Source organism: Cajanus cajan, chromosome 3 (assembly GCF_000230855.2).
Source record: "Cajanus cajan strain Asha chromosome 3, NIPB_CcT2T_4, whole genome shotgun sequence".
Taxonomy (NCBI): Eukaryota; Viridiplantae; Streptophyta; class Magnoliopsida; order Fabales; family Fabaceae; genus Cajanus; species Cajanus cajan.
In genome coordinates, this window is record NC_138519.1 from 73,146,970 (window position 1) to 73,219,058 (window position 72,089).

The 72,089-nt window shown below is 30.7% G+C and overlaps 6 protein-coding genes across 6 annotated transcripts; 3 read left to right on the forward strand and 3 right to left on the reverse strand.

The window, feature by feature from the left end:
- Positions 1-11,637: 11,637 nt before the first annotated feature.
- Positions 11,638-15,669, forward strand: LOC109801057 (cation/H(+) antiporter 24). The gene is made up of 3 exons (XM_020362032.3): positions 11,638-12,067; positions 12,920-13,927; positions 14,397-15,669. The coding sequence occupies exons 1-3, from the start codon at positions 11,750-11,752 to the stop codon at positions 15,486-15,488; spliced, it is 2,418 nt and encodes an 805-aa protein (XP_020217621.2). The 5' UTR covers positions 11,638-11,749; the 3' UTR covers positions 15,489-15,669.
- A 2,120-nt stretch (positions 15,670-17,789) lies between these two features.
- On the reverse strand, positions 17,790-21,330 carry LAC3 (laccase 3). The gene is made up of 6 exons (XM_020358713.3): positions 21,170-21,330; positions 20,917-21,068; positions 20,435-20,679; positions 19,912-20,040; positions 18,440-19,393; positions 17,790-18,127 (listed from the first exon to the last, which is right to left on the reverse strand). Exons 1-6 carry the CDS (start codon positions 21,281-21,283, stop codon positions 17,997-17,999), a joined length of 1,725 nt encoding a protein of 574 aa, XP_020214302.1. The 5' UTR covers positions 21,284-21,330; the 3' UTR covers positions 17,790-17,996.
- A 2,989-nt stretch (positions 21,331-24,319) lies between these two features.
- On the forward strand, positions 24,320-26,316 carry SEF (HIT-type Zinc finger family protein). Its single transcript, XM_020360294.3, has 4 exons — positions 24,320-24,529; positions 24,620-24,725; positions 25,590-25,696; positions 25,797-26,316. The coding sequence occupies exons 1-4, from the start codon at positions 24,425-24,427 to the stop codon at positions 25,998-26,000; spliced, it is 522 nt and encodes a 173-aa protein (XP_020215883.1). The 5' UTR covers positions 24,320-24,424; the 3' UTR covers positions 26,001-26,316.
- Positions 26,317-29,020: 2,704 nt separating this feature from the next.
- Positions 29,021-40,913, reverse strand: LOC109803849 (Tetratricopeptide repeat (TPR)-like superfamily protein). Its single transcript, XM_020365542.3, has 19 exons — positions 40,593-40,913; positions 40,318-40,474; positions 39,687-39,805; positions 39,528-39,602; positions 38,975-39,068; positions 38,265-38,383; positions 37,077-37,147; positions 36,787-36,928; positions 36,522-36,697; positions 35,903-36,108; positions 34,696-34,826; positions 33,701-33,777; positions 32,548-32,622; positions 32,240-32,432; positions 31,669-31,788; positions 31,446-31,584; positions 30,872-30,912; positions 30,515-30,766; positions 29,021-30,068 (listed from the first exon to the last, which is right to left on the reverse strand). The coding sequence occupies exons 1-19, from the start codon at positions 40,737-40,739 to the stop codon at positions 29,364-29,366; spliced, it is 3,039 nt and encodes a 1,012-aa protein (XP_020221131.1). The 5' UTR covers positions 40,740-40,913; the 3' UTR covers positions 29,021-29,363.
- A 5,458-nt stretch (positions 40,914-46,371) lies between these two features.
- On the reverse strand, positions 46,372-47,124 carry LOC109801040 (uncharacterized). Its single transcript, XM_020362012.1, has one exon. It carries the CDS (start codon positions 47,122-47,124, stop codon positions 46,372-46,374), a length of 753 nt encoding a protein of 250 aa, XP_020217601.1.
- Positions 47,125-69,564: 22,440 nt separating this feature from the next.
- On the forward strand, positions 69,565-70,647 carry LOC109800788 (uncharacterized). The gene has a single exon (XM_020361667.3). It carries the CDS (start codon positions 69,708-69,710, stop codon positions 70,203-70,205), a length of 498 nt encoding a protein of 165 aa, XP_020217256.1. The 5' UTR covers positions 69,565-69,707; the 3' UTR covers positions 70,206-70,647.
- Positions 70,648-72,089: the final 1,442 nt, after the last annotated feature.

Below are 72,089 nucleotides of genomic sequence, written 5' to 3' on the forward strand. Positions count from 1 at the left end.
TTTATAAAATAAATATCAATTACTCGTAAAAATAGATACAAGTAAAGATATTTTATATATTATTTTTTTTTAATTTTTATCCTTATATGTCATGTCATTAAATATCACTCACTAAAAGTGATAATTATGAAATAATATCAAATTTTAACGATTAATAAACATCAAATTGATAGTAAAATTAAAATTTTATATTTTTTAAAAATAGAAGAACTAAATGTCTTTATTTTAAAAATAGAGGGACTAAAATCATGGATCAATAAAATAGAGAAACCAAAAATAAAATTTAGCAAAAAAAAATTTGTTAGAACTAAACTATAGTAGCAAAACAATTCATCCAAACCAAACTATTTTTTTAGTTCGACAAATAATTTTATACTAAAGTATTTTTTTTTAATTGAACTAGTTATTATTTTTTTACTTAATCTAATCTATAACAATCGAGATACTTATTCACAAGGAGCATATCAAGTGAGAGGGAATTTATTATGAGAAATGAGAGGGTTAAAATATAACCTTTAGATTAATTTCCTCTCACTTGATTAAACCTCAATTTTTCTCTCACTTGATTAATCTAAGGGTTATATTTTAATCCTCTTATCTCTTATAATAAATTCTCTCTCACTTGATATGCTCCCCTTATTCACATAACCATTTTTTTGTCTCCATAATTTTTTGACTATTATATCCTTAATTATTAAAAAATAGAAAAACAATTTTTTTTAGTAATTATCATTGGTCAACTCTATCTAATCCATTATGTTAACTCTTTGAATAACTGTTATGTTTTTTATTTTTCAAAAATATTGAGAGACGCAAAATTCCTCTTTTCTTATAGTTTAAATAAAATACATATAAAAGTATGCAGTATCTCAATCTTGTTAGTACACATAAAAAGATAGAAAGTAATCAAAGTAATTTTATCCCTTAATAAAATAGTTCAATTTAATTTATATAAAAATAGTTTGAATTTTATAACTTGATTCAGTTTGGTTCCCAAATAGTCTGGTCCAATTCAATTTTTTAACACCCTTAATCTTCATTAATCTTTACAGGACATATAATTAAGTGTTATTAATTATTTTTTATAAATGAACGAAAATTTAATTACCTTTTTAGTCTCTATACTTACACAAACTTTTTCTTTTTAGTCCCAAGTTATTATTAGAAATAATATGTTTTAGTTTTATACCAATACGTTTGTTTTTACAAATCAATCTCTGACATTAATTTTTTTGGAACGTCGTTTGTCAAACCACCAAACACCAATTCACCACTTACAACCCCAATAATTCACCACACTAGAACACAATCTGCATACCACCAACAACACCACACCAGAATGCAAATTGCACACACCAATTTAAAAACACATTCACTAATCACCAAACCAGCACCAATTAACCACCACACCATCACAAATTAACCATCGCATCAGCACCAACACACCGACATCACACCAAAACGTAACACAAATTTGTACCACACATGTAACATTGTGTTGTGAATGTTGTTTATATAATTATTTTGTTAAATTGAATATTTGTTAATATGTTGTTTTAGTGCTTTAAAACTTTAAGGATTAAGAAATCTTTATTTATATGAAGATTGTTTTGAGTTGAGGTCATAGTTGGCCAAGTTTTTGGGAAGATATATAAGGTTTTCTTAAGACATAAAATTTATAAATTCATATCTTAAAGAATTCTAAAGAGATTTTAGAAAGATAGACTCTAGAGTAAAAAGAAATCAATCTTCCTTCTAACTTCACAAAATCACTTTGATTCTTCCTCAGAGCATCATTAGTAAGAGTCGAGTTGAGATTTGAAGGTTTGAAGCTAAGAACAGGAGTCAGAGTTGTCATACGGTGAAAGCTTGGGAGGTTTCGTTTTTTACCATTCTCCTTCTTTTTCTTCATTTATAAGAGAATTAAGGTAATGGAAGCTTTTAGATTGACTCTTGTTATTGTATGTATTGATTGTTGCTTGAATTCATCCATTTGTGGTTGTGTTGATTGAATCAAGGAGTGGAGAATCTTTGTCTTGGGTTTTTGGTTACTTTGAATGTTTTTGAAGGAAAATTGATGATTCAAGACCATGTGATTGTTGCATGTGATGTATCTTGGTAATTTTAAGTTGTTTTACATGTGTATATATTGATTTGTGGATTTCATGTTGAGTTGGTCTGAATTGTTGGTTGAATTGGTAGAGAAGAGATGGATCTTATGGGTGTAGAAATCGCATAGCGCAACATTATGTTAAGTATGTTGGGTGTGGATGTCAGGCACGAGTTGATCACACCAAGTGTGAGTATGTTGAATGATTATGAGTAATATGTTGTTATGTGTTGTGTTGTGAATGCAAAAGGAGTATTTTGTTGTGTATTATTGTATTGTGATATACATGAAGCATGTTGTAGTGTTGAATCATGTTGATAAGATGCATGGTACATGATGTTTAATATTGAACTATGATGTGGACTTAAGACTAAAGGAGAAGTTTCTTTTTCAAAGTTGAAATATCTCATTGTGTGGATATGTGTTGTGGTGCTCTCAGAGCCCAATTATTGAAAAACCTTGTTTGAGTTTTGCTATCCCTTGTAGAGAATTATCGAGTCTCATTTAGTTTCTTAGTTGATATTATATGAGGGTTAGGTTGAGTCATACCCGGTTTAGAAGTGGCCAATTGAGTAAGGTATAAAGTCGAGGGATAAAATTTTTAACTGATTATTGGAAAGATGCACAATATATATGAAGGGTAGTCAACAAGTTAATTTCATATAAGCTTAGCTAATGCAAACTAATGTCGTAATCGACTTACACCCAAGTTGTTCTATTCCTAACAGGGATACTAGGCTTTTCTAATTTAAGGGACGAAATCCAAGAAATCATGTTTAGTTATGGATTGATATCCAAATTTGTTGTTGATCTAACTAGCCAAAAATATTTTGTTGTTAAGTTGGTTTGGTAGGGTCAAGCCATTGTGTTGTAAGAGATCTCTTAGTTGAAAATGTGTGATGATGCATTGTGTTGTTTTGTTGCTATGATGTATTATTTAAGTTGTCATATTGCTATGTCGTTCATACAATGTGTTAAGAAGATGTTTCTTTCTTATACTAAGTTGGTATGTTGAAAGTATGTTAAGCTAGCATGTTATTATGTTGTATAGTTGTATTGTAAGTGAAAATGATTGACATGTTGTTAATAGAGAAGTTGTGTTAATATGTTATTATGTGTTACTATATTAGACTTTGAGATGATGTTATGAGGTGAGTTGTTTGAATTGCTTGTTTATTGCTTCTATACTATGTTATTTTCTGGATTACAAGCTTACTCTTGTATTTCTTTATTATTAGATTGTGATGATCATATTATTTTGAGAGCATGATAGAAATAGGTCGAAGGGCAAGCATGATTTTGAGTGTCATGTTGGAGATGCTAGTATTTTGGTTTGGTGTTGTTTTGAAACATTTGTATAGTTGTTGTTTGATCAACAACTTGAAAATTTATATTTACAGTTAGATATTTATGTGTGTACAAGATTTTGATGTAATCTCACTAAGAGATTTAGATTTATGTTTTCAACTATTATTTTCTATTATATATTATTGCACGAATATCTAGAAACTGTTTACATGTTAATTTTAAGTACTTGGTTGCTGAACTATAAAATGTAGTAACATATCATGTCATTACAATACCACATCACACACAACCACACCAACACATAATTTTCAAGAAAAAAAATTACACTAAACCAGCAAAATAAAATATTTGGTCCAAGATTTAAGGATTGAGTCGACAACTTTAACAAATGGACACTATGAGTTACATCAAATGTAAATATGTGTGGATACATCCTTACAGTTACACATATTACATTTGGTCGAAGGATTCAAGGGAATAAGAAATTATTAAAAGGAATTTTAAAAAAAAATGATTGCGAAAAATTCATATAAATAATGAAATGGTAGTGTTGACCCAAACGATTATGAGTAGCAAAAATAAATTGTTTTCACCTTGAGTAATCATTTCGATCATTCATAATGTATTTAAAAGATTAAACGACAATACTAGATGATTCCAACCAAAAATAAAAATAAAAAATGATTAAAAACCTTCACTAACGGGCTCCACCCTTAACTAGGAAACTATCACCTTGTTTCAATCATAATCAATGGTCAAACGAAATTGGATTCACATTTTCATAAACATGTCAACTATTCACAAATGGAAATTGATAAATAAATAAAAAATAACAAGGACTGATTTATAGGAAAAAAAATGTATTTGTATAAGAACTAAAACATAATATTTCTAACAAACTAAAAAAGTAATTGAAGTTTAAATAAATTGTTTTATATAAACTTTTATTAGGATCGTAGGGACTAAAAAATTAATTATACATGTTGAACATAAAGAAAACAAACTCTTTTAAAAATATTTTTAATGAAAAATAATTAATTAATTAAAAAATCTAAACTAATTCTCATAATAAAAAGGACGAAAGTAAACTTATATTTTAGTTATTTGAAAAGGACAAGGGAGAATATGAAATAATTATATAGTAGTATAAGATTTTATAAAAACAGTTTATATAGTAAATGTGATACCCATCTATTCCCAAGAGAGATACCAATTAATGATATAAATACATAACTCATAAATACTCAATTTATCCTCATATAAACTTATAAATAAAATAATCCGTTCATCTGAAGAATAAGTAATCGGAGTAGTAGAAGTCAAATTACAACTTGCATGTACTTAACTAAAACAAAAGGGGTAACATAATTTCTATCTACTCCCAACCCTCGATGTCACATTGGCATTAGAGTTTCCACATGCACCTAAATATCTCCCTACTCCTCTAAATACTAAGGATCCTCATCTACAAAACATACAAAAGGATACCAACAAACAAATAGGGAGTGAGAATAATCTTACTTTATAAGGAATGGGTCGTAACCCTCAACATTTCATCCCTTCGTGATAACAAATATAATAGCAATAATTACTACATCAAATTCAACTATAAACACCATCAATTAAACTCACAAACACATACACGGTAATGCAATGTGGTGTGCACCTAAATCTAAATGCATGGGCTACCTAGCCATCATCATCAAGAATATATAGTTGGTACCTAAGTCCCAAGTTAACCTTAGGCTACCAACACAGAAGTGTTCCCACTAGAATACCCACATGTTCTTACCAGAACCACATAATCAGGTTCCCACCAGAACCACAAGATCATGCAAGTATGATGCATGTCACAACCATGCAATGCTTCTATATAAATACACCATGATCATCATGTAATTCATTGTTCATCAACATCTATATTGATCTACATCAATTATCACCCATCAAGATAATAATCATCATTCGTAGGGTATATAGATACATATTCATCATCATATAATCAATTATCAACATCATTTAACACATCACAAAAAAGCCTCATGACAATCTATGTCGAGCTTGGAAATCTACGCCCGGCTCTAAATTGAGACAAAAAATACCCTAGCCTTTTCACGCCCAGCTTCACCAAGCCACGCTCAACTTCAAGCTGAAGTAGAGGGCACCTTAGTCATCTTGCGCCCGACATGGATAATTTCCTGCCCAACACCAGCACATCTAGGCAGTACCTTCAAAGGCATGAAGGCACGCCTGACTCAAAGCACTCAAGCCTAGTGCCACGTGCGATCCAGCACCAAACTCACCAACATCGGAACAAAAATCTTGAAACAATCATCACCATAATCAATCATACAAATTATAATCAATCAAAACTCATTTTACGTCCAACAAGAATTCACCATTCAATATGCATTCATCAATTAAACATCTACGACTCTTACCCCTAAAATTCATCAAATTCTTATCCCTTAGGGTTTTAACCCCTTTTTACAAAGCACTTAATTAATTACTTATAAAAACATCAGATCACCAAATAAAGTTCATATTAATAATCTATTTGATAAACAACATCAATGCACACAAGATTTCATCAAATGAAACACTTATGGGATTAGGGCCAATCCCTCTACCCTCCATGCATACACCCAATTCCTAAAGATGAGTGTTCTCACTCCCCCCTTACCTAGAGTGATGCAACGTATGAAATCAAACCTCTGTCTCCTCTCCGATGATCCCTTCTCCTTGCTCTCCAGATGTGTTCTCTTCAGAGTACAAGAGCGTCGGAGAACGTGAAGGTAAAAAAAAAAAATATCAGTCCTTCTCTGCTTTTCTTCTAATATATAACTTATTATCTCTCTAAACCCCTCTATTTTTAATTATTTATAATTCTCCTTTTAATGATTAAATCTATTAAAATAAATAAAATAAATTTTTTAATTATAATATAAAATAAAACCATCATTATCTTCCTAGTAAATTATTATTAATTATAAAAAATTCTAAGGTGTTATAATAAAAGTTTCAATTCAACAATAAACTTTAAGTTTGTGTAGTAGTTTTTTTTTTAAATAGTATAACCTTATGTAACATATGGCACGTTTGTTTGAAGAATTAAATGAGTTTGAGAATGTAACATTTTTTACAAGTTTTAAAATTATTTCAAGATTAAGTTAAGCTCATAACATATTATACTAAAAATTCTCATGATGAGGAATGAGAAAGTTATATTCCCATGAAAACGTCTAATTTAACTATAACTTTTATTGTAACTTTAACTTTTTTAATTAAATTATTTTATATTTTAAAATATATTAAAGAATATTTAAACTTGTCCAGACGTATTTTTTAAACTATTTCCAAAAATATGATTTGTAAGAATATAATAATATCATTTGGCTTCGTGTCTCTCACAATATAAGTGTCTTTTGAGATGAATTGGTTTGGAAAAACACAGCAGCGTGATTGAATGATGTTCGTGTCTTACTCTTACAAGAACAGCTAACTAATTAATTTGCGCATTGGAGAATGGCAGTGGGAGTGGCAGACCAAAATGATTGTGCTTCATGAAAATGAATGATTTCGACCATCAACGGCTCAAACTTTTAAGGGGAATTAGCTAATTTGTTTTCCCTGTCCAATACCATCGATCTCTTACATGACTGTAAAGTTTGTTAGTGTTAACATTTTTAAGTAGTATATTTTTTTTTTTCTGGAGTATCTACAGTCGATAGAAGTGACTAATTTCCTCGCTACGAGGAAGGCACCTTAAAGGGTGAGATAGTTGACCTCAATATTTAATATGACTGTATACACAAGGCAGGATTCGAATCCTGACTTTAGTTAAGCGTAAATCAACTCTTACCACTGAACCACACGCTTGGATTTTTTTTTTAAGTAATATGATAATAACATAATAATTAAGAATCTAATAACATTTTATAATGCAACTTTTTGTTTAACTTAACGAAATTGATTTATAAGATAGGAGTAACTTTTGATCTTATTATTAATTGACGTTAAATTTTAGTGTTTTTCTAACACATGCCTTCGAGTTCAATACTAGTAATAGTGGCCTAGTGTATATGAATAATATTATAAGTGTTATATTAACAAATTTAGGAAGCTCTAGTAACATTTTAAAAATGTTAAAATAAAAATTCTCTCTATTTATATATATTTATTCTTATGGACGTCAGATTTAGAATTTTATAGTTATTTTCTACCAAGAATTTGCACCAAAAAGTAATATTAATTGAGATATTGTTATGAACAACCAAAAATATACACACGAGGGGCTAAGCTAAGAATGGAAAGAAATAACGTATTTGCAAATATTTATAAATAAAATTTGTTATGGATAATAAATGAATAATATAAATAAATATTCACGAATTATAAATATGAATTTTTTTTTCTATCCACTTGTAAATAGATTAAAATCGAGTGTAATAATATCCATTGCAAGTACCAATGTTATGTAATTTTATTTAGCTACTCTTAAGTTATTGTTTATCATCATTTGTAAAAGGGAACTTCACATTTTGATGAGTTACAATTACTTATCTTATGTTGATCAACTGGAAATTTTGTTAATAATTAATTTTTATTTTATAAAGTGATAAGTTTATTTTGTGAAATATAAAATAACATCAAATATAAGGAATACTTTAAAAAAAATTAGGATGAACACAATTCTAGAATTATTTCAACAAAATCAACATCAAATGCAAACTCAAAAATATTTTTAATATATTTTTTATTATTTTTAATTTTTAAAAAGTTTCGAAAGCATTTTTATGAATATTTATGAATATTTACATGTATTAATAAAATTTGCAAATATACGACAAATCACTTTAAATTTGTGTTATATTTTTTAATGACGCTTTCTTTTAATGTGTTTTTCATCGTTGTATAAAAAATAAGTTTATTTTTATTTCTAATAATTATATTAGAGTTGATGATTTGTGTAACTTGACCTATCATATATTATTAGTATAAAAATTTTACATTGTCAATTAATAAAAAATTAATATCATTATGATTTTTAAGATAATTATTATAAAATATTATAAATTTTGATTTGTAAAAGACAATATAAATTTATTTTATACTATTAGTGCATAATTTTTCTTTCTCTCTCAAACATATATAGAGAAATAAAAAAAATTTAATAATCATGCATTATCAATATAAAATTTTTATACCGTTAATCGATAAGAAATTATTATATAAAAAATTTTACACCATTAATTTGAGAATCAAACCCAATATCTAGCAAATTGTACTTTTATTATCTTATTACTAGTCAGTAATTACAAATTGTAAAAGTGTAAAACAAGAGTTACAAAACTGTAAAATAATTTGGTTTACATTCTAGAATTTGATTTATGTTATAATTTGATTTTTGTTGGACACTTAAAATCTTGGACTAATATTTATTTATAAATGTTGGTTTATGTTGTTTATAAGCATTTTTAAAAATTTATACTTTAGTCTTTTTTTAGGACATTAATTTTTTATTAACACTCAAATATGTTATTTTAACTATGTTTATAACATGTTTGTATTTAAATTTTGAGACGGAATTATGTAATTTTTATGTCTTTTTTTTATTTTTACAATTTGTAATTTTTGTGGTTTTAAAAAATAGAAATCTACAATGTTTTTTTTAGAAAATTCAATTAATTGAAACCGAAACAATTCAATATCGATTATATTAATTTAGTTTAATTAAATTACTTTTTTATATATATAAATTTGATTTAAACTTATACTCCAAATTTTAACCAAATCAATACATAAATATTCCTAATATTTTTAAAAGAACGGTGGAAAGTTTTAAATATGACTAAATCTTATATTGAGAATTAGACTCATCACTGATCTTAAAGACGGAAGAATATACACATATCTCGATATCTCGAAATGAAGGTATAAATCCTAATTATTGTGATTGAAAAACTATGTGTATAAAATTAACCCACAACATAAATATCTTATAAATAAATTTTGACTAAATTTATTTTTTATTTTTATCTATCTACAATTTTAATTTCTTTATTTTAAAATAGAAACATACAATCTTATTATCAAAAATACAAAATTTTAATCTTATAATCAATCTAATATTCATTTATTATTAAATTTTAATATTATTTAATAATCTACTATAACTTAAAAAATATAATATTTAATAACATGTCATATAAAAATATAAATTAAAAATAACATATAAAAGATCTTCATTTATATCTATTTTTAATGAATAATTGATATTATTTTATTAACAAAAATTTTATTTGTGTTTTTTTAATTTTTTTTATTTTTAAATATCATGTTACTAGATGTGATATTACTTAAATACGAATAAACATTAAAATTTAATAATTAATATATATTAATTTAATGAAAAGACATATTTTTAAAATTAAAAAGATTAAATATTTTTTTAAAAATAATAGGACCAAAATAATAAATTAATAAAAATAAAGAACTAAAATTAAAATATAATTTAGTCATAATTTTTAATATATATATTATTTAATTTTGTTCTTCTTTAGTTAGTATCAGATATAGATAACTCACATTGTCCATGTCAATATCATTTTCCATATCTTTATGATTACAAATCAATATTAGGCACTAAAAAAAATGATATAGGGTAACATTTTCCATATGTGTTATTATGATTACAAAAACTGGGTTCCACCAAGGCTTTTAATTCTGTACCCTGACACTTGGCGGCTAAAGTTGAGCTGCACCATATTCAATTCCTCTCAGTATCTGTATCTGATGCTTTCCTGAAAATTCATTCTTCATGGGCCTACTGTTGATTGCGATTAATGGGCCCTACATCTGTCTCACAATTTATTTTATGGGCCCCCATCTCATCGGCCTTTCACTCTTCACTCTTCTCACACAAATTAATTTGCTCTTCATAAAATTACTCATGGGATCCCCCAGACAATTTAAAAGAGACAATTTCTTTTCATTAAACATATTCCTCACTGATATTCCAAGATTGATTTCTTTTAAAACATTCAGATCAACTGAGGATCAAAATTTCTTAAATGTAATTAAAGAATTTAATTATCTATTCACCGTGATAAACCTTGTTAGTAAGCAATACCAAGAATGTTTACACAATTTTAAGATTGATGAAAAAAGAGTTTGTGTATGATTAGACAAACAATGCATGTAAAAAAAATATGTCAATAACTTGGCATTAATCGTTTGCGAAATTAAAGGATTCATTAAATTGAATACATTGAAAATGGAGGATTTTTTACATTATTATTTTGGGTGAATCCGGAATATCTCCTAACTAAAAAAGTAGAGACTAATTTTTTAAAGAATAAGATTTATTTAAAAAAATCATGAGTGAAATTAACATGTACTATTGAAGAGATTGAACTTCTCACTACATGTTTAATGAACAAAATTATTGACAACCATATTTTTTTTTTTTGTCATTAATTGTTATATATGTGGTAAGAATATTTATTTTTATCATAACTATTTTAAAAAATGTCAAATTTACAATAATTTTAATCGTTTAATAGTGTAAAAAATTTTACATTAACAATACACAAAAAATTATTATATAACATGTTTTTAACAAGAGCATGATTTAGTTGTTTTAAGTCTATATCCTCGCACTATTCAATAACTTTTTACGAATAATAACTTTTTCTAAAATATATTATTAGAGAAAAAGTTCTTACTATATGAACTATATTTACAAACCTTATATTAATATAAAATTATTTAATACTCGATTGATATACAACAAAATAAACATAAATATATACTTTTAAAATATATAAAAATAAGAACTTTTTTATATGATTATTCAATTTTGACAAAATTTAATTTACACACAAATATATATTGTTAATTAGTTATTATTTAACAACAGGATAAATAAAAATCATGTTTTATAATTGATGGCATAAGAGTTAATATAATTTATAATGGTGTAAATCAATCTTTAATTTCAATACATGATGCTTGATTTGCGTAACACAAAACTCGGAATAGAGAAACACATTGAGTCCAATCAAACCAAAACATAATTTATTTAATTTTTGTTCAATAAAACTAAAACTAAAATTAAAATAGCTGGCCTTAGTATGATTTTCGTACGAGAAGCATTTAGTACTAAATAGCAAGTGTAATATAATGCTTACCTCACAAAATGAAGAAGAAATGTTTAACACTAGTTCTCCTACTTTAACGTATATCCACTATCCTTGGTAGCATCTCTTTTCCCCTCTCTCTTTCTCTCCATTTGCATGTGTATGGTTTTTCAGAAATCTTCATGCATGCATGCACATGACAAGGGTTTTCCCAGCACCCCGTTTGCTACAAGCGCCCAATGGATGGCACCAACACGTCAACCCTTCTCGCCATCTCGTGCAGCAGAACATCGTTAACATTACTGTCAATAACTTAACAATTCCCTTCCCCATTCTGTGTCATTCAACACAAGATGCTCACTCTTCTGGCATTTTTTCTGGCGACTCACCCTTTTCTCACTCCTTCTCACTCTTGATGTTCAATCTCATCTTCATCACCTCCATCACCCGCATTGTTCGCATCCTTCTTAAGCCCCTCAGACAACCTTTAATCATCTCTCAGATAATAGTAAGTTTCTTCTTGTTACATTTAATTACCATATCATTGTCATGGATCCTCTTATAAATCTTCTTCCTACTTTTATTAAATGAAAATGTAAATATGTTTATGGATCCAAAATATAAAATATATTTAAAATCTATAAAATTCTCAATATTGCCTATCAATCACAAATCATAGAAAAATTGTTAGAGATGACTTAATAGTGAACTTGGAAGATTAAAAAGTCAATAAACTCACAATATATAATGAGATTTTAATTTGGTCTTGTCATGACTAATTATCATTCTCTCCTAAGTCGATTATTTAATTAATCTCTCGATTTGACTACCTAATCTCCTTTATGTTGATTGTCTAATTTTCTACATGTTAATTACCTGGTTCCCCCAAACTAATTTTATTGTTTGGACCAATATTGCTCCTACTCACCCACATAGTTAGGTGTGGACTGATTTGACCATATCGATATCTAATTGACATGATGATATGTAATAGATGATTTATGTTTATAAATATATAAATTGACTATTAAAATACAAGGTGAATAGTTCTATAATTTTGGAAGACTATCTCAAAAATCTTAAGAATCTTATATTTGTTAGTTTATTAGACTAGAGACTAATCCTGCATGCAAAATCATACATGATATGTGATTAAATGATAGTATTTTTTTTTTACAAAAAAAAGACATTATTTACTTTTAAACATTTACCATGTAAAGGAAGTAAGAAGATTATTTATGATGAAAATGTTATATTGAGGATTTAGAATCATTGCTAATATAAATATCAAATTGTATGTGGCATTGTGATCTATCATCAAATTGAATATTGTTAAAAAAAATTATGTGTTTATTCCAAGGGTGGTGTGATTGTTGGACCTTCCTTTCTGGGGCGCTGTAGATGGTTCCAGCATCACATGTCAAACGCGTCAAGCACATTCCTGGTGAACAATCTTGGAGTAATGGGATTCATGTTCTTTCTTTTCACTTACGGTGTGAAGATGGATCCAGGCCTTTTGAGAAAATCAGGGAAATTGCATGTATCTACTGCATTGATTGGCATAACAATTCCCACATTCACAGTGTTTGCTGTGTCACTATGCTTGAGAAAAAACATGGACAAAGAACTAGCCAAGATTCCTTCATTAGGAGTAATATCAGGGTACTTGGGTGTGACAGCATTCCCTGTGCTCTACCACATCCTCAAAGAGTTTAACCTTCTAAATTCAGACGTGGGGAGAGTTTCACTGGCCACAGCATTAATTGGTGATACATTTGGTTTAATTTTCATCATGGCATTTGAGGCAGCAAGTCAAGGAGAAGTAAAAATAATGAATACCGTGTGGTACGTGATTTCTCTTGCGGTTGTGGTGTCATTCCTTGTGTTTTGTGTTAGGCCTGCGATGGCATGGATCAACGACAACACTCCAGAAGGGCACCCTGTGCATGAGTCCTTTGTGTTGGCCATTATTCTAGGCTCTTTTGTGATGGGCTTCATAACTGACATGTTTGGCATAGCAATTGCTAATGGGTCCTTGTTCTTGGGCCTCACTATTCCTAATGGGCCTCGTGTGGGAGCAACAATTGTAGAGAAGACCACAACAATCACGAATGAGCTCCTCTTGCCATTCTCTTTCCTTTTGGTGGGATCACAAACTGATTTCTATGCCATGAGTGCTTCTGATTGGACCAGATTGTCACCGTTGTTTGTCATGGTTATAACTGGCTACTTCACCAAATTCTTTTCCGTTTGGATTACTCTGTACTTTTGGAGAGTGCCATTCAGAGATGGACTAACCCTCAGCCTCATTATGAGCTTAAGAGGCCAAATTGAACTTTTATTGTTTGTGCATTGGATGGACAAAAGTGTAAGCACCGCCTTTCATATTTACATTTCTTCTATATTTAATTCCCTACTTAGAATTTGGTTCAAGAGTGTTAGTACTATATTCTGTCACACAAAAAGATTACTACATATTCCTCCATCATCACATATTTATGGTTTTGATCATTCACATGACATATCAATAATTGAGATTTTTAATTTACAATAAAAAGTTAATAAAATTTGATTACGTAGAGATTGATCAAAATCATGATGATCTTATACCATGAAATAACTTTTCTCGACATACTTGTGACACATTCTCTATTATTAGTTAAAGTTATTGAAAATCACAAAATTATGAATAAAATTTATAAAATAAAAAGAGACCTACAAAATTGTGATTTTTAATAAACTTTGATCAATAATAAAGAATGTGTTTGGAATAGTGTATTACTAGCCTTTCTGATGATGGAAGAGTACAGGAATTGATCCAATTGTTGTGATTGCAGATCTTAAATGTGCCAGGCTTCACATTGTTGGTTCTTATGACAATCATAGTGACAGCAATTTTCACTCCTTTGATCTCCATATTATATGATCCATCAAAGCCATACATGGTGAACCAAAGGAGGGACATTCAACACAACCCTCCAGACGAAGAACTTAGGATAGTGTTATGCATTCTCGACACTGAAAACATAAATGGTCTCATTCATCTACTTGACATCTCCAATCCAACCTCAAGCAACCCCTTCTCAATTTATGTTGTTAGACTAACAGAGCTCATAGGTCGTGCCAACCCTTTGTTCTTGGACAATGAAAAGCAACAAGTTCCTCCCATGTATCAATGGACAAACACAATAAACATCCTCAAAACACATCAACAACTTAAGGGAACGTTTATGAAGCTCCATTTCTTCACATCTGTGGCACCAAAGCAGTCAATGTTCCGAGACATATGCGAGCTTGCCCTAGAACAAGAGACTTCATTAATCATCTTACCTTTCGACAGTGTTGATGTTCGCAACCATGCAGTGAAAACAGTGAACTCACAAGTGTTGAATAATGCACCTTGCTCAGTTGCAATTTTTGTTGACAAGGGTCTTTTTCAAATGAGCAACACGGGAAGTTCCTTTCGTCGAACTAGGCATCGATTTGGTTTGTTGTTTCTCGGGGGTGGAGATGCAAGAGAGGCCCTTGTTTTTGCAGATAGGATGGTTGCAAACGAAGACGTGTTCCTCACAGTTATAAGGTTTCTCTCTCACAACTTCATAGGGTACAATGAGTTGGAGAAGAAGCTTGATGATGGAACTGTGACATGGTTTTGGGTCAAGAATGAGACGAATCAAAGAGTGGCGTACAGAGAGGTGGTGGTTAGAAACGGAGAAGAAACTATTGCAGCAATTCAGGCGATGAATGATGGTGCTTTTGATCTTTTGATAGTGGGAAGGAAACAAGGGATAAACCCTGTTATTCTCACAGGGTTATCGGAATGGAGTGAAAGTGATGAGTTAGGAATCATAGGAGACTATGTTTCCTCTGAAGATTTTTTCGGCTCAGCTTCTGTTTTAGTTGTACAACAACAAATCCTAAGAGGCTGAAATTGGGATCTGACACTGCATGCATGCATGCATGGTGGTGATCTTAAAGGCTATATCATAGGAATTTGTTGGCTAAGAGTTGAGACATTAATATTGTTTAACCACACTTTCAGTTCAGGTAACCAATAGATAGACAAATTAACTTCATTTGTGAATATTTAAGAACTAGTATTTAGATGAAGACAGAGTGTAGTGTTCTTTAGAAAACAATAGATAATGTAGTAGGTTTCTGTGTAGCTAACTTATGCATCTCTAGCTTCATAATCATAGGTGAATAGATAAATGAAAAAAAAAAAAAACATGTTTTTTATCTGGTTATGAGTTAATACTCTCTTTGTCTCGTTACACAATCAAAACTAAAGAGACCATTTAAAGATGATAGTTAATCTAGCATGATAATGTATACCACGAGAAATTCTCAGAGTATTTAAAATACTTAATTCAAGGAGGATCACGTAAGTAATTCTCAACCATTGATATTAATATTAATTTTTATATAAAAATCATATTATCTTTTTTTTAATTATAGATAATAATAAAAAAAATAAAAATAAATATATAAAAGGAGCCAACATTTTCTTCCTCCTCATTTTTCTATTGAACAGAAACGTAGAAGATTGTGTGTTTTTTATATTGTCTGTTAGGTGCGTTCAGGTTGAAAACCACGTCAAAATTTGGGGGGAAAACGTTGAAGCAAGACAGAGTAGGTTCAATGTTGATGCGTGATTTAAATATTAGTAGTATTTTAATTATTTTTTTGAAGTAAAATAAATAAGCTCATTCATTATGTATCTTACCCATATGGCGCAATTATTAAATTCATATTTGAATTGTTTTAATATTAATTATTTTTTAATTATTTTTTAAATTAATAAAATATATAACCTCATTTATCCCAATTATTATATTTATAATATAATATAATAATCTAATTTCATCTAAGTAAAATTAATGTTTTCTTAACTAATTTTTAAACCATTTTCGTTATATCACTAAAGTACTAAACTTCTAAATTTTGTTAAAGTAAAAAGAATTATAGATGCTATTAACTTTGATTAACTACCACGATTTTAAGTTTTTTTTATTCGCATTAGTATCTTAGAACTTCTTCTTAAACTAATCAAAAATCGGGAGGTAATTTTAATATTCATAATTAAAATTGTAGTTGTAATATTTTCTTACGTTAACTCAAATTTCAAGAAGGTTTAATGACATTAAAAATAATAATTTAAAAGGTATACAATTGAGATAAATTATACTTTTTCTTTCTTATCCGTGAAGAGTTAAATTAATTATAGGCTTTTGTATTCCTTCTTGTAAAAAATAAACAAAAACTTTTTGATTCATATAACATAGGGGTACCCTGTAATTTTTTTTTACATAAATAACTATTTATTCTCTATATTGTTTTCGTTTTAATCCACAAAATTTTGATTTTTTTCATTTTGGTGCTCCCAATTCGTATATCCTCTTAACTTTTATTTTTCATATTTTGCTTTATTCTGCAAATTACACTTGTGTGAAATATGTTATACGCTTTTGTAGCCTGATACATAGCCGATGAAATGTGCACTAGGATAGTAAATGACACATACTGTTGTAACAAGTCATATATCATTGTTCACTAACACTCTTTAGAAGTTGTTTGCTCAATTTTCCCTCTTTTGTTGCCTTTCGGAGACTAGTGTTTAAGTTATTCAGTTACAAGGTGCTAGCTGAAAATTGTACATTCTGACCGCTATTGGATCCTGTTGACCTAAGCAAGTAACCTTATTAAAAAAGTCCTTACCTAATAGCTGCATTAACTGAAGTTATTGTTTAGAAGATCATCTTTATTATGCCACAATGACTGTTCTATATTTAACTTTGCTTATGGAGCATTCCTTTGTTAATGTGCTCCTATGCTTGTTTTTTTATTAGACTGGCTCCAAGTAAGCTTAGAGCTTGCTGGATAAGTATTTCAGTTTCTTATTGTTATATGTATAAGAACCATATAACATGACAGTTGATGCAAGCTGTGATTTAGGCAATCATGTTAAAGAGGAGGTCCAATGATATCTTTGGTATTCTGGAAAAACCAGGATCAACTTCACATGCTTGTTCATGGTGACATGCTAAAAACTAAATGTACCTTGTTTTAAGTTGCTTAGGTACTTTATACAAAATAATCCATCTACACTCTTGTAATATGTAGGCAATTTCGGAAAGAACAAATGAGGAATTGGTGTCCAGTTTTTCAAATCAACTTTTCAGAATGAAATAGTTTTTCTCAATTCTTGAAGAATGGACATGGAATTACAATGAGAATAGTAATGATAAGAAATCATTTATTTTTGTAATTTTCTTAATATAGGATTAGAAAGCCACCTAATCAACATACAGCTCAATTAAGAATCGTCTAATTCTGGTATTGGGAACTGCATAAAGCCATTTTGTCTGTTTGGCAAATCCTTGAAGAACTCGCAATACAGAACAGTAAATTTATTAACTAATGTTACTTTATTAATATTAACATTGGGGTAGATCTGGCGGTGGTGGTTTTACTGACTGTGAAAGGCCAACTCCATTTTCTACCAGAAGAGCCATTCCCAAACCCCAATTCAGATGTGAGTCTATGTGACAATGTACAAACCAAATTCCTGTTTTGCAGCGGTGAAAGAAAATCATGTAATTAACAGATTAATATGTAATCCTGATACAAACTGTAGAAGAACACAAAGTTTTGCAATAGCTTGAAGAGTCTGGTTGAAAAAATAAAGTAAGTTTTTTTATAAATTAACATTAACTTATATATAAGGTAATTTGTAAAATCTCTCTTATATTAACTTTTTCAAAAGCTTATTTTCAACGGTTTTAACTTGCTAATAAGCTTATTTCCTTTTTTAATTCTACTTTTTTTTTCCTAAAAATGTGTATGAAGAAGTTTATCCAACAGAGTTTAGATAAGTTACCTGGATTATCTGCCACAAAACGAATGGCCACCCATCCTCCAGGAGGTGTTCCAATAGTGTTCCTCACAGGGGGATCAACAAGGTTGAACTTGAGGGGATCGGTTGCTGGGTTGAAGTTGCCAAAACCTGAACCAACTACAAAGAAGTGGTATCCGTGAACATGCATAGGGTGTTCCTCACTGGTCACCATGCTTGTGCCCTGAAGAACAATTTGCACCTTGGAGCCATACTTCAGCTTGTAGAGCTTAGTTCCTGGAGAAGGTGTCCATAGCCCTCGTGGCACATTGCCAGTGTAATCAAATTGTAAAGGAGGAACAGGAGGAAAGTCTGTGGTGAATACACCACGCATTCCTTCATAGTATGCTTGCATTAAGGAAGTGGTGGTTGGGAGCACAAAAGATACATTATTCATGCTGGCTGTGAAGCGGGTTCCATTTGGTCCTTGACACCTAGGACTATTAGGATTTGTGCAGTTGATCAACCCCAACCCAACTATAATGTATAGATTCACATCAACTCTGTTAAAGACCTTAACCTTGGTAAGACCCTTGATGCCAGCAGTGAATGCAGTTGCTGTAGGTGTATCATTGAAGGGTGGCAAAGCTGGTAGAATTGGTGATCTTGGTCTGTTTTGGTTAGTGAGTTTTGTTGATCTGTATTCAAGGATTGCTGTGGTGGTGGTGTTGTCAAAGGGTGCATTCCTAGCTGATTCATAGGCATGAGCTGCCATGTAGTAGAGTCCTGGGGGTTGATCAGCTGTGACTAGGACATTGAATGTCTGGCCAGGTCCTATCACAAGGAGTTTGGTTCTGAAGGGCTTGGTGTATGCTGCATCTGTACCAACTACAGTCATAGTGTGGTTGGCAATGGAGAAGAAGAGTTCTTGGTTGAGTGCACTGCTGATGATTCTCAACATAATTGTGTCCCCAGCATCTACTCGAACACGCACAGTTTCTGCATTGTATGTTTGTCACATCAATGAATGTGGAACATCTCAAAATAGAATTACTCTTGGGCTAGTTAGCAACAGAAATGCTAGAAATACACTACCTGACATAAAAAATGTGGATCTCACATCATGTTTAATGAAATTCTCTCATAATTTTGTAGATTTCAATAAGTTTTAATAATCAATTGAGAAAAGTGCGTTAGAGTCTGATTGGATATTTTGAAAGATTTTCTACTGAAAATAAGGAGATCTTTTTAATAAGAAAACTCTCAAAAACACTTATGATCTCTAGTCAAGAACGTGTTAGAGAACATATTGTTGGCACTCTTCGGTTAACAATTAATGCCTAACACTTATTCATCTATGCTTTAAGATTTTATTATAAAGAAGGAATACTTTTGAAGGTTGAGATAATCTGCCAATTGAAAATAACAGCAGAAGTCCTGATCCTTTATTGATTATTTTAATGTCCTTTTTGATTGTGAGGGAATGCAGACACACATTGAGAATAATAATTTCACACCTTGTCTTGAGCATCTGTAAAGATCACCAGGTTGGCCGTTAATGGTGAACGCAACAGATGTATTTGGAGGTAATCCTGTAAAGTCTGCTTGCCTTTTGAGAAGCACAAGATCCCTATCAAACCATTCCCCTGTGGCACCATCACAATACAATATGTTATGACACTAAAAATGTGAAGCTGATTAGCTTTTTGGATGCCAACTAGTGAAAAGGTTTGATCATGTGGGAGCAGATTCATTATTCAAGTGAGTTGAGCAGAACAAGAAAGTGAGTAAATTACAGGACATTCCTAATATTTGTGACATTGCACAAACTTCATTTTTTTAATGTTTACATCAACGTCTTCATAAATGGACACGTTCAATGTTTTTTCATATAATTAAGTAGTTAATATAATGTCTAACGAAGTGTGTGTCGATGTCATGTTTTTCAGACAATTAAGGGAGTTATCAGAAAGCTTTTTAGCAATCTCACGAAATATCAAGAGTGTCATTGCAATTTGTCTTGAGGATTTAGAGATATACCAAGAAGGATGGGATATTCTTGCTTAGGCATAGAAAAGGGATATGAAGAACCCAATCTGGGATATATGATGAAAGCTCCATAAGCAGTGGCTCTTAGGAAGCCAGTGTGAGCATGCCACCATAGTGTCCCTTCTTGATCTCTGATTCTAAATCTGTACGTGTAACTTCCCCCTGGTTGGATAGGACACTGAGTCACATAACTCGGCCCATCTGCCCATGGATTTCTCATCATCCTTAACCCATGCCTGATGCACAAGTCACATGATCAATTTGTAAGGAACATAATTCAAGTACGTATCATTAGCATATTAAATTAATACATGGACCAAGTATGTATCATTAGAATAGCATATACATGGATCAAGTATGTATTATTATCATAGTGAATTTGTAGCCAAGACATTAGTGTGAGGAAAAAGCTCTTGAAGAGTTAGTTATTCAAGCATGAAATTCATGTGAAAATGTATGATGATGCTATTTACCAGTGGATGGAGATGTTGTACTGTGCTGCATTTACTACTCTGATTATGATATAATCTCCGTTTCTAGCTTCCACAGTTGGTCCTGGGAACTGTCCATTGACAGTGACTATGTTTTGGGTTTTGCACAGCCTCCTCACTGGCCTAGCTTGAATCTAATTCAATCAAATTATAAATGGAATCATAGTCACTAACTGCTTCTAACCATATTGGAAAAATGTAGTGAATAGTTTATGATCATTAAGCTTGCACTTACAACAAATTCATGGAAATGTATCCCTGCACCTGAAGCAAGGGAAGCTACAAGAGCCAGAAGACCTAGTAAAAACCAAGAGCAACATGACTTACCATGGAGATGGAAAGTCTTCATTGTTGTTCTGATTTTGCTTAATGGAGTTTCATGGGTTCTGAGCTATTTGTAGTGTGAATGCCTTGGAAAGATAAATATTTTGGTCATAGTTTTGTAGTCAACAATGTACTTAATATTGAATAATTAGTCTAAAAAAGTAGAGGGACATGGTGCACAGAGCAATCAACTGTTAAATAAATGCTAGATTTTGTGATTTAGATGTAAAGACGTGGACAAGAGTAGAAATAGATCCGAATTATCAAATCTTTTTCTTTCTTTCTGAAATTGCTTGTTAAGGTACTAATAATCTTCTAATTAGGAAAATGGTGTTAATGAAGAAGAAAATAATTAGATCCATCCATACCAATCTTTCCCCTTTAATTTGGGAGAGGAAAAGGAGAATTATAATATTTGATTTTCATGCTACAAAATTATCCTTTTAAAAATATCATCTCAATAATCAAGAGGTGACGTATGGTGATTAGATAAAAAGATTTCATAAATATTTACATGAGAAGAAAATAAAAAAGAGAAAATAAATTAAACTTCTCTCATAAACCAAAATTAATTTATGCATTTTAGATTTTTAGAGAAATTAAATGAGAGAACTTTTACAAAAATTAAATGTATAAATTGATGTTATAGCTTATGAGAGAATCTCATTTATTTTCAATTCTTATTTTTTGCTTTAAATATTTGTAGAAATATATATTCAAACAGAGCATGATTACCTTTAATCATTCCACTTAAAAATTAGAGCAAGTTAATAATTTTCCTCACTCATACTTCCACTCCGTTTTCTAAGAACTTCATCTCAGAGCTAGGAATGACAACGGGACGGGTTGAGTACGAGTTTCATGATACCCGTCCTCGTTCCCGCGAGTTAAACCCATCCCTGTCCTTGTCTCTATACTCGTCGGGTATAGATTTTCATCCTCATTCATGTCTCGTTGGGTATCAGGTATACTCGTACCTGTCAATTTTTTTATTTTTTATTTTTTGTAAAAAAAATGATATTTTTAAATTATTTTTTATTTAATTATAATTATAATTAAGTTATTTCTTTATCTTATATTAATAAATAATCATACATAAAAAAAATGAGAACGAGGACGGGTACGGGGCGGGTAAGTACATACTCGTACTCATACCCGTAACCGATTTAATATATCGGATTTTACCCGTACTCGTACCCGGTCAAACCGGGTATTTTCCGTTAAAGTCAGGACGAGTTCGGATATTACCCGCGAGTACGGGTATATTTACCATCTCTACTCAAAGCAAAGCATAATTCTTTTAGTCAAAATCATGGACTGAGAAGTCTCTAATTGATACCAGACCATTTTAATTCTAGGCTTGACACTATGTATAGAACATATAATATTTGTTAAACCAGAGAATCTACGATTTCTTGGTAAAATCACAATTAGCTATAATCACAGTTATTTACTCTTTTTTCAGGTTATTTTTTTTCTTAATTTTTTATAATATATATCAATTCATGCAATTTTATCAGTAACATACTAATTCAGTATTTTGATTGAGTCAATAACATATTTGTAAGTAATATCAATCATTTGATTCAATAATCCACACGCCAATTTCATCATGTAAATCATATTTTTCTTACATATAATTTGACAATCTCCATTTCCAATTTTATTTTGTTCCAGCACTAACGCAAGGCAATAACTCGAGCTTGGGAAAAGCAAGAGCTGAGAAGAAAGAAGATTATAGGAAGTTAAGCTCATGTGGAATTTTGTTTTTGTTCGATGGTTTTGAAAAATGTTGTTTTCGTGGTGTAAGTTTCCTATGTTTAATTGTTGACAAATGACAACACTAATAATTTAACACACCAATCTATTAGTGATCTTTATACTTGTTTTTCCTATTTTGTGTGGTTTACTCTAAGCAACAAGTATCCATATCGAGCAATGCAATATTTCAAAGAATTCGTACCACTTTTGTGTATTTTGAAAGTGGCATTACCATCATTCCTTAAAATCATCAAAACTCAGCTTAATAGAATACAGAGGATAGAAAGACCAAAATTAGACATATACTTGCCACATTTTTTCTTACAAGTTTGGTGGCCTTATATGTTTAGATAAAAATTGGAAGAAACAAATCCTCATCTATAAAATAAAATAATTATTGAAAGCATGTTTCAGCTTACCCAATAATTTTAAATTCACAAGTCTTATAATGCAAATGTGTTAAATATTTAGAGCATAATTTTATCATCTTATATGATTTGAGTAAAATTATTTCTTATAAACAAAAATGTTATGTTCGAAAAGAAATTATAAAACATAAACACATAATTAAGAACCAGTAAATATGTATTTTTACTTTTTTTTAAACTAAAGAAGTTCTTGTCTAATCATCAATCTAGGCACTAATTAATTAGTTAGACCATCTCTTTCGTATAACACATTTCAAATGAGGCACGATGATAGGTCAAAACCTCCATGTTTCCCATATAAATGATACTTGTAACAGTACTATTATAATATTGGTTATTTGCTAACCTTGTTTCTAATTAAGTAGTCACCTAACAACTTTAGCATAATTAGATTCATTTAGATGCATGGTACGTCCCAAAGCATAGGTGCCCTGTGCCAATCAACAGTGCCTTTGTGAGACTAAATTTCAATCCATATAACTTTTTACTTTTTTTTTCCTGGAGTATCCAGGGCTGAGAGCAGTGATTAATCACCTCGCTATGAGGGAGGCATTTCAAAGGGTGGGATAGGTAGCCCTAAGATTTAACGCGACTGCATACACAAGACATGATTCAAACCCCTAACCTTACTTATGTGTGGATCAACCCTTACCACTGAACCACACGCTTGAGGTTTATATGAGTTTTTACTTCTAAGAAATAGGAACAATAAAAACTAATTTTAAATATATTTTTCATTTTATTAATTATTTTATTTTTCCATCTTCTTTTTTATTTATTTATTTGTGCTTTTTTATTTTTACTAATGAGGAAGAAAGACTTAATATTTCTAAGTATTTTAATTAAATAAATAAAATAAAAATGAAAGAAAGAAGAGAATTTCTAATGTGAGTGTTGAAGTTGCGCCCTGACTCGCTCTCTCGTCTCACAAGAAGGTTAAGGCCGTGTTTGGTCGCGCGTTTTCTGTGAAAGAAGAAATGGACGACGATGGCTCCAACTCGATCCGCCGCATGTCGAGCCGAACGCGAAAAGTTGCGTCGAAAATGGCCGCCGCACTTGCCAGCTCCGACAACCGCACCCAGGCAACTATTTTTCGATTTAATTATTTACAAAAAAAGAAAAGTGTGAATTGAAATCTGATCGAAGCGTGATTTTGTTGCGACTCAATTCAGGCGGCACTTGCGCGATTGGATGCTTTGGAGAATGACAATGCGGGTTTTGAAATCGCAGATGCCAATAACGACGACGACGATGCTTCTCTTGATGACGAGGATCAAGGTTAGGGTTTTTCCTCTCTCACTCTTTTTTTACTTTTATTTCGTTATTTTTTATAGTGTTAATTGTTAATTTTAATTGCTGTTATAATTATTTATCCAAAAATAAATAAATACATTGACTGCCCTGGATATTAGTCGAATTGCAATTCATGACTCTTTTTTTTTGGACTTTAAACCTAGTTACCTTAAGTTCTGATTAGATAAACTTGTCAAGAAGTAGTTGACAGAGAAAAATAAGAAGTTAAAAAAATGAAACAAGTTTCTAAGTTAAAATTAGCTGATTTGTAATTTTTTGGAAAAACTGTATAAGTGAGCTTCTTCAAATTAGTTTATGCATAAATTTATTTTTATTTAAAGAAAAACTTACTTTATTTTTTCTTTCTAAAAATATTTCTGATGAAATTTTTAATTAATAAACCAGGAGGCAAATGCAAGTCAATGCAAGGTTTTGAAAAGTTGTGACTGATTTCGGCAATGTTACCTTATAAATTAAGGTTTAGGGATGTGTTTCTTGTAAATAAGTAAATTGATCTGGATTGATTTTCTGTAGTCGGCTTCTCCAAGCATTCATGAAGTTGACATCTTGGAACTATTAGATGAAGATTGGATTATTCGTATTTTATTTTGATAAATTGGACTTGTTAAGACACACATTTAACATAGTCATTCGATCATCGTCCAACAATTATAATATGCTGACTGCGTGAATGTGTGTAAATGCCAACTGCATTGAATCCATTTCCTAAATTAAGGGGATATGTGTAGGGGGGAAAAAGAGTGATGTTGAGCATGGTTGTCAAACTTGAGAATCTATGTAAACTTATAGAGCTTCCATTCACTTAGTTCCTTTTCCTTCCTTTTGCAGTTTATATACAGAAAAAGCAGTCTAAAGGCACCAAAAGGAAAACCAGGCAGGCAAAAGCACTTGAAGCTAGAAGAGCCCCAAGAACATTCCTTGAGCTCTTACATGAGGTTGGTGATGACACCCACAAAGGGTCATACACATAAGTAACACTCATGTTTTACTCTTGCCTTGGCTCTTGTTTTTCGTAACCCATCTCCATGAATGCAGGCCAACTTAGAATCATTGCCTCCTCATGTGCCCTCCTATTGGAAAGCTGCAGTTGGACCTCCAAGCTCAACCTCCCGCCGCCACTTCTGTACTGTTTGTGGTTTTTCTGCCAATTACACTTGCGTGAGATGTGGTGTGCGGTTTTGTTCCTATAGATGCCAAAATGTTCACAATGATACCCGTTGCTTGAAATTTGTAGCCTGATTCATAGCCCACGAAATGTGCACAAGAATAGTATTGGACACATACTATTGTAACCAGTCATATATCATCATTTACTAACATTGTAAAGGCAAATTCTTTGTTCAATTTTCCCTCTTTAGTTCTCTTTCTTAGACTAGAGTTTTAGTTATTCAGTTGCAAGGTGCTAGCTGAAAACTGTACATTCTGACCCCTATTGGATCCTGTTGATCTAAGCAAGTAACCTCGTTAAAAATGTCCTTAGATAATAGCTGCATTAACTGAAGCTATTGTTTAGAAGATCATCTTTATCAAGCCACAAGGACTATTATATTTTTTACTTTGCTTCTGGAGCACTCATTTGTTAATGTGCTTGTGTGTTTGTCTTTGATTAGACTGGCACCAAGAAAGCTTATCTCCTAGAGTTTGCTCGTAAGTATTTCAGTTTTTCGTTGTCATATGCATAAGAACCTTGTAATATGACAGTTGATGCATGTTGTGGATTTGGCAATCCTGTTAAAGAGGTCCAATGATGTCTTTGCATGTTAGATATCCCGGAACAGTCAGGATCAACTTCACATGCTTGTTCATGGTGGCCTGCTAAAAACTAAATGTACCTTGTTTTAAGTTGCTTAGGTGCTTTATACAAAATAATCCAGCTGCACACTTGTAACATGTGGCCATTTCTTCCCATTGAAGGACCAAATCTGAAATATTTTTCTAGCAACTTTTCAGAATGAAACCTTTTTTTTTTTTTACACCCTTGAAGAAATCATTTTTCTCAATATAGGGTTAAAAAGCCACCTTATCAGCATACAGCTAAGAATCGTCTACTGATACAATGGCTGGACCCAAGTCAACGACATATCTACATGAGTTAGTAATATCAATTGTTTGATTCAACAATACAAACGCAGTTTCATCCTGTGAAGCATTTTTTTTAGATGTAAGCTGACAATCTTATCTTCATCTCCGTTGTTTATTTATGTTCTGACACATTGCAATAACTCGAGTTAGGGAAAAGCGAAATAAAGAAGAGTATAGGGAAGTTAAGATCATGTTGAATTTTGTTTTTGTTCGGTGGTTATGAAAGATGTGTTCGTGTTTCAAGTCTACTATGTTGAATCGTTGACAACTGACCACTAATAGTTTAACACAAACAAAAATATTAGTGATCTATACTCGCTTTTCCTATTTTGCGTGGGTTATTCCAAGTAGCAAGTATCCATATCATGTCATGTTATAATTCAAAGAATTCATACCAACATTTGCATAAATTAACACTACTCATTGAAATTACCAAAACTCAGCTTATTAGAATACGTAGGATAAAATGGTGAGACATATACTTGTGGCATTTTTGCACTAGAGTTTGGTGGCCTCGATTCAGTTTTACATAAAAATAGGAAGGGTATGATTTAGTCAAACAAATTTTAAAAGTTTTTAAATGGAAGGGAACTTTTTCCATCTTTCAATGCCCCCTTCACATTGGCCGTAGGGCTATTCCAAATCATTCTTGGTTTCAAACTCAAATCTATATACAGTTGCGATGAATACTCGGAAGCAAAATTGTACTACTTATATTGATCTTATTTGGTTTAAATAAATTTTTTTGTTATAGACAATAGTTGCAATCTTTAAAATAAAACTATCAAGATCACTACAAGAATAAGGCAATTAAAATTTAAATTTTAGGCCCATCAATAAAATATATTTACTATTAATTTTATAAAATAAAAATGTCACATGTTGAAAAGAGTTTTGTATGCTGACAATAAAAATTATCATGTATCATTTTCATTTAAATTAAACTTTAGGCTCTATTTGTTGTTGGACTAGCCATGAAAACTATAAATCAAACACAATTTTTCTTTTACACCAACAAATACGTCTAATTACTAACTAGTAAATATACATTTTCCATTTTAAAAAAAGATTAATTATTAATCATAAATCTTGGCACTATTTAGAGCATCTATTTCGTATAACATATTTCAAATGAGGCAATTTGACCTATATACGACCTATATATAAATAAAAAAAATTCACACGAATTAAGATAAATAAATATATATAATTTTTTAGAGTTCATATAAAATATATTATACATCTTTTAAAATATATTTAATCACATTTATTATAGATAATGTTTTTATTTATTACTTTTAGAGATATTTTTGAATTAAAAATATTAAATAATGTTGACTTTATTAAAATTTACTCATATTTTAGTTCCAAGAATTTAAACATTTTTGTTTATGTATAAGTCCATAGGAAACTCTTAGCATTATTATATTTATATACTCTCAATGAAGTTAAATATAAACAATTCTGAATATAACTAACAAAAAAATAATCAATTCACCTAATTAGAAAGATTTAAATCATTTAATTTTGTCAATCGTATCTAAAAAAATACTTTTCTAATAATCCTTCCTTGAAACTTGATGTCAAGAATAAAAAATATTAAAAATATGAGATCAATTAATTGAAGTATTTCAAAGACGATAATATTAAATAAAGTAAAATTTATTTATATTTAAAACTAATTTGAAACTAACAAGTATACATTTTTTCTTATATTCATAACGCAAAGTACTATGTTTGCTAACCTTTTTTCTCTGATGTATTAACTAGTCGCCTAACTACTTTAGAGCAACCATATGCACAGTTCAAAAGCATAGGACCTTGTGCTAATCAACAGTGGCTTTGTCAGTCTGAATTTCAACCAATATGACTTGTACTTCAAATCTAAGATTTCCAAACCAATAAAAGCTTTGAAATCAAACAAGCATCAGAAATGTTAAAATTCAAATTATAGTTTGATAAATTTTAGAATTAATTGACAATTAAAATTGACAAAACAGTAGAATTTAAACGGATCAATAGAATACAAGTGTAACACTAATTGGAGAAAAGTCACTAAGCTCGTTGAAAGAATGTCTATTAAGAGAACTCTTCACCCTTGATGAAAATTCAAAATAGGAAAGAGATGCTAACCAAATATGAGGTTATGGAATAATGATGGAGAAATCTGATCAGAATATTTTAAAAATTTACTTCCATTGAAACAAATCAAACCAATGATACACTGCCAAAATTTTTGCTCAGACAAACAGCTACATCTGAGTAGATCCAGCAACAACTCAAAATGAGGGGAATGTTTAATGTACACTCCAGAAAATTTTACAAGAAAATGACCAACAAAAACTGAGGTAGCAACAACCCGTTCCACAGAAGCCAATATAGATGAAGCCAATGAAAATAACAGCAGAACAGTAGCACAATATCTCAACCCCTGTCATTGAAGATATATGTCTATTGAAATTGAAGAGTCATTTGTCAAGCTGAAATAAAACTTCAGCAGCAGTAAACCATGCCGAATCTTCACAGTTGAGCTATCTGCTGTTTCAAATGCTGTAATAACTTCAATTTTGACTCACATATGGCAGAAAAATCCATCAGTACTTTTAGCTTCCCAGTCATCATTTTCCTGGCAACCTCAGCAGGGCACCAAGACTTGAGTGATTGGGAGATACGATCACCAACTTCTGAATCATTCACTGAGGAAATAAATGTTTGTAAAATGTGAAAGACCTTCCCCGGACCATCATTATGCCCGTCTTTGTGAAGAAGAGAAAGAATGCTATCCAAATTCAAATCTTCAGGTCTTCTTTTCCATTCTCTTATCCATTTCATAACATCCTCTAAAACATGAGATAAATGCAAGACAGAATCTGTGATTGCATGAGCCAGATTCGAGCTAGACTGATAACCTGATCCACTTTTCTTTTTCTTTTTGCTAGGTGGAAAACAGGATCTCAAACAAGATTGAATCACAAGTCCATGCCATGCCAAAGGTTCTGTAACTAACTGCGTGAGAAGTTCGATGTCACTCCAAGGAGAGCAAAGCTGAGGCTCTATGGACCTAACCTTCTCTAAAATATACTTCTCCAGCAAAGAATCTAAGATATTCCAAATTCGAGGCCTAGATCCATTTCCATCTGGGTGCACAAGTTCATTGGAACTCAAGTTCCATGCGTTTAAAAATACAGTGAAATTCAACCAGTCAATCAAGTTGGAGTCAGAAACCTGCAACATTTTTTTTTAAGAGATGGATCAAATTCCAAGTAGCAAGCATGTATGACAATATATTTTCATGTATAAAAAATAAACACAGCCAGTAGTGGGAACAGAGTATCAAGTGCAAATGTTTAATAAAAATGCCCTCAAACTGCAAATTCATTTCTACTACAGCTCATTTTCTATACCATCAAATCTTACAGGTATCAATTTCTGTATTATTAATATAAAAAATAAAAAAATAAAAAATAGAAGTTATTCTATTTCATTTCTTAATTCTGAAATATCTCATGGCACAATTATGTCAATTTAGCTCTTGATTGGAAAAAATAATAATGTAGCATTTGTATTCATGTGGTATAAAATGCTAAAACAATAAAGTAATACTACTCAATCTCTGTTCAATGGATCTCCACAAAATATTCAACAGTGGCATAAAAACTTGAGTATCATACCACGGAAGATCTTTCACCATTAGAGAAACCCATGACCACTTCTATTGCTTCAGTGAGAGAAAAGCCCAAAAATTGTGCATAGCACTCCAGCAACAATTTCAGCTCTGAAGTGATGTCCGGGGTAACAGAACCATTGACCTCAACATGCTCCTTGATTGATGCTGAAGCGCTTTGAATCGAAAGATAGATCATCCGTGGAAGTAGGGATTTCTTTTCAATGACTCTCTTTAAATTTGTCTCCCTATCTTTGGTCTACATCCATTTACAAACCATGCAATAAAGAAAAAAAAAATAGTTTAGTTTTTACTGAAAGAAGTATACAAAAGCCACAAACCATCAAAGATGGGATTGACCTACCGATATTTCTCTGGGATAATAAGAAATTCCTTCGAATGGCCCTGAGACAGAAGACCATCCATTCAGATTAATATGGCAATCAACAAACCCACATAAGAAAATAATACCAGATTATAATCTGATGTCCAAACCAGGAGACATTGAACAGCATATTGTCAATTATATGAAAAAAATAGTAAAATATCATTCTGAGTCCTACCAGCTATAAGGACACCACGTCCAATTATTTGTCAATTTATTTGGACTTTTACACCCACCAAAACAGACCAACCCCATTCCCATCCAGTCTTCCAATCACTCTAAATTTACTTTTTATTTGAGGGAACAATGTTAAGGAACAACTTGTAGGTATTAGGTTACATGATTTGTAATTGTAAACAACGTAGAAGGCAGTATCCCATAAGTTTTCATTAGCTTTTCTTTTAAGGTAAGAGATTAATTTGATATTTATTTTAACCTTATCTTTAACACATACTTTGAAGATTCATATTATTAGCTTAACATATTGATGCTAAGAGTAGCAAGAATACAACACACATTGTGTCTAAGCTAAAAATATGATTGCAGAACTAACCTAAAAGGTAATTTTTCTCTGAAGTTGGTGTCCACCAGGGCCGTGTCTGCAGGTCTTCATTGAAGGTCAAAGACTTCGACCCTACCTCCTTAGATAGCTCAAGGAAGTGAATACCACATTTCAAGCCTTGAAGAACACCCTAAGAAAATATGAACTTGTTAAACCTACCGTCAAATTTATCAAGAGGTGATAAAATATGCCATAGTTTCAAGAAATGAATCACCTCTTCGTCTTCAAGATTATCTGCATTCTGCTTGAGTTGTAAAATGGGTGTTTCAACCCGTGCCACTAAATACTGACTAGAGTGTTGCAACCTATCTTTAAACTGGACAAATTCAATTACCTGGAATATAATGTTGCCTAAATTCAATCGACGCAAACAACAATATGGTGCTTTCAACATTAAATCATAACTGACATGAATCAAAGATTATCAATTTATCATGCAATGTGTATACATCTTCATGTTACTTACATGGGCAGAACCATGTCAATCAAACTAGGCACCGCTTATGCAACAGTTATGTTTTAAGTATGTCACTGACTCTCCATTCAGAATACAACAAAACATGGTCAAATCATATCATAACTTCATTTCTAACAAGGTTGAGCAGATATTAATAAATTAACTAAGAACCTTCTTTAATGTAGATTATCTAATAAACTGTTATGCATGAAGAACTCTTTTTAAAGAAGATAGGCCTGCAACTCCAACTTTATGCATCCATGTGCTCCAAGCAATTTAACTCAAGAAAAGTCTCTAGAAACAATAAAAAAAATTCCAGTATACATACTTTTGAGTAATTTCTATGACGATATGCAAGAAATGTTAAATCTGCAGATTCTCTGAAGTGATCATCCATAAACCTCAGGTAATCCTTTAGCAGATTGTTTAACTCGGTCCAAAGTGGAGATACCAGCATCTGAGGCAATATGTGGTGCAAAATATTTTCCATCAAGATATTCTTGACATCCAGGGACTTATACCTGAAGAAAAGAAAATATGCTTTATATAGGATATAAGTTACAACCAATCAGCATGACATAAACATTATGTGACCTCTAATGAAATAATGTAAAACTAATGAATAAAGTATTTTACCATTCATGTGCCGCTGAAAGTGCACCACAGTGGCTATACAAATGCAACAGCAAGATCTTGTACTGTGACACATATCTGCTTAAAGACAAGAAGTTGTTCACTTATTTTAAAGAAGAAAAAGTTCCCACTACAAAACCATTGTAAGCATTTAGATCAATATCAGCTGGTTTAAAATTAATCAAAATATGAGCTTTAAGTAAAGTAGAAGCCATTTGGTAATTTTCATTCTTTCAACTTAAAGAGACAACCCAAGAGAGTAAGGGGAGAGAGAGCAGAGAGCAAGGATGCCTAAAAAGCCGGTTTTGTTTCTTTTCTTTTATAAAAATTAAGTTGCTTATTTTTGAAGATTTTTTAAGAAAGTGATTAGCTCAGCTTCTCCTTTTAACGAGAGGAGAAGCCCTAAAAAATCTGTGCCAAACAGTACTTAAGAATATACCCCTCCATCCTTGCACCAGATATAATGAACCACACAATGTCAAAAATAGACTTCATTAACATTGATTCAGCCAAATAACTAATTTAAAAACCCATTTATGATTAAGGAAATATATTTCTAGTTTATATACTTTAGTTGACATTAGCACAAAGTACAAAAGGAAAATGGAAGATATGGTATAATGACATACGAAATACAGAATCTTCGCATTTTTTATCCTTCTCTGTGGTTATGTGAAAACCCAACAAAATCCATAGTTTCACAAGTCAAAAGCTAGCATATACCTAGAGCTAACCTTTGGAGCAATAAACTCAATACTTTTAATACAAGAAATAATATAAATAGGAAGGTCCTAATTCAGAAAAAAAAAAAAAATATCCTAATTTTTTTAACAAAAATAGTCAAAAAAACAGTATTACTGAGAATTGTGACAAATCCAAGAAATGTCATTAAATTGTAAATAATAAAGCTGACCCCACTACAATTTTTTCACACTAAAATTTTATGATAAGTTATTCTCACTTTCCAAAGAGTGATAGCTCACAAATTCATAATATAATATTATAACAGTAATGTACAATACAAAATACACGTGAAGGCACAAAAAAGAACTGCCCAGATATAGCCCAAGAACATAACTCAAATGAAATGCTTCCTCAATGTAATACATTTTTTGTGTAAGACTACAAGATATAAGGCAAAACAATTATCACTGACCTTCGTATTGCCAAACCAAACTCCAGAACCATAATTGCCTCTACCAAATAGCCAACATTCTTGGTACGCCAGAATAACTATACAAATAACCACAGGAGGTAAACAGAGGTTAGAGGATTGCATAAGTATTTAAAATGTTAAAAATTAGCTGTAATGCATTTCCAAAACCACAACAATGCGTGGCAATTTTACAGATAAAAGCACATTAGAATTAGAATCATAAACAATTCTAAAGCAGAACGAAGAATTTAAATTTAGAAGTAACAAGAATTATTGTTTGGTTTTAAAATTGAGAAGCAAACAAATTAAGAGTTTTAAATTCTCTTACCTCATGTTGTTACAGTATTTTTTATTTACTCTTTCTATAAGAAAAAAAAACTATAGGGTGAATAAAAGATTCATGTTTTTAATTCAAATTCACATAAAACTCACTTACAAAACAAGAAGCATTCAATTAATACATTTTCTAGGGACCAACATCAACAAAATACAATATGGAAAATTCGTAAGAGTTAAAACTTAAGTTCTATGTTTAAATTGAGCATATAAGCCCGGATCACTTCCTACTAAACTAATAATTGGGTTTTTAATAGAAGAAATGTAAATAAAGAAAAATCGTAAATTGCAAGAGCAGAGGGTATGATATCCATATAAAAGGAAACCAAAAGCCAAAATTGACAAATCAACTTTCTGCCAAAAGAATTTGACACATCAAATAAGAAAAAGCTGATCCAACTTTCTGCTTGTTCAACATTAAAACCTTAAAATTTAACCATTGTATCTCTCCTCCCACTCCCTGCCTCCACCCAAAAAACTACGGAAAATATGTAAATAAGTCCAGCACAACAGTAATATCTATCAGCAACTTGTAGATTCATGTGTCAACAACAAACCAAAAAAATGAAAACCACAACAAAAATAGAATAACTTCATATTTTTTTACCAATGTGAGATACAAAAAGGAAATACATAAAGCTTGATATAATATAACATACCTGGACCAAAATATTACATATCATTGAAAGCAGCTCCTCACCATGCATGCCCTCCTGTGGATCCAAATCTTTCGAAAGTGGAAGGTTTTTGCAATACATTTCAAACATTTGAACACAAGAGGCCTCAAGTTCTGGGACAAGTTTAGAAGCGTTTGTATTCATTAGATTAACACTCAATATGGAAAAACAGGCTGTGACCTACAAGTTAAGCCACAAGCTCAAATCTGAAGAAGTTTGTTTCCACTTTCCACTCTCTCTTGAGGGAAACATAAAAAAGAAAAAAGATTGGAATAAAATAATTGGAAAGGAGGGCCATTATGGTTGCGGGAAAACACACACACATGGAGATCAACTTCTATGAGATATTATGATTTAACCCAAGATATAGGCAAGCTTGGAGGTGAATTAAACCAATAATAACTCTCCTGGCTTAAATATGTTTTGTCTCTCAATCATGCGAAAAAATTGTTTTGGTCCCTCAAATTTAAAATTAATCTTCTTAGCCCTTGTAATTTGGGGTAAAAAAATATTCTAGTTCCTCTGTCCAAACGTCATTACTGAATTTGCTACACAAAAACCCGATAGAATTAAATCTATCACAGAATCCACATACTATTGTCCATGTTAGTAAAAACATCATATCAAACCCAACTGTTGGCTGATGCTGTACGGCTAACTCAATTTGCCTCTCTCAGTGATAATGCAGCTAGTCTTAAGGGACTAAAACATTTTTTTTGAAATTTAAAAACTAAAAAGATCAATTTTAAATATGGGAGACCAAAAACAAATTACCAAAAATTTGAGGGACTAAAAACAAAGTTAAACCTAACTTTATTTTATACATCTTAAAAGATAATGACTAAATCTGTTAGACTGAACATCAGCTGAGTCAAACAATAATTTCTCTTACAAGTGTTCACTAAAAAAAATCCTATGGGCTAGAAGATAAAGCACATGTTCATTCAGCCTTGGGATGGAATTATAATTAAATTATTAAAATTTAATTAGAGGACGATGGAAAAAAGAATTCAATTACTTACATTTGGTTATAGAGAATATAACACAGTTAAATACTAAATTCCCTAAAAGCCTAATTCATAAGGTGGGATCTCAGACATATTTTATATCTCTAACCGGGCATACATCACATTGGAATATTGAGAAGAACATTTAATAAATCAATGTATATTTGTATGCAACAACCCACCACTTGCAGAAGACTTGAACATGTTCCCCAGCAATAACTGTTTAATTTTGAAAAGACTAATAGACAGCCCAAGTGTCTTGGTCGGTGGAGCTGATAAAGTGTCATTGGTTTTCATCAACTTCTCCAAGAGTTCTATCTTCTGATCAGCATTGAGGATTTCAACAAACATCTCAACATCAGAAGTAAAGCAGGCCAGGTGACCAAACCTATGAGAAGTTGAAAATTAAGCAGAGTCCTTGATCAAACAATGATAAAGTTCCATTGGAGTTTTACAAGCACACTTAAAATGTAAGAGGGACCAATCTACTTAGATACAACAATTACACAGCTAGTTAACCTAAAATGGCACAGAATTGAAACATATCTGCAAACAGAATAAACTAATACAAGCAAAAGAAACTAAAACTAGTGTTTTCACCCTTCTCAATTACTAAATAAAGTAAAGTCCTGAAATAAATAGATCTGAGAACCCATAAACCTAGATTTTAAATTCTATTGGATTTTTACCGCATTAGTCAATATCAAATGTCATTCCAGCCCTCTCACAAAGCATTTTACATGCATGATGATTTAGAAGAAAAATAATTGAGTATAGGAATGATAAGTTCAGATGACGTACCTCCGAAAGTATTGCACAATGTCATTCATTAAATTGTCATCATTTTTCTTCCCACGTAAATGTTTTCTTCTTTCAATTTCCATAGTTGCCAAATATGGACACCTGATCAAGTTATTAACAGTATCTGCTTGCAACTTCTGTACACAGGCTGATGCAATTGACATTCGACCGTCAAACTGCATTCATATAGTAGTTTATAATTATACAAAAATTAAGTTCCATGAAAATAATAAATGGTCCCTGTATGCATAAACTACATATTCACCTGTTCATCTGTCAAGTGTGAGACTTTGCAATTGACAAACTTTGGGGGATGAACTGGATCATTAGCAGCCTCATCACACCAAATGCTGCCATCTTCTAGCAAACAGCCTAGGTAATGAAGGAAACACTCCCAGTCATCTGGACTGCCAAATGATGAAACAATATCAATGGATAAAAAGCTGGGGACAGAGTAAAAGACGAGTAAAAAGAAAACTGAGCTTAATTCAGGATAGCAAACAATCTAGAATTTTGAAATTTTTTGTCTGAACAAGTTGGCATATCCAGGCATACCATGACTCTAGAATTTTGTGATAAATATCAGCAGCAGCAGTGTAGTCACCTGCCCGAGCCAGAAGTCTCCCCTGTCAACTTAAAGTCAAAGTACAGAGGTTGATAAGAAAGGTCAAATAAGAAAATTAAGAATAATGCTCCAGATTGCTATTACTTTTATATTTTATAATTTTATAAAAGAATACATATTGCAGAGAAGAAAAGATACAAGGGTAAAGGAGGATAAGATATAACAAGAAATTATTTGAAGAGCACCTGAAGCCATAAAAACAATCCTAGCTCAAAACAAGTTAATTCTTCATTTTGCTTGATTCAATTAATTGATCTTTCAATTCAGCCAAAAGGGTTTGAAAGACTAATTCTTATGGAGTATTTTCCAAGAAAGCATGCTCCTATATTTACTATCAAGTGAAAGTTCAAAGCTTCATCTAATGTTCAAATATTTCATTGGACAATACTACTTTATAGGATTAATTCTAATGACATTTTGAAGTTTTGTATATTAGAGAAGAGAATAGGATAATAAATACTTTTATTTGTTGTATTATTTACATGTATTCAAATGTATTTTTCTGCTTGTATTTGCTAACACTTTAGGTTAGTTAGTCTTGTTGGCTTACTAACTCTTGAGTTAGTTAAGTCCGTTAGGTCTATATATGTAGGTGATACCTCTCGTGTATCACTTTATCAAATTCTCTCTTATTCAATAATATTCTCCTTAAGAAATCCTCTTTCAATCCTTTCTCTCATATTGTACATTTAACAAAGCTTTGACATCTTGATATGTGTGATGTATCTCTTTCATTAAGAGAGAGCTGCCATTTTTTTTCTACACTCTTTGAAAATATGCACTTTCAATAGTGAACCATAGATCAAAAATCTCATTATTCACTTCCAAACAAATTTTAATTTCTAAATAGACCATTGAAAGAAGTTTGTCTAAAGGATCAATTTTTAAATATTAATCATTCTAATACTGCATGGAATGGAACATTTTCTATTAACCTTGGAACATACAGATTTATTTGATTACGACTTACAACTTCAACTAATGAGAAGCATCAATGAACCAATGTCCGGTTAATTTAATCAGATGGTCATTTATACCCAAAAAAAATAACATACTAAATTGAAAAGTTAAAACACTAAACAGAAGTTAAAAAATAGAGAAAAAGCTATTGAGATTACATGCATTCGTAGCTTATCAACTTCAATCATCAACAGTGATCCCAATTTCCCAGAGAGAATTTCCAAAGCATCCCCAAACTTAGCTTGCCGATCCAATAAAGAAATGTAGATCATAAGAGCTGCAACCAATTTTGAAAATTTAAAAATAAACACATATGGTTTCCTTAATGATACAAGAAAATCAATCCAATGGTTGATTACTCTTCGGGATTGGGTTTCTCATGTCTTTTTCGCATTTCCTCCTAACACAATTCTAGTGTCCACAATTTAGTGCTCAATTCAAGATCCCACTATTTCTTGGAATTTTCCTTGGCCCAGTATTCAATGAGGACTTTTAGTTTTTGTTAAAAAGCCAAACATCTCTGGAAATATGCAGTATATGCTTATATCATGCATTATTATGCATTAGAGCCTTTGGTTGGAGTGCAATTCTAATATCTTTAAGGAGAAATCTCTAATGAGAGACTTCTTTGGTTAAGGAGAAGATATTTGGCTTCTACTTGATGTAAATCTGGTGGTTTTGTTAGAGGTTTCTCTTATTAGACACGTGTAAGCTTTGCTTCATTGATGTTTTTAAATCTCTTTTGTTTATATTTTCATTCTTGAAGAGGGTCTTTTATTCTCAAATCTTACTATAATTTCCTTTTATATCTAGACAAATTTATTTTTATCCAAATAATTAATAACAGATAAGAAAGAGATAAGATCACCTTCAGGCTCGTGTAAGCTATGAGAAGCAACATGCTTTTTAAGTAAGCCTTCGGCTAGAAATAAAAGTTTGTCTTCTCCATTGCCACAAAGTACCTATCAAGAGTGCCCATAAAATAAATCAATAGAATATGTTCTAGACAAAATAATTATCATTCCCAACCCAAGACTATCCCATTGCAAAGTAACACACTCCTTTTTTAATACACACTGTTATTGGTTAAAATTTATTAAAAACTACAAAATCAGAGTCATTAAATAATAAGTGGACCCACAAAAATTTGTAATTTCCAATAAATTTTAAAGTTCAAAAGACAGTGTTAGGGAGTGTTACTAGTATTTCTCTTAAAAACCAATGAATGAAGTTGATGTTTATATTTCAAAGAACTTCTAGTCATATTTTTTGTTATCCCAGCAATGCAATATGTTCATAACTGAATCACCATTAACCTAATAGCAGTTGTGTAGGTTCTTTGCCAAACAACTTACTTTCTAATCTATTCATCATATCATGGCATTTCATTTTGAGATAAAAAGAAGAGAACTAGGGAGAACCTGTAATTGTATGCTACAAACTGCCCAAAGAAGAAACCTCTCTTCTCCAACAAGTTTGTACATTTTGATGGCCGTCTGCCAATTAGACAAAAGCAAAATGTTGAGTTGTTAAAATAAATAAAATCACAACAACAGACATCCACACATATAAGCACAAACCTGTTGCTGCTTCACGAATGAGTACTCTCTAACATAGCAATTAAACAGCCCCATCATTAGTTCCAAGTTACTAGGGAATTTACTGCAGGCATGTTCATAACACCCAGTAGCCAAATCCACTGCTCAAATACGCACACTCTAGTCAACAATCAATACAAACACACAACACACGTAACCAATGCATCAAAAGACAGTAAAACAGCCATGTTTATTTGTTAGACTAAAATATGCTTCCAATCCTTACCATCTTTTGATTTTAGTCAGCTCAGCATTTGCACAGGTACGTAATGGCAAAGATTCAAGGTATAACGGCAAGGATTGAGTGAAAAATGCCAAAAATTATGAATATTACACTGATTATCTTTAAAGAATAATTTTAAAAGGAATAAAATCAAAACGTGAGTATAATAGTATTACTGTATCGCTATATTACCAAAACCAAAAACATTTTTAAGTCTATTTGTCATGAAGCATCAAATTAGTTAGCCGAACTGAAAAGAAAAAAAAACATATATCGAAGCTCTAAGTCTAACCAGTTCAGTCTCTGTTTCAATTTCAAAACATTGCATACTATACAACAACATCACACATGGCAGCAAGAAGCAAAATAAATAACTGAACGAAAACTTACAGTGATCCAATCGCTGAAACACAATCTGCAGCGTGCTGAGAGTGAGATCGTCCATCAACAGAGAATCGTTGGCGTAGAGAAGCTCCTTCGCATTGAGCGCGACGGAAAACGCTTCCTCGGGCTTCCCCATCCGTTCCAACACGAGCGCTTTCAGAGCCTACATGAAAAAAAAAAAAAAAAAAAAAAAAAAAAAAAAAAACAGTATCCAAGACGTGAATACGAAGGCAAAGACGTTCTAAAAAAAAAGTGAAAAGTGCGAGAATTAGGGTTGTTACGAGGGCGTAGGGAGAATTAGGGTGCTTAGAGAGGAGCGTGGTGACATGCTTGAGAGCGTTCTTGAACTGGCGAGAATCAATGGCGTCCCATATTGGACGAACCTTTCGCTCGGGAATGCCGCCGGCTAGACCGAACTTGGAGGCCATTGGAGTCGCAGAGGAGACAGAGTGAAGATTGAAGAGTGAAGAGTGAAGAGTGAAGAGGGAAACTGAAGAACAGAAGCAGTGTGACAGGAAAACCTAGAATTGAATAGAACTGAAACTGAACAAGGTTACTGGGCTTAGATTAGGAGTGGCCAAGGTTGTTCCAAACTACTAAAGCCTAAGTGGACTTCACTTTCCTATTAAAATATTTCCAATATGTTTTTTACACGATTAGACTATCATAACTTTTATTTGATTTAAAAAAAACAATAAGTCACTAGCGGGGAATTATTGTTATCAGTAAATCAATAAATAAATAAAAGTGAAATCATTGTAATTAATCAATGATTTTAAGATTGAGATATGACAAAAAATTACTGTTTATACTATTATATTGTTGAAAAAGAATTAGATACTTTTTTTGTTATAAGCATTATATTTTAAAAAAATAATAATTAATTTAGTTAAAGCATTATATTTGTATATAAATTTAAATTATTTTCTAAAATTAATTTTCTCTTATTCACTTAATCATTTTTTATCTTATTAATTAATTAATTAATACTTATAAGAGAATAATATTTATGTATCTATTTATCTTTTTCAATACTAACAAGGAAGAGAAATTTTATTCAATGAATTTTAAATATTTATTATATTTTATCTAATAAATTATTAATTAGAAAATGATAATTTAAAAAATATATAATGAGAATTTAAAAAAGTGACAACTTTAAGTTTTAACAATATTAAGGTATATAAATTAAATTTAGTTTATATTCTATTGTTTATGAAATAAAAGAAATAAGAAGGTTGGTAGTGTCTTTGGAACAATTGCAAAAAAATTATATTATTTAATAATTGATTATGATAAAATAAAATTATATTTAATAATATTTACTAAAAAATAATTTAAAATATTTAATTTTATTCGAGTATAATAAAAGAAATCAATAATATATAATTTAAGGGGAAAAAATCAAATATATATACATTTTATGTAATTTAATAAAGATAGATGCGAATTCTCTCAACATACAATGTCGTTTGATACATGTCGTCCAACCTCCTAAGTCATCGAACAAGAGAAAGGAAGGTTCAACTCATCTTTCTTTTCAAGACAAGATGTTGGGATCTCAAACCCCAAAATCAACGAAGGTAGAGGTGAAATATCTTATTGAAAACAAGCTTTTTAGAGTGGAATATGAAAAGGGAATAGACTATGCCCTAATTGTTACATAGAGGATAAAGTTTTACGGAATTTATGACGTCCTTGGAAGAATGCAGTAATAGTAAAAGTCATGTTTGACAAGCTAAAAAGAGTATGGAAGCCTTCTAGTGGTTTGGACGTGGTGGACATTAGCCATGGATACTACATGGTCAAGTTTGACATGGCATGCAATAGGGAGAAAGTGTTGAGTGGAGGATCGTGATTAATCTTTGACCATTATCTGATAGTGCGGGGTTGGTCTCCCAACTTCATGGTTTCAGAGGAGAAGATATGTCATACTCTTGTATGGATATGTTTCTCGTGCCTAGCTAAGGATAGAATATTTTGACAAGAATGTGTTGATGGCACTTGCCTCAGTAGTTGGTCAATCAATCAAAGTGGATATGATGATAACGAATATATCCAAAGGGAAATTTTTTAAGGTGTCTGTCGGGATCACTTTGGACCAGCCTGTGGTAGGGAGGGTTTGGTTTTATGATCACGAGTTCAATACAGAGTATGAAGGACTACATTTTGATCTATAAAGGATGTGGTTTGTATGGTCATACGACTACTAAAATAATAAGTGCAAGAATAAGGCTAATTTTGGTTCATTACAAGGATTAAGAGAGAATCAAGGATTTTGTGCTATGGAGATTTGTTAGTGGTTAAAACGGGTAAGCAGACACATAAAACAATTTTAAAGGAGAGGTGACTGTAGGGGGATTCAAGGGAGTGTTTGATCCACACACGTAATAAAAGTTTGAGTAAAAATCCTTTTATTTTGTTGGATAATGAAAGATATAAAGAAGAAAGAGGAGGGGCCAAGAGACAGCGTGGGGTGCATGTAGACCCTAGCATGATTGTGGCACAAAAAAATATATGGAAGAAGAATAAGAGATCTCGTGGGGATATGTTAGAATTAGAACACATGACAATTGTTGTTGACCCATACATGGAAATCGTGATCTCACCTGCATGGAAAAACCAAGCTCTAAGTTTGAAGGAATATAATTCAACATCTAGTGAAGGCAGAGAGGTAGGGTTACATACACATGCACATGAAGGGACGCACTAAAAGAGAGCAAAACAAATGGCAGACAAAGGTTGTGAATCAATGATTGATAAAATGGTTTCTTCTCTTTTCTTGTATATTCATGAAAGCAAAGCAGTATATTTATATATAACCTATTGCCTATGAAGGGACAAAAAAGAATAACAGAAAATTGCAGCAGAGGGTGAGGTGTTGAAACACCTAAATACAATACAGAATGTACTACCTAACAGAATATACAGCTGTATCAGGAAAAAGTAAAAAAAAACTGTACAATATGGGCTTATGTATTTCTATTCAATTGGGCTGGAATTACTGGTTTGATTGAGCTGTTGTGGATCCTTTCGTTCTTCCTCTTTTAGCCCCTCACAAGCGGGAGGTTTGAAGATGTCAAGAAGCTCCAGCTTGGATAAATTGGAGTGAAACAACCGGGGAGGGAGCGCTTTAGTGAAAATATCTGCTAACTCATGTGATGATGAAACTGGTAAGAGGTGCATGAGACCAGCGAGTAATTTTTCACGAACGATGTGACAATCAATCTCTAAATGCTTCGTTCTTTCATGAAAGACTGGGTTGGCTGCAATATATAATGCACTTTGGCTATCACAATAGAGGACAAAACGCTTAGTAATAGGAATTCTCAAATCACTAAGGAGGAAAGAGAGCCATTGAAGCTCACAAGTGGCAGAGGCAAGTGCCATGTACTCTGCTTCTGCAGAAGATCGAGAAACTATAAATTGCTTCTTGGCTTTCCAGGACACTAAAGAGTTGTCAATAAAAAAACAATAACCAGTGATTGAACGTTGTGTATCAACACATGTAGCCCAGTCAGCATCACTGAATCCAAGAAGTTGTGTTGAGGACTGGCCACTAGTACAAAAGAGGTGTACTACGCCGGATATTTTAGGCTTTTTACGTTAGAAAACGTACCGACGTAGAAGCGGGAGACGTAAATTTTACGTCGGACCTACAAACCCGACGTAAATTTACGTCGGACATTACGAAATCCGACATAAAAAAGTAGTAAAAAAACAACAAAAAAAAACATAAGAACGCAGGCAGAACGGCCCGTTCTGCTTGCAGAATAGGCCGTGCTGCTTGCAGAACAGGTCGTTCTGCTTGCAGAACAAGCCATTCTGCTTCGTAGAACAACAAAAAAAAAATGCCCACTACCTATACAAATAGAACAACCAAAAAATTGAATAAAATAGATAGTCAGAGTAGCAATGCTAAGTAGAAAAGTGCTAACGAAACCTTGTTTCATACCTGAGGAGCAGCAACAATGTGCAAATGAGTAACAAAGAGTTCATCCCTCTGCAAAAAACAAAAAAACGATTTAGTAACAGAGGAGAGGGAGAGGGTTTACAGAGAAAAAAATGAAAAGTGATGAAAAGTGAATGCGCGTGGTATGCCTCGCGCTCTCTTATTCAAATTTGCGTCTTTTTTATGTCATACCCTACCAGGTGCGACGTAAAAAAGTTCGCAAAAATTACAAAAATGTCACCGCGTTTTTTTTACGTCGGATTTTCGTATTTCCGACGTAAAAGGGGTGACGTAATATGCTTATTTTCTACTAGTGGGCGACTGAAAAATAAACCTTTTCCAGGACATCCTTTCAGATAGCGAATCACCCTCAAGGCAACTTGAAAATGAGTCTGAGTTGGTGCTACCATGAATTGACTGAGCTGCTGGTATGTGATGGAGAAGGTAAACTAGGACTAATAGTGGGGTCCACGGAGTCGAATGGCTCTTGATGAGTGGGTGACTCAAAGGGAGGGTGGTGGGAATAGTCTATTTCATGTTCTGGGAAGGTGTGAATATGAATTGGGCTGGTGTCATGGTCAGGTGGTGTATTGGTAGTGGATTGTGAAGCTGGACAGGATGGTGAAAAAGGAAAAAACATCTCATTGAATGTGACATTACGTAATACAAAAATTTCTTTGCTGTTGATGTCAAAAATGACATAGCCTTTGGTTCTTGTTTGGAAGCCCAAAAAAATTCCACGTTTAGAGCGGGCATAAAATTTTTGGCGAGTAGGATTTGTTGATGCATAGCAAAGACAACCAAAAATTTTAATCATAGAAAAATTAGGAGGTTCTTTATACAATAATTCAAAAGGGGTTTTATTTTTAATAATAGGTGAGGGAACACGATTTATTAGAAAAACTGCATGTTTAATAGCATATGACCAAAAATGTTTAGGAAGGTTAGATTGAAACATGAGGGCCCTAGCCACATTGAGAATGTGTTGATGTTTTCTCTCGACGCGTCCATTTTGTTGGGGGGTATAAACACAACTTGTTTGATGTAAAATGCCCTTTGATGAAAAATAATCTCTTTGAAAAAATTCAAGCCCATTATCAGAACGAATACACTTAATAGTGGTATGAAATTGATTTTCAATTAAGGCAATAAAATTTCGAATATGTTTTTGGACTTCCCCCTTTGATTTTAATAAGACAACCCATGTAAAACGACTAAAATCATCAACGATAGTTAAGAAATATTTATGACCATGAAAAGAGGTGCAGAAAAAGGTCCCCAAATATCCATATGAATTAAATCAAACAAATTGCAAGATCTATTAATACTTGGGGAATATGACAAACGTTTTTGTTTAGCTAAATGGCAAATATCACAATCATCATCAACATGCTTATAAATAAAAGGAAAATTCATGTGTAAAATATTGAGACGTTTTCCAGAAAGGTGTCCTAGCCTAAAATGCCAAAGATTGGTGTTGTTGATAGGAGGGGTCGTGAAATTACTGATGAAGGAGGCTTTAGGTGATGTCAAACTCGCATGCTTGTTGATGTCCAACTGATAAAGGCCTTGTTTCAATTTACCCAAACCAATCGTCTTCAATGACCCTATTTCCTGTATATAACAATGGACATTAGAAAAGGTGAGAAAATAATTTTGAGAAAGAATAAGTTTAGAAATAGAGAGAAAATTAAAGTTAAAATTGGGAACAAAAAGGACATTATGAATTATAAAATTTGGGGAGAATTGAACAGAGCCCGAAAAATGTGGAAAAACAACAGCACCATTGGGTAAATTGATTTGGACAGGTTTGATTTTAGAATAATTAAAAAAGGAATCTAAAGAGGAGGTAATATGATCAGTTGCCCCAGAATCAATAATCCAAGGAATATTATTTTGTGAGTGTGTGATAGGGACAGTGTGTATATTGGATAAAAAATGATGACTATATGACGAAATACCAAGCTTAGAGTTAGAAACATGTATTGGGCCTGTTGGTGAAGACACTTGGGTGATGTTGTCCCGTGAGGGCTGGACAGAGGTTGTACCATCAGTATCAGAAGGTTGTGACTAGAGGAGGTTGATTAAGGTTTGATATTGGGCCTGAGTCAAGTGAAATCTGGACCATTGGAGGAGGATCCTTCAACAACAGAAGTGTTGTATTCATTGTTACTGGTCTCTTGAGCCGCACTGTTGGCAGAGGCGGTGCCATCACATGGATTAAAATGAGGACGACCCAGATATCGTGGATGACACGGTGGGTACCCATGCTTGCCATAGCACGTTTCAACATTGTGGCCGGTACGGTGGCAGTACACGCACTTCTTGTTGGAAGCATTGCGTGTGTTGTTTCTTGTAGGACCTCCGGGAGGAACTTTACCACTGCGTCCCTTGCCGGAAAAGGTGAATCTGGTGTTAATGAAGGCATTTGGTTCTTCCTCTCCATTGGGAAGCAAGTGTTGACGCTCCTGTTGCACAACCATAGAGAAAACACAGGATATTGGCGGCAAAGGGTCCATAAGAAGGATTTGGGAACGAACAATAGAAAAGCGGTCCTCCAATCCTTTGAGAAACCGGATAATAAAGTTCTGTTGATGATATGTCTTGGAAGAACACTGGCAATCTGGGAAGGGGCGATAATTATCAAGCTCCTCCCAGAGAGATTTGAGAGATGTGTAGTATTTAGATACAGGACGGGAACCTTGCTTTATGCCATATATTTCTTCTTGGAGTTCTACAATACGGAGAAGATCACTCTGAGAAAAGCGATCTTTAAGATCAGTCCAAATAGCAGCAGCACTTTCAAAATAGATGACACTTTGTGCAATAGATGGAGATAGAGAGTTAAGGAGCCAAGACATGATTAAGGTATTACAACGTTCCCATGGAGTGTGCAAAGGATCAGTAGCAGCAGGTGGCTCAGGTTCATGCACCCAACATCATTTTCTCAATCATTGATTCACAACCTTTGTCTGCCATTTGTTTTGCTCTCTTTTACGCACCAAAAAGATGCATGGTATTCGCTCAACCATTGATGTGTAAATTATTGGCCCTAACAAACTGTGTTGGGTGCATGAACCTAAGCCACCTGATGATGCAATTGGTGCCAATGATGAGAATGGTGGTATGGAGGGCAATTTGGAGAATGACATGGGAGACTCTTCTAATGGAGATGATATGGATATGGTTGTTGAGACACCACCATACATAGGTTGACTTTTTTATTAGGAAGGTCAACACTTTTTAAACCTTGTTATGATGATACAATACAAAGATTTTTCTATTCTTGCTTGGAATATCAAAGGGTTTGCTAGTAAAAGAAGTCACCAACATATGCAGAAAATTATTTTGCATTGCAAACCTTCTCTTGTGTTCATCTTTGAAACTCATACAACTTTTTCTAAAACTATCACTTTTTGAGATTGAGAAGGCCCATAGGCATGCTGGATGATGAAATATTGTCTTCCAAATGTCCTATTACAAGGGCAATGTTAAGGAGGATGTAAGAGGAATGGACTCATGATGAAAGTAGAATGTCTAAGCTTTTTTTGAGTTATAGGTTAATTACTTAGTTCATTTATTCTTTGTGTATATTTTTTGTTATAAATATTTTCTTATTTTTGACCTTTTACTTTTGTGTTAAGTAGTGTAAGAATTTATTTCCTTATAATTTTTATTTTTAGGGGTGTATATAGTGTTTTAGGGGGGGTGTAATTTGAAATTAATATATGGACTTATTGGACTTGAATGATTTATGGACACCTCATTGGGCACGAGGTCCAAGTGGATGTTGATATGAGTCATATATAATTATTGTATATTGTAACATGACAAATTTTTAGTGGCTCTTCTATATCTAGAATAGTGATATTTTAAGGAGGGAAATTCAAATTTCAAATTGTAACTAGAGTTAGTAATCTTTAGTACAAGTTAACCTAACATAGGTTACATGTAACCTTGGTTAACTTAACTTATACCACAAGCTACCAAACTCTATATATACCTTTCTCCATTCATGTATGCATCACTTTTAAGCATTTGAAGAAATAAAATTCAAATTTCTCTCTCAAAAGTTCTAGTTCTCCCTTTGGAGAAAATTTCTCCTTATGAACTTTATCAAGGAGTTACTCCTTATGGTAAGTTCTTCCTCTCTTACTCATCTTCACCTTGAAGCAATGCACCATTGCTAAGTGCTATAAATTCATTAATTTTGTGGTACAATTTGAAGCATTTATCCAATTTTTCTTGAATTGAGACCTTGATTTGTGCCAAGTATTTCATAAGTTCCTTAGGAGACGATATTCATACTTATCATTGAATTACTTGTATATGATTTGGCACACTTGTCAAGAAGATAACAAGTTTCTTCACTCCTTGTATTCCATCATTTTTGAATTTGTTTCAAGCTTTGGAGTCCATGGATGAAGATTGGGAGCTTGAATGGAGCTAGTATAAAAGAAATAACAAGCATCTCCTTCACTAGTTTCATCACTAAAGGTATATAGGCTTTGGTTTCAATAGATCTAAATGTCACTTTCCAAGTCCAAACTTTTATGGATCAAGGCATTTCCCTACACATTTATGTTATAAGAGAAGACTGGATGATGATAAGTGTTTATGCTAGTCCTTAATATCTTAAGTGAGGAAAAGTATTAGACTTTCTTGCTCAACAAAGTTTTGTCATCAGTAACCCATGGGTGGTGTTGGATGATTTCAATGATATTCTTGTTCTCTTAAAGAAAAGAGGTGAGGTTTTCTCCCAAGCAGGGGAGGAGGTCTTCTTTAGAGGTTTAGATAGATGGCATTTGTTAGATATGGAGTTCTTTGACAATAAATTCACCTCACAACATTGTTGTAGATGTGGAATGTTGGTTTATAAGTGTCTAAAAAGGGGGGTGATTAGAGGTGGTGTCGCTTCTATAGAGCACTTGGTGTAGTGTTAGTTGGATCATAACCTTTTTTTCTTACTATGATGTCATCATCAAGTTGCTCAAAGGAATAATCTTACTTTTCTTTTCCGAGCAATTTGGTGTAGGCATGATGATTACCAAAAGCTCGTGGAGTTGGCTTGGTCTAAGAATACTAGTGATGTTTCTTGGACTATCACAAATGTTGTGAAGGATTCCTTAATTTTCAACAAAGAAATTTTTGGAAATGTGTTTGTCAAGATGATGGAGCTTGAAGACAATTTATTTCTTTTTGAATAATTTAAAATAACTTATCAAAGGTATAATTTTAAATGAATTAAAAGAAAATGAGTTCAAAAACGTGTGAAAACATTACAAATCTTTATAGAAAATGTGGAAAACATGGATTTAATAAAATAATAAATATTGACTTATAAAAACTACTAAGTGTATTTAACATGGATATTTGATTGCTATGATGAAAACTATCTGTACTTCCCAACACAAATTATATAAGCAAAATAGACTGCACTAAATTACAATTTTTTATTAAAGCTTTGCAACTTTGAGTGTTTTTCTCGTGTTGAAATAAATAAATACTATGTGAATTAACCAAGAAAAAACCCTTCTATAATTTTATTTTTTTTATCATTCAACATGAAGATTAATTTATATTTTTTTCAATTTATACAGAACACTAATAACATCAAAATGCTTTTAAAAATAATTTTTAACACAAAATATACATAGGTAGCTGCAATATATATATATATATATATATATATATATATATATATATATATTTTTTTTTTTTTTTTCAAGACTTGGTGAATTAAGTTAACATTCATTTAAATAATGGTTAATCATTCATCTCATGCATTTTTACCTACAAAAAATAAACACATGAAAAGAATATTTTGTTAGTTGATTACCATTTTTAAATATAACTTTAAAGTCATCATGTCTTTTGAAAAGGAATGATTCCTCTCTCTTTTTTTTTAGTATATATAATTTTTTAGATTTTGTTTGTACTAGCATCAACATTTAACTAATGGACCATTATACACATTGTGGATAATGTCAGATGATAATTTTTGAAAACTAAATATTATAATATTAAAGGTAAGTTTTTGGAAAAACATAAAATTTGTTTACATTTTTAACATTGTTCTCGCGGATATCCTCATATTCATTACTGTGTGTATGAATGTCGAATGAATCTGTTTTACATTCATAATTATTTAAAAGAATTTTATTTTATATGACAGGTTTTATTTAATTTTGAAGAGTTTTTTTTTAATTTTTTTTTTATCAATACACTAAACATGTAATGTCGTCTTTGCGACACACGGTCAATACACTAATAAATAAATATAATAGATAGTTTAAACAAATGTAATATTTATAATGAAAATTATAATTAAAAAAAATAGTAATACACATTAAAAAAATCAAAATAGTAATAAAATCTTTTATTTTCTATTTTTTAAACAAATTTTTATTCTGTGTAATATACAAATTAAAACAGTAGTTATAATTTTACTGGAGTCACAACCAATTATTATTTAAAATTATAAAAAAATAAAAAAACTTTTATATTGGGAAACTTGTCTTTGACAAGAAATTTCAAGACAACTAAGGCAAATTGTCTTGATGAAATCCTGATTATTATTTTTTAATTATTAGATAAAATATTTGATTTTAACTAAATAATTTATTCACTGTTGTCATTATAAAGAAATATTGTATTTTATATCATTAAAAAATAAAAGTTAGGCCCAAAATGATCATGAGAGGTATTAGAAGACGTGAGAGTATGCAGAGAAAAATAAAAGAAGAGATATTAGTTAGGTCCAAAACAAACAAAAATATACAGTTGGACTTCATATTTGCTAGCGTGGCCCATATCCAATTTTCATCATGGTCCAAAAGCTTAATTAGCCTAATTAGCTAAGGTCTGTTTACCTATATTTTTATTTTCTGTTTTCAATTTTTATTTACAAGATTGAATAGGATTAGATTGGATTTGTTTTGAGATTAGATAAAAAAAATTTAAACTAATCTAATTGTGGAGACTTGTGAGTTGAGTTATGTCGATTTTCCAAATTTTATTTAAAAAATTTATAAAAGAAATTATTCATAAGTTGACTCATCAAATAAAATAAATAAATATAAATTATTTAATCATGATGTCATAATTACTATGATATTACCTTGCTACATTATTTTACACTAATTTGAAAGTTTTAAACCTCAAAATTTGAATTCGCAATTTACAATTAAAATTAATATTTACTAATAGTTTTTGACCACCATAAGCACAATGAGGAGATGGTTGCTTAGGGTGTTCATAAAGGGCTTCTACATTGGGTTGAGGACATGCTTTAAGGCCTGCCCAAAAAGAAAGTTTAGGGTTGAGGTTTTTTAATTTTCAAAGAGTTGTTCTCATGAAGGTCTTGTGTTTGAAATTACTTTGCAAAAATATGTTGTTATTTTGTGGGATTAAAACAACCGATAAGTGTTAATTTTAAGTATGAATTGTGAATCCAAATTTTAGGGTTGTAGATTATTGCAAATTACTGCATAGTCCACCACATTCTTGAAGATGACGTTAACCTTGAAGACAAATTAGGTATTTTCAAGTTGAAATACTGCAAATCACTTTTTAGAACAAAGAAGTCACTTTTAATTTAAGATATTAATGAAAGAAAACTTTGACACAATTTTGCGAGATAAAAAAGGCATCTAAGGCAAAAGTTTTTTTTTTTTTTACCTAATTTAATGCCACTACATGGCATATGATGAGTTGCATACCGTTAATCACATCAACAATGACTATAATACTGATTATGACGAGAGATTAAAACGAGTTATAGGTAACAAAACTAAAAAAAAAAATCACTTTTTTAATTTAGGTGAAACAAAACATACTTGAAATTTAAAAAATAAAAGTATCTCTACTAACTCTGATCCATTTTTAAATTAGTTTAATTTTATTTATAGGAAATAATCTATCATGTCTTAATTATTAGTTTTTTTTTTCATTTTTTTTATTAAATTATTTTTTGAGTTCGACAAGTGGAATGAATTTAACTTATATCTCTTAAAATATAAATAGTCTCATTTTTTTTTTTGGAATGCTAAAACATTGAAAATTGTACCACTAATTTAATGTTAATTTTGAAAAAAAAAAATTAAGATATATTAATTGATCTTAACAATTTTTTGTAATCTTAATGAATTAGTTATTAGGATCTTAATTACAATAAACATCATAGATACTCCTTCTAGACCTATATATAAGCAACAAAAAAAAGTCTAAATTTTTTTACTCAAATATAAGTCAATTTTAATTAAGGGGGTGTATTGGTTTAAGATTTCGTAGGATTTTAAAAAAGACTTTTTTTGAGTAAAAAAGTTCATTGGTATTCAATCAGGATTTTATGTCACTTAAAAACAATCCAGTGGTATTTAATCAGGATTTTCAAGATTTTTTAAAGAGTCCATTAAAATCCACTGGTATTCATTTGAGAATTTTTACAACTTAAAAACAATTCATTGGTATTCAAAAATATAAGGATTTTAAAGGATTGTTGTGTGAGAAGGATTTTGAAGGACTTTCTAGTGTTATCTATAAATACCATATTCATAAAACAATCACATCCAAACCTATCGGATTTTGAAGGATTGTTTGAAGTGGTTTTTCAAGTGTTTCAAGAATTTTCAAGTGAGTTTTTCATCTTTTTTTTTTCTATGCTCCTGTCTTCTCCATTTTTTCTCTACTTATAATACTACACTATTGTTCATTGCTCATATATAATATTGTAGTACTGTTCTCATCCCATTCTCCTATTTTGTGAAACTCTGATATGTAAATGATAGTGTCATTGACTTACACTATTTTTCTGTTCGTTCTCTTTAATTGACTTGCTTTATTTTATTCTATGTAGTTGAATTTGTTCCTTTATATAATATAAAAAAATGCTTAAAATTTCAACTTTTAAGTGCTAATTTTTTTTATAACACACGTCAAGAAAAGAAAAAGGTAAAAGATGAAATTGATATCATATATCATAATCTCTTTAATTGACTTAGTTTGGGGAAGAACACTCTCAGCATAAAAACTACGAACTCTCTCCTTCCCTTGAATTTGTTACTCTTATCCCTCCTCCTTTTATGACTCAACAATTATTTTATTTTTTTTACTATGAAATTTTCTTTTTATTTTTATATTGTTTATATTTAAAAAAAAAAATTAACATAAGACATTGCAGTATCTAATTTTTTAGGGTTTAGGATTTATGCCTTCATTAGCTTATTTTTTAATAAAGAAAATATTATTAAAATATTTGTTAGAATAATTTACATTTATAAATATCGTTAAAAATTATCATATAATATATAACTAAAATAATATATATATATATATATATATATATATATATATATATATTCTCTATATCTAAATACTTCTGTTTATATAAAAAAAATTATATATCTAAATATTTTCTCAATATCAAATATACTGATTTTTTTTATATAAAAAATTATCTTATATTTCTATATTTTCGTTTTTACATGTTTTTTTTATAAAGACTGAGGTATTTGATCCATTTGGATAGTCAAGATATATTCGATCTTGTATAATAGGTGTGCTTCTAAAAATAATAATATAATTTTATTGATTTTGTCTCTTATCCATAATTATTTATATAACTAGTTTTCAACATATATTGTTTTTGTAACATCCCAAATTTTTCTACTAATACTACAAATTATTATTATTTATTTTTGTATTTATGAAGATTATTTCCTTATAATTATTTTGATTAATTAAATGAGTTTGATTGAATTTTTAAAGGTTTTTAATAATAATCATTTATGAAAATTATTTTGTATAATATTATTAATTATGATATTTTTGTTATAATTATTATTTGAAGAAAATCATGTTTTAAATTGTATTGATATTTTATTTTGATATATATATACGTTATTTATTTATTTATTTATTAATCAATAATTTGGATTTTCAAAGCTCTGGAACGGGTCGTTCCACTTTGGGAACGGGCCGTTTCAAATCAAGCATTCGTGGGTGAAATTTAACCCAGAACGGGCCGTTCCATTTTAGGAACGGGCCGTTCCGGGTGTGATTTTAAAAGAACAAAGTTTGACTCAGAACGGGCCATTCCGGAAACCCCAGAACGGGCCGTTCTGGTTTTGGAACGGGCCGTTCTGGGAGAGGCTTTTGTACCTATTCTGTGTGCCCAGAACGGGACGTTCCGGATACGGAATGGGCCGTTCTGGCCGCGACCTGATGCCTATAAATAAAGCGTTTTGCACTCTCTAAAACTCATTTTTTCATTTTCTAATCTTCTTCCTCTTTTCTCTCTGAAGACGAAGGGGAACCTAGAGGGGGCGACCAACAAAATTCGGCTCCTGCTTATCGAGGTAAGGGGGGAGTGAGAAACCTCGCTCTAGGTGTGGGATTGTATGCTGGGTAGTGGGATTGGCCCCCAATCCTGTGTTTGTTGTATGTCATATTTGTCTTGTATGTTTCAATTACTTAATTAATATGCGTGTATGAATAAAAACTTTGTTTAGACTATGATTGTGGAATTTGGTACTTCTATGGGTTCCTACAGGAAATCCTAAGGGAGTGCATTGATGCTTGTATGAGTAAATTAATTGTGATAATAATTATATACGTGAATTGTCTTATTTTAAATGTTTATTGCATAAATTGGAACTCTCTATGGGTTCTTGAGAGAACCCTATGAGCAGCAGACAAAATAGGAATGTTTTCTGTTTTGCTATCTGATTCCTCTATTGTATTTCTTGTTGAATATAATGTATAAATATGTGTTTAATTTATTAAATAAACAAGTTTTGATATGAATTAGAGTGCTCTGTGGGTTCCTGTGGGAACCCTATGAGAAACAAACATATTTCTAATAGTTTCTGTTTTAGCTTCTGGTTGTTCTGTTGTATTCATTGTTGTATGAGATGTATGAATATATGTTTACTTTTGCAAATAAATGAGTTCTGATATGAATAAAAGTGCTTTGTAAAAATTGTGAATATGATGTGATAATGCGAATGTGATGATGAAATGTAATGATGAGATGTGATGATGAAATATAATGAGGAGATGTGATGATGAGATATGTTGAGACATGATAATGTGATATGGGAATGAGACATGAAAATGTGATATGTGTTAATGCATAGAGTCTTGTTTGACATGCATCATTTGCATAAATGTTTTAAGGGTACGATATGGAATACACCGCCAGAGAAGGCCCCCTAGTGTAAAAGCTTTGGGGATTAGTCCTTGGGGATAGCTCGGTTTGGAAGTCTCAGTCTCGCCCATTGTGTGCATGGGATGTATCTTGCGCGGCTTAGCTATCCCGACGAGACTCTGGTAGTATATCCTTCTAGTGAGAGTGCGCAAAGGGTGTGACCCGGCATGTACTCCTAGACTACTCTTCGTGTATTGCTAGCGGCAATATGCCATGTGATGTTTTACTGGCGCCACATGCATGATGATGTGAAGTTCGTATCCATGCATGTCCATCCTTATTATTAAATGATGATAAATTACTATTTGTATGACTTGGATGATTGAATAAACTATTGTTGTTGATTGATCTAAGAGGTAACTGTATTGTTTGTGTTTGGCTATCCAGTGTGCGTTCCTACACCGTGAGCCAGAGTGAGATGTTTCTTTCTCCCTTCTTTTGTGTTGTTTCTCTTGTTTGATATACAGGTGATCATCAGCGTGAGGCTGAGGATGTTGGTGATGAAGCTTAGGCTTCTATGTTGGGTTTTGCTCTGATAGGACATGTGACATCGGGACATATATAGGATTAGTTTAAAATGTTCTTATTAAATTATTTTGGAAAATTCAGTTTTATTTTTTTGTAATTTTACTGACATGTTATTTGGATTAAGTTTATGAATGTGAACTCTTTACTCTTACGTGGTTGGAAATTTGATTTTTGTTGATAAATTTTTTTATTTGTTTATAATTATTGTATATGTATGTTGGGGTAGAGGGTGTCACAGTTTTAGTAATTCAAATGGGAGATTCACAAGGAAATAATAAAGAGAAAGGAAAAGAGAAAGAAAAAACTATGAAGCTTGGACCAAGAAGGATTCCGATGAATTGTTACAATTGACAGTGGATGCTATAAAAAGATGAAAGAATATTATGGAGAATTATTATTATTATTTATCTAGACATTATTTTTTTATTATTATTTTTGTCTTTGACTCTTTTTAAATTTGAATGTATTAATTTTTTTTTAAATCTTATCAAATGTCAAAACTCCACAAAATCCCACAGAATTCATTAAAATCCTGATTTAAAAGTCTTGCAAAATTCATTAAAATCCTGATTTTAAGTCTTGTAGAATCCTGCAAAATCTTAAAAGTCATGAAAATCCTGCAAAGTCTTTTAAAATCCATAGGATTTTTTTAACTAAAAAAGTCCTTTAAATACCTAATTCAATACACCCCCCTAAATTAACTTTATTTAATACTCTTATTTAAAAAAATGCTTCTAAAATAATAAATGAGAACACTATTTAAAATAAATGTGGTCAAAGATATTTTAGTAAATATAATATATATTTAATATAAAATCGTAAAAATTAAATACATTTAATTCACTAGTGGAAAAAGGAGCTACTACGTCTCTTCATTTACGTCAGAAACTAGCACACCCGACGCTGTAAAAACGCGGTGGCAGTTCCGTAAATAATAGGAGTTATTTAGGTCGGACAAAGATGGGTCCGACGTAAATGAGATAATTTACGTCGGATAGTAAAGCAGCCGACGTAAATTATATCATTTACGTCGGACCCATCTTTGTCCGACGTAAATAACTCCTTAAATCATGGGCGCGCACTATGGATTTCAAATCGTAGCATTCTTCCTCATTTTCATGTTCTCCTGCGCGTTGTGGATTCTTCCTCATCCCTCCGCCTCCTCCTCAAATCGTGGTTGTCTTCCTCATCTTCACGTTCTTCTATTTTTCTTCTTCGGAGTTACGTTGTTTCTTCTTCGCGTGTTGATGGAAATGGCTTAACCATACATCCATCTGTTTTTCTATGAGGTAGTGACCACTCCTTAACCGATGTTTGTGTTTTCTGGGATGTATTTTTCGTAATAATGTTTGTGCATTTCGTGTTTGTGAAGCTGCAGAAGTAAGTAACCACTGCCTGGGTTTATCCAGCAGAACGGGCCGTTCTGCTTGGAGAACGGCCTGTTCTGCTAGCAGAACGGCCCGTTCTCCATGGAGAACAGGTCGTTCTCCAAGAAGAACGACCGTTCTTCAAGGAGAACGGGCCGTTCTCCAAGCAGAACGGGCCGTTTTTCGTTCTGCTTGCAGCATTTTTTTATATTAAATTTTTACGATTTTTTACGTCGGACTTTTGTGTGTCCGACGTAAATTTACGTCGATTTTTGACCCCCGACGTAAATTTTACGTCTCCCGTAATGACGTCTGATGCTTTTCCGACGTAAATGGCTTTAAATGCCCGACGTAAAAGGGGTCTTTTGTACTAGTGATTGTTTTTTTAATCTATGTGAAAAAAAAAATATTTCTTATAAGAGGGAGTAGTAATTTTCTCTCTCTCGATGAAATAGATGACTATATATTAAAAACAAAATTTGATTTTTCACATGACACACTAAAATAACTACGTACATAACTTTTGTCAAAAAAGAAAAGAAAAAGCTATCAACATAACTACTAAAAAAAAATGAAACCACATTTCATTACCCCAATTTACTTTTATTTTTATTTATAATCGTACTTAAAATTTTCAAAGAGATTAGTAGTTGACTTTGATCTTACATTGAAACATGTCTTATCTTAATCTAAACTTTTTATTATAAAAAAAAAATGAAACCACATTAAAATGAGTAGGTATAGGGTTTTAACATTAACACCATTTCTTGATATATCATTTATTTAATTTAGTCTCATTATTTTTAAAACATTCAATTTGGTTCTTTAATGTTAAAAAAATATTTAATATTATCGTTTCATCTAAATTGACATTAATAACATTAATATAAATTAGATAAAAGGATAATATTGAACATTTTATTTAAATTCAATGACCAAATTGAACATTTTAAAAATAATGAGATTAAATTGAACATTTTAAATGATTTAATTTATTCATCTAATTTTTAAACGATATTTAATGTTTTTATTTCATCAAATTTTATGAACATTGTTAATATCAATTTGAATGGAAGGATAAAATTAAATATTTTTTAAAAAAAATTAAAAAATCAAATTCAATAATTTAAAAATAGTGAAACTAAATTAAATCTTAAAAATAAATTAAAAAATTAAAAGTATAATTGATCGTAAATCTAATTATAAAGCTCCCACCTGATAGTCACATCTATATATCACGATAAAAGATATTTTCATCATATGCATAACTAATGAAGGCATTTAATTAATTCCAAATTGATTGCATAATCTCCATTCAATTTGATTGTAGCCAATTGACCCGGTGCATGCACCATCCAAAAATATGGATTCCCATGAGCCAATTTATCTAGGACCAAGAACTTATTGTTTTAATATTAGATTTGATTGGATACTACCACTAACCCACTCGTGCATAGAATCATATACAAATTTATAGGTCTTGCATGCCAGTTAACATCAATGCTTAAAATTGATCTCGATCTCCATCTACGTTCTCCAAGATCGCATTCAATGTTTCGAAACATGAAGCAGTGCTTACAAAAATATATTTGGATTTGGTAGTTACAATAACATCCCGAGGAACTAGAGGTAAAGGATTAATTAACATGCATAACCATAGTAATGAGGAAAAGAAGACATGCATAATCTCACCTACTACTCATATATATTATACTCGAATAAACGTGTGAAGTGACAATAGTTGGATATGAATTTGTACTTTTGTGTTGGTTGCACTATTGTTGACTGCAGAAAAGGGAAGAGTCTTGTTTTCTTTCTTTTATTTATTTTTATTTTAGGTTAATTACATTTTTTCATGAAGATATATATCGTGTATTTTTTTGTTTTTTTCTTAAAAAACTATATATACATTTTATATAATTAATCACTGTATTTAACAAAATGATATGATTTTAGTATTTTTTTAAGGATTTAAAATATATGTAACGTGAAATTAATAACTGTTAAATGTAAAATTCAAAAATAAATTTTATAAAAATCAAGATTTTTTAGGGATATTTTTCCTTACAAACCTTTTATTTATTTTTTATTCGGGTTTGATAGTGATTGTTCACGGGGATCTCTCTGCTGCACTATAATTGATTTGATTATGTATGTGTTCTCCTATCGCATTTTTTGGTACTCTAACATATGAAGCAAAATTTCATCATATCGATATCTATGTAAAATAATCAGTTCAGGATTAATTGAAACACTTTAATTTGCTTTAGTACCCACGGCGTTTACTTCAGTTTTTAGCTGTAATTAAAATTAAGGATTTTATAGTTCATTCTAATTAATGTTACGGGTTGATTTATGTTCATGCTGTTATTCGGTTATCCTATGTTGGCATTATTATATTTATTATTATAGCCTTAACAAAATTATTGTATTCGTAGATATATGTGTATACGTGGATAATATGGCAAGCCACTATTGGAATGATTCAACAGGTTTTTTAGGTTTATTATAATTTAGTAATTACGCAATATAGAATATTAAACGGTATACAATTAACTTAGAGTTATCACACATTGATATATGCATAATGTAAAAGATTTAAAATATTTCTTGTATATATATAATCTACATAAAAGATATACAAAAATATATCAATAATCCTACTCGCAGATTAAACGACTATACAAGGTCATACTACAATAAAAAAACATCACAAAAAGAATCATCTTTAGCATAACTCTTTACCAAAAACATCCAAAGAAAATTTATTAATTATGTTTTACTCTCATATAAAGTATGATCATTGTATAGTCTCAATTATAAGAAAAAGAAGGATAAGTTTATGAAAAGAATTAACATGTAATAACAGTATTAAATATAACAACTTGAATCAACTAAGCAAAAAATTCAACTCAACATACAACTTTCACTTATCATCAAGTACTATGCAAACAATTTGCAACTTATTACAATATATAACAATTTTAGCATATTACATTCTCAATCATCAACATCAATATTCAACTAATGAATCGTCACACATATTAACTAAGGAGATCTTCTACAAAAGAAGTAAATAGCTTAAGTAGTTAAATCCTATCAAACCACATCATTTGACCTATTATAATCAGGTTAAGTATAGACAACTTTAAACCTCTCAAAAAAATCTGTTTAATAACTTAATTTAATATTTGTTTTATTAGTTATTTTTTTTTTAAATCTCAAAATTATAAATATTTATTAAATAGGATTTGAAACAATTCCACAAAGGTGGCACAACTAATAGGACCTTGGTTCGAATCCAACTTTTATCATATTTTATATTACATAGAAATTTTTTAAAGAAGTTAGTGGTTAATTTTGACGATATATGAAATTATGTCTTATCTTAATATAAACTTTTATGTAAATATATATATATAGTCATGCTCTAATTAATATAAACTTTTAGGTAAAAAAGGGATTTAAAACAATTTTTAATAACTTCTAACCGATTAAATAGAATCAGAAGATATGATTTCTCTTTTGATGAAGAAGCTAGCTAGTATGTTTACCACAAACAGAGCGAACTAAAAAAGATCCAAATTTGGATCGATATAAATTTGAAAGCCAAAGACGCAAAAGCCATTCACAACACAAAAAGTTGGATCTTTGAAGAAAAAAATAAAATATGGCCATTAATTGATTGATGGTCTCAACTCTGGTGAAGGGTCATTTTAATGATCTTATACCAACCATTTCAAGATTTTCGACAATGCCGTTAATCAAGCCTAACTTGTTTCACATACCAAGAGATGGACATTTCACCAACTCTTCCCAAATAATTTGGAAAGGGTTATTTGGCAATTGTCTTGTACTCTTCAAGGATGGTGACTCTATTCTCCAAGGGTGGTGTTTGGTGAGATATTTTGTGATGCGAGGAGTATTTGTGAAATGAAAAACATTAGTCTTATTTAGTTAATGATAATTTAGGGGAATAACTCTAAGGATAGATGACATATTTAGGGGAGTATTTTTTTAAAATGTTTTTATTTATAAAAAGGACCTAACAGACACATATATATATATTGGGTTGTGTTAATTATTCTGTAAAGGGTCTTCCTATTTAGATTCTAGTTTTTCTTTAGATGAATTGTGAGGTTGAAATCTTCAAATTGCGCAAACTTGACATTATTCTAATGAAAACTTATTTTAAGGTATCCTGAATGTTATTACAATATTTGTTCTTTGACCTAATTCTCCTCTTACTTGTGTGACCAGAGTTGGAAATTGATGTAGAAGATCACAACTTCAACTTTGAGTTCTCTATACACGACCAGTACTCCAACGAATTAGTTAATGTATTTTTTAAAATTCAATACTAAATTAACATGAAATATATACAAGAGTAAATGGAAATTAGAACAACAAAAGTAATTACGAGTCATTTAACAATTAATTAAAAACATTAGAAGATCCTAGACAATAAATTATTATTAGTTTTATATTACCTATAAAATTCATATTATAAGTGCATGTATTTATAATTTATTCATCATTTCAAAGAAAGCAACGGTATTCCTTAAAATATGTAGCCAAGCCACAGTAACATTTACCAAATCTCTTTATATGTGAAGTGTATCATAGTTAATTTTATAATTACCATTAAATTTTATGGAATCGTCTTGTACAATCAGACATGTATGGGTAATAGCAAAAGCATAAATAAATCTTTTGGATGGGGGGTTGAGGATCTGGGAGATCTTGCAAAGTATTAAAAAGAGTAATCTAATCCGAACTCCAAGACCAATCAGAATTAGGGGAAATGGTACTATAATAGTACAAATCCTAAATTTGTCGTCTACTCAAACTGACTTGCTATCATTTGAGGCTGTTCCTTTTTCTCATTTTTGTCGTGTCTATCAAATAAAAAATACTGCTTACCAACTGCTTACCACGTTCACTTATCCCCTACTTGGTAGGCTGGATTTAAGAGTGATTCTCGTAGAAGGAGATAGAATAAAGAGTATATTCAAAATTATGTGGGTAATCGAGTGGAGAAGATGTCGTGAGTGTTTAAAATTTACTTTTTAAGATAAGGGAATTGCTGTAAAATTAAGTAGGAAAGATAAATGTATCTTCTCTTTCTTTTGTATTTATTATGTGTTCTTTGTTTAGTATTTTATGTATTTTGTGATTAAAGATGCAAAATTTTATTATGTGTGATATATTATGATAATGGATAATTTGTATTATCAAAATTTAAGTTCTCTCTTAATATATTATGTTAATGAATAATGTATTATATCTAAAAATTATCATATTTAAATATGATATAATCGGTAATGCATTATGTTCATAAATATAGAAATAGTGAATAAAGAGAGAAGAGTAAAATAATAATTGTATATATTATTTATATTTGTATAAAAATTTAACTACATAAAATAAAATTTTAAAAAAATCAACTTGTCTCTATCTTTCATCTAATTTCATTCTACTAATTAACTACAAAATTTTATTTTATTTCCTACTTATTTCTTATCAAATTAATTCTCACTTATTTTTTTTCCTTTCCTTTCAATTCCTCCCCCATTCCCAAGTATCAATGGCCAACAGTACCAACTGTTTTATTTACTGTTTGAAAAATTAAACTCATTTCTTTTTCCATTCACATATCTTTTTTTTTTTTAGATATAGGATAGGGTTTTTAATTTTTATAATAAGTATATCATATTTTTTTATTGATCGATTCACAGTATAAAACTTAATAGCAATTGTATATAAAATTTACGCTATTAATTTTTCTTGCTCTTCCTAATTAGGATTTTCAAAGCATTTATTATTATTAATAATAATAATTAATATTAATAATGTTACTAAAGTTGTTAGAAAAAGTATTTGACATTTATATTTCTTAACTTAAGATTAGGGTTCAATCTCCTTCTTAAATATAAAGTCACAATCAAAGGTGAGACTAGAAATTTGGTTTGAGAGAGCCAATTTTTTTTTAATAGTTACATATAAATATTCGTTAACATTTATACTTTTTTTTATCACATTATGTATTAATTATATATATTTATATATATATATATATATATATACTTTTTTTCTTCTTCTAAGTGTAAATTAATATAATAATTTTTATCTATCAATTTATCATTTTTTTATATAAATTTTAAAAGGACCATAAAATTTATATAATAATTTTGAGACATGTTAAAAAATTGGAGGAGGGAGGACGATGGCCCTGAAAGTCCTCTCTCCCTCTGCTTTGGTTATAATGAGATGTAATACATTACTTTTAAAATAGATTGACTGAATGGGTAATTAATGGTTAAATTATAAAAAAAAAGTCAATTATAAATTATATTAGAGATATACCAAAAAGTTATGATAAATATATTAATAATATTTTATTTTTACTTTTAATTTATTAATCAATACTATTGTTAAAAGCTATTGGTTATTGATTGCCTTAATTTTAACTAGCTTTTATGCATTCTCTTTGGTTGTATCAAATTTTATACACTGAATCACATTTGACTAAGCACAATACTACGAGTATAGGAGGAAAATCGATACCCCTCCAAGCTGTTCAATTCATAGTTCAGAGTAACAAACATGGCCAATGCCAGCTATCAATTCACATTAATTAATTGTATAGTACACGTATGAGATGAAGACCAATCATCTGAATCTCAATATCCTGTACCTAGAGATTATAGTTTCTAGGGATATGTTAACCAAACAAGTAAAAGAACATGCACTTGACTTAGTTGACTGATATGTGATTACAGAACGAGCCTCGAGGTGATGGTGGTGTGCAGTTTATACGCATAAGGTACATTGGTACAAGAAATTATAGGATTATGATATTTTTCTACAAGCATGATTGATGATTGTAACTTGTAAGGAGTATTTTTTTTTTTCCTTCATGTGCATCATTTGTTATTTATAATTCAATCCCGTTTGAGATTCAAAATTTGAAGATATCTTATTCGATGATGAGATACTAAATGATGATGAAATACTAAATGTGAACATCTCTTTCAGTTAGTCATATTATGAGAATTTAAGATTTGTCTGAAAACCTGTTTATTTCAACATAATGAGAATTTACACATTTTAATACACCAAATAAAGAAGTAATTATTTTTTTTTGTCTTTTTTCCATTCAATGAGAATTTGTCAATCTTTAACAGTAAACCAAACACCCACTTAATATCTTATATATAGTTTTCGTATGATACAAATTCATCTATGTAGCATTTTTCATACATAAGAATAAGAATTTGAATCCTTAATTACTTGCACAAAAAAATTTAAATCTATCCCCATTCAAACTAATTACTAGTTGATGTTGAGATTATGATGTGAGTATATAAGTATATAGTAGTACCAAATATTGTTTGGTGTGAGTGTAAGTTCGACATTCTCTTTTCTCAATCAAGGTCTTTAAGATGAAATGAAATATTTGAGAGTACTCCACCCTTATTATAGTAGTATCACAAAAGCGTTAATTTGAAGGATATTATAATATAATGAAATAAATGATTATTATTCATCATTTATACATCAATGCTAGTTACTTAAGCACACTTATTCAGACTTGGACAAAAGATAAAAATAGCGTGGATGATAAATTAATAGGGTTTCCACCTTGGCTTTAGTGAAGAGACAGACTAAGCTCACGTTGTTCAATAATGGATTACCACCTCAAATTAAGGCTCTCATCTCTTTCTTTCTGTTAGATTTAATAGCTAGGAATCTTGTATATGGCATGCCTCGTGCGTTCCTTTAACTACCACAATAGTTTATGAGAAGTGTTATTTATTTATTTATTTATTTATTATAATGATGGTAAGATATGAAATATTTACTAATAAAAGTAATAATTAATTTTTGTGAGGATTATAAATATATATATATATAATGAATATTTTTCTTTTAATATAATTTATTATATATATTTAAAATCAAGATTTAAATTTTGAATATATTAATTAAGAAATATAGTATTAACTAATGTTGGTAGGAGGTATTTGATTGAGTATGGTGTTGTGGTCGGTGCCTGAAACCTCAGTGCCACGAAGCTTCATCCTCTACACTATGCATCTTGCCAGCACACCAACACTACATTCCAAAATTTGCAGTTACACTTACCATCTCATTAAAAATATTAAGGAAAAGGAAAAGAACAAAAATGTGAATTTTTTACTTTTCTTTTTCTTTTGATTTGTGATGTAAAGTTTTTGTATGAATCCAAATAATGCTGGTCCAAATCGCAAGAGATTTTACTTCTTGACCTTTTCTCTCAAGTTTGAACTTTCTTGAACCCTCTATATATGAAGAAATTAATTATGAAGACAATAAAAGAGCCAGCCAGCACATATATAGCTAGTTAATGTGTATAAAATTGAAAAAGCCATGCAGCCACATAATAGTTCAATAATATACATGTCAAATTTTCAGTACAATTACAAACATATATAACAAAATAAACGGAAACACAATTATGTATTTGAATTATGAAATGAAATGAGTTTGAAAAAACTCAAAAAATTAAATATATAGTCTCCGAAATTGTATTTCAGCCATCATATTAATATCTGAACTTAAAAAAAAAATTAAACAGAACTTTAATTTTTTGAATTTTATTTAAATTAACCATTGTTTTCATTTTGGTCCCTAGTCAAAGGATTTTAAGAGATAACAATAACATATGCTTAAGAACAAAATGAAACCCTAAAAATTGTTTTAAAAATTTAAATGAAACCCTAAAAAAGTTTTATAAAATTATTTGAGTTTCTTTACTTTTAGGAATCAGAAAATTTCAAGAACAAAAATATCGATCTATTTGTTTGAAAAAATAAATCAGAAAAGTATTTTATAAATTTTGGGACTTTGAGATCTCTTGCATTCTTAGAATTGATTTATTTTTATAAAAAAAATGAATGAAAAAAACACGTAATCTGATCATTAAAAACAAGGGGCGATGGAGAGATCTGATCACCGAATTTGTACTTAGCAGACTCGACGTACCGTCTAATTTTCACACGCTTTCAACCAGAATTTTATGATCCATTAATTGGTTGATATTTTTTTATATTTATTTTAGACAAAAAATTATGTAAGCATATATGGACCTTATTCGTTTCATCAATGATGAGTTGTACACATCATTACCTAATTTCTTTCACAAAAAAAGGACATACAAATATCTGTCATGAAAAGAAGTTTTTTGAAGTGATAGAAATACCACCATCATGATTCATGGTAGTCCCCATTCCCTCGTATTATATTTATATAATATGAAACAAGAAAGGTATGCTAGCTTGGAACTTAGGATGAGCTAATTAATAGTACATTGGTCCACATTTTGATTAAAAGGAAAAATAAAATAAATTTCATGTATGAAGATAACCAGAGGGTGACAGCAACAATAATTAGGTTGAATCATAATATCAAAAAAAAAAAAAAAAGAAGTTGAATCATTGCCCAGGCTGGACGAGAGACCCTTATGCTTAGGGCAGTTAATCACCAAACTAACATTCCTTTTAACATTGATAATACCCATTTATGCACATATAATACAAAAAATAAAAATAAAACTCAAAAGGAAGAAACATACTTGAAGTAAAAGATTACCATACTAAAAAAAAAAAATCAAAGAATCAGTGACAAAATCAATTTTTTCATTACTAATTTTGAAATTACCAAAAATTTATCGACAATTTTTTCTAAAATTACATTTTAATTATTTCATTAATAATTCTATTTTTTTCTTAGGGTATCACGTAACTATTCTTATATGTATCGTTTCACTTGTTTATGATAAATATGTTGTAAATAACTAACATGCAATATATATATATATATATATATATATATATATATATATATATATATATATATCAGGAATATATTATCTAAAATATTATTTTAAACACACTTTATCTTATTAATCAAAATTTATTACAAATTTTATCACAAAATTATGTTTGATAAACTTTTCTATAAACTATAATTTTTGATAAATTTCTATTAATAATTGTGTGAAATAAAAAAGTATTTTATTAAATGTGTTGTTAACGTCTAAAAACAAACCTTATAAATTTAGTTGAGTAAAGAACATTGGTCTAGAAATGCAAATGCTTAATTACTACTATCATTTATGTAACCTTCAAGATTTAAGACGCACACTGCCGTACGTATTTGAAGATATGTACTTTCCCAATGCAATACGTACCTTAATGTTTTTTTTTAAATAAATAATTTGAAGTCTGAATATTATGACATTGAGATTCTGTTGGTAGTAAACATGGCTACCCTTAAACGCGGATTTCATAGATTAAATAGGAACTGATCAGGGGCCTTAACTAACCTTACTCTCTTTAATTAATTTTGGTTTAAATTAATTTTTCATTTGTCTCTTTTATCGGTGAACTAGTTTCTTGTCAGGTGCCAATATTTATCTATTTCTTCATGACCTTCGTACAGTTCATACTAGCTACTTCCCATGGCAGCTTCTGTATCTAAATTAATGTTTGATCAACCAAGGTCTCAGTTTATGGGAAATGATATTTTGTTTCTTCTGTTTATTTAATAGTTTTTTGTTTCTTCTGTTTATTTGATAGTTGTGTATAGTACGTTGTTACAACAGAGAAATAATATTATATTATATTTTAGTAAAAGTAAAGTTTTAATTAACTTCATATTCCCTGTTACATGCCCACATTTAACGGCTTCCCGAATATTTACATTTATAATCCCAAATACTATTTCATTTTTCTCATTTAATATTATAGGAAAGAAAATGAAAACCAAATAAAAAAAAGTGTACTAGTTCTGTGTGTATGTCCCTCCGTACTAGACTAGTAAACATGTTTTTAGTAAATAGGTATCAATTAATTTAATTACAATTTGAAGCATCCTTTAAATTTAATCTATACAACTCATAGAAGTATTGATGTTCCTTATGGTATGTTGTTTTTGACCTATTTTTGTGAGTGTAAATTAGTTTTATTCATCCAAAACAATCCAAATTAAATAACCTGATTCTAGAAACTCATACCCACTAGCTTATAAGTAAATTAAATAACTACTTATAAACTGAAAATAATTACTTATCAAAATAAAGAAGCATCTTAATTGTAATGAATAATTATAAAAGTGTCTCCAGATGACATTTTATCCTTTTCTAAAACTTTAGTACTACAGTACACAACTAATTTTAATTTGAGCATTGTGTTGTTAACTTCAATATTTTAAAAATCAAAATAAAATTGCAAGTACATTCCATTATCAACTTTAAAATTCCATCTATAAAAATTATTTTATCTTCTAAGGTCACAGTTAATTTGATAATTAATTTTCTAAACTAACTACTCCGTGTTATTCATTTGTTAACAATTACTGTGAGAGAAAATAATTATTGCACTGAAATAGACTCAAATGTCATGCAGTTATTTTTTAAGTGAGGAAAGTGTATATCTTAAAATAAGAGAAAAGAAGAGTGTAATCTAAGCATCTTTCAATAAGAGAGAGACGTAATTAATTTGCTCTTATTTAAACAGACTGCATTTTTTTCCCCTTCTAGTTATGCACACACATTAATTAGCATTTAAATTTTCAACAAACATAATTTAATTAATGTAAGACATGTTATAGTGGGATCGAATGGAACATGGCTGTACTACTAATCATAACTCATTCTTATTATATGCTATCCAAAATGAATTAATGGATCAAAACTATTTTTCATTTTAAAGTTTTGAATTCAGTTATCATAAACTTGCCCTATTATGATAATAACAACAACATATATATGGAAAAACAAAATCGCTTATTAGTCATATGGATTTAATTTTCCTTAAAAAACTAAAATAAAATTGAAAGATGAAGCAAATAAGAAATTAAGGATTATTTAGTTAATATAAGGATTATATCCATAACCATACTTATCAAAGTTTACTATTAGTTCTTAAAGCCACACAAACCTACACGCAAGTTAACTACATATACAAGGAATCCAACCCCACCATGTGAGAATCCAAACCCCAAAAGCTTGAAATCACATTTTTTAAAGGGCAGTTTGGTCAATATGAATCCACACAGTTCCATAATTATTAACTACAACATCATCATCGTCACCCACCATATTAATTATTAAATCATCCTTTGCATTACAAGTACGGTTGTTGCTATATATACACAACTTCTCCTCCACCCCTTCCCTTGTTCAAACATTCAAAGCTTAAGTCATAGAAATAACATACACACACATCCCTGTTTTTTTTCTGATCGGGATCCAAACCCTAGATCAGTTTTTCCTACTTGTATTCATAGAGCAAAAATGGGAAACAGCTTAAGGTGTTGTTTGGCTTGTGTTCTTCCATGTGGAGCTCTAGACTTGATCCGAATAGTCCATTTGAATGGCTACGTGGAAGAGATTACACGTCCAATCACAGCCGGAGAGGTTCTCAAAGCAAACCCTAACCATGTTCTAAGCAAACCAAGCTCTCAAGGTGTCGTTCGCCGGATTTTGATCCTCTCGCCGGAGACCGAGCTCAAGAGGGGCAGCATATACTTCCTAATCCCGGAGTCTTCGTTGCCGGCGGAGAAGAAACGACACGGCCGAAAGGGAATCAACGGTGGTGGTGATGACAATAACAGTAGTATCAAGAAGAAAACATCAACAATGAAAAGCAACAAGGGTTGTGATGATGATGGTTATTCTTCACACCAAGGGTATCTCAAAGTCACTAAAGAGAAGAAATCATCGAGCCGAGATCGCCGGAAAGGCCGCATCGGAATATGGAGGCCTCATTTAGAGAGCATATCGGAAGACTAGTCGGTTTTTGTGTCGCCGGCACCGGTGACCGGAATTCTGCATGGTCGGAGAAAAAAAGAAAAAAATGGTTCAATTGTTGAAATATAGAAACAAAAGGCCTTTTTTTCCCCCTTGTTTTATAAATGTACGTGGGAATTTGATTTTGTGGATAAAAAAGTTTACCTTGCTTTCCAAATATTGTCATTCTGAGTTGAATTTGATTAAATCTTTTAATCTGTTTGGTTTAAACAATAAGGTAAAGAAAAGAAAGAAAAGTTACCAAGAGTGAAGATTTCAAGTTTGTACCAAGTAATTTCCAACGTTAAGTTCTTGCAAACACTACTACCGGCCACCATTTTCTTTCCGTTTGTTATTTGTGTGTATGAGAATGGAGCAAAATGAGTGTTTAATTTTATTTTGTACCCCACAATCGGAACCCAAGCTTCTATCTATTTGTCTTAAATGACTTGTCCAAATGAAACTTTTAATATAACAGTAGCTAGTTTGGTTTAATTTCTAAGCAAAATAGTTGTGGCATCCAACTATAATGATTGATCTAAAACAGTTTTGAATATAACCCATTTTCCAACGATTAAACCAAGTTTAATTTTGGATATTTAAGTGGAACACATGCATGTTAGGCACATATATGTCTACTAAAGGAATCTATTTATTATAGAAACCGAAACTTAAAAAAAAGTCATAAGCTGACATTATTATTTCAATTATATATAACCAATATTGTTTGTTGGCCTAGAGTGTTATTCAAACTAAATTAAGGTGATGAACAGCTGTAACTATATATATTATTGCAACAGTCTAAGAACCAATAATTAGAAAATATACAAGTGCATGTTTTTAGTTATTGTCTAGAAGTCAAGGTAAAACTTGAGAATATAAAATTAAATAAGCTAGTTTTTTAGGCATCAGGGAGGGAATTTCGGTTAACAACCATATTAATTTTTTATAGCTAAAGTATAGATTATGTTCCAATGATGATTGCAAGTCTACATTAATTTGCCTCATCCCCGACCTTATTTTTCTTTCTGTGTCAACATTATGTGTTATTTCATGCAATGCCAGTGGAATGAGTTGGTTATATTTATATAATTTATATTTTATTTTAAAATTGGTTATGATTATAATTTTTTTTTAGAATCTATTCAAACTATTTTTTTTAAATCATTAGAAATCTGATTTTTATATTTTAATTTTATTCCAATTTTTTTTAAAAAGCACATTAAAATTTTTAGAAATTATTTTTTGAGAAAAAAAGTTGAAACAAATTATCCTATTAACTTTTTTTGTTAGATATATTATATTTCAAGCTTCAATTAAAATACATAAAAAAAAAAAAAAAAAATTTGCACTGTTTAATGATTTTTAATTGATCATGATTTACACTTACAGAAATCTAAACTCATATTTCAAATGTGTGTTTACATCTATAAAAAACACTACCTCATTTAGTAACACTTGTGAATCATAAATCATTAACGAGTGTACATATATCAATGACTAATCGAGTGATAAAAATAAATATTTATAGTGTATTTGAACTTTTATTTGGAAAGGGCAAAGGGACATTTATTTTAAAGTTTCCTGTTACATATTTTTCTGTTCAGTTTCTTAAGAATGTGTGCGATCAACAACACAAACACATACTTTCGTTAAGGTTTTGATCAACCGTTTTAAGTTTCAATTAGCACAGGTTAACTTTTTGATCGTAGTCTTTTATAGATCCACTTATTTAGATTTCGGTATTTATGCTAACAATAGAAGAGGTTAAGTGGCGATATTTAGCTATAAATCAGAAGGAAACATTTGGCAAGAAAAAGATAAACATATATCTATAGAGTAAAAAAAAAAAAAAAAAAGGCGGGGCATGGTGGATGTATATTTGGA

Excerpts from the sequence above, each read along its gene's own strand:
- LOC109801057 (XM_020362032.3), top strand. The coding sequence starts at position 11,750 with ATGCACATGACAAGGGTTTTCCCAGCACCCCGTTTGCTACAAGCGCCC. Across the intron at positions 12,068-12,919 it reads TAATCATCTCTCAGATAATA|GGTGGTGTGATTGTTGGACC; the intron begins GTAAGTTTCTTC and ends GTTTATTCCAAG. Across the intron at positions 13,928-14,396 it reads TGCATTGGATGGACAAAAGT|ATCTTAAATGTGCCAGGCTT; the intron begins GTAAGCACCGCC and ends TTGTGATTGCAG.
- SEF (XM_020360294.3), top strand. The coding sequence starts at position 24,425 with ATGGACGACGATGGCTCCAACTCGATCCGCCGCATGTCGAGCCGAACG. Across the intron at positions 24,726-25,589 it reads TCTTGATGACGAGGATCAAG|TTTATATACAGAAAAAGCAG; the intron begins GTTAGGGTTTTT and ends TTCCTTTTGCAG. Across the intron at positions 25,697-25,796 it reads TCCTTGAGCTCTTACATGAG|GCCAACTTAGAATCATTGCC; the intron begins GTTGGTGATGAC and ends CCATGAATGCAG.
- LOC109801040 (XM_020362012.1), bottom strand. The coding sequence starts at position 47,124 with ATGTCTTGGCTCCTTAACTCTCTATCTCCATCTATTGCACAAAGTGTC.
- LAC3 (XM_020358713.3), bottom strand. The coding sequence starts at position 21,283 with ATGAAGACTTTCCATCTCCATGGTAAGTCATGTTGCTCTTGGTTTTTA. Across the intron at positions 21,069-21,169 it reads TACATTTCCATGAATTTGTT|ATTCAAGCTAGGCCAGTGAG; the intron begins GTAAGTGCAAGC and ends TGATTGAATTAG. Across the intron at positions 20,041-20,434 it reads AGAATATCCCATCCTTCTTG|GGGAATGGTTTGATAGGGAT; the intron begins GTATATCTCTAA and ends ATGGTGCCACAG.
- LOC109803849 (XM_020365542.3), bottom strand. The coding sequence starts at position 40,739 with ATGGCCTCCAAGTTCGGTCTAGCCGGCGGCATTCCCGAGCGAAAGGTT. Across the intron at positions 36,698-36,786 it reads CACACTTGACAGATGAACAG|TTTGACGGTCGAATGTCAAT; the intron begins GTGAATATGTAG and ends ATATGAATGCAG. Across the intron at positions 32,623-33,700 it reads TTTGGTTTGGCAATACGAAG|ATATGTGTCACAGTACAAGA; the intron begins GTCAGTGATAAT and ends GTCTTTAAGCAG.
- LOC109800788 (XM_020361667.3), top strand. The coding sequence starts at position 69,708 with ATGGGAAACAGCTTAAGGTGTTGTTTGGCTTGTGTTCTTCCATGTGGA.